The sequence below is a fragment of the Ostrea edulis genome, chromosome 8, assembly GCF_947568905.1.
Source record: "Ostrea edulis chromosome 8, xbOstEdul1.1, whole genome shotgun sequence".
NCBI lineage: Eukaryota > Metazoa > Mollusca > Bivalvia > Ostreida > Ostreidae > Ostrea > Ostrea edulis.
In genome coordinates, this window is record NC_079171.1 from 30,731,021 (window position 1) to 30,803,109 (window position 72,089).

The window sequence follows — 72,089 nt, forward strand, 5'->3', positions numbered from 1 at the left end:
GCATTTTTATTTCTTTATTCTCATGTCTACATTTATATTATTTTAATTCGGATAGAAAGAAGGGGTAAATAATGATGCATAACCGTTTAAAATATTTCACTGATACAAAAATAAATAGACCTAATACATAAAACAAATTTTCAACGTTTTTTCCTCATCTTTTGTAAGGTATTTGTAGTTAATGGTTTCCCTGCTTTTAAAGGGACTGCTTTACGATTTTTGATAAAAATATTTTTCATTTTTTATGTTAAACATTAGAAATATAGCTCATTTAATGTTGACAGCCAAAATTTTGACCTTCTGAATGCAAGAATAAAAGTAATATTTTAACCTTAGATATGTGTTATGTAAACAAAGACTCGAGTCGTTTTATGTAAACAAACAAACAAGTGAACTATTGATTTTGTAATATAATGAATCTTAATTTTGCATAGTCACAAATATTAACCTTTAGATGACACATTTCACCCCAAAAATGATTGAAATGTGAAAGATATGATAATACTTAGATCGATATCCATTTCTTTTGAAAATCTCGTAAACAATAGCATACTGCAATCTTTGTTTACAAAACAAATAATAAACTCTCTAAAATGAGCTTTTGTGATGATGTATCACCTTAATTTTCATGTGAAATCTTTAAAACACATTAGACAGTAGATTTTGATCATTAAAAGTGAAAAATTAAATTTTGGGTAAAATCGTGAATTAGTCCCATTAAACAGGTTTCACAAATTAGTCGAACTATTTGCTTTTCATTGTGATCATGTGTATGCGTATTTACTGACGATTAAGATTCCCATCCCCAAACCGTACCCCCCTTTTTTTTGCTGCTCATTTCAAAAGGTATCAAGTAATCCCCAGGTCCATCCCCACGTAGTTTTATAATTGTTGAAATGCATGAAATTTGGAGTATACTATTAGCTGCTAAAATGGTTAAGAACCTCGAAATCAAGTCAATCTCATCAACGATAAAATCAAGCCACACAACCTTGTAACACCAATTCAAACCACGCAACCATAAAATCCTGTAACATTAAGATTAGATCTTGTAACGAGCAAATCAAATAATATTACAATTAATGACTACTATACAATCAAATCAATCACAATTTTTCATTCAAACCCCGTTACAATAAAATTGAATCCGCGACTATCAATCAAATCCCATTACAATCTAATCATATCCCATTACAATCTAATCATATTCCATTACAATATAATCAAATCCCATTCCAATATAATCAAATTCCATTACAATATAATCAAAGTCCATTACAATCTAATCAAATCCCATTACAATCTAATCAAATTCCATTACAATCTAATCAAATCCCATTACAATCTAATCAAATCCCACTACAATCTAATCAAAGTCCATTACAATGTAATCAAAGTCCATTACAATGTAATCAAATTCCATTCCAATGTAATCAAATCCCATTACAATCTAATCAAATTCCATTACAATCTAATCAAATCCCATTACAATCTAATCAAAGTCCATTACAATGTAATCAAATTCCATTCCAATGTAATCAAATCCCATTACAATCTAATCAAATTCCATTACAATCTAATCAAATCCCATTACAATCTAATCAAATCCCACTACAATCTAATCAAATCCCATTATAATCTAATCAAATTCCATTACAATCTAATCAAATTCCATTACAATCTAATCAAATCCTATTACAATCTAATCAAAGTCCATGCCAATCTAATCAAAGTCCATTACAATGTAATCAAATCTCATTACAATTTAATCAAATTACATTACAATCTAATCATATTCCATTACAATCTAATCATATTCCATTACAATCTAATCAAATCCCATTATAATCTAATCAAATCCCATTACAATCTAATCAAATTCCATTACAATCTAATCAAATCCCATTACAATCTAATCAAAGTCCATGCCAATCTAATCAAAGTCCATTACAATCTAATCAAATCCCATTACAATCTAATCAAATCCCATTACAATCTAATCAAATCCCATTACAATCTAATCAAAGTCCATGCCAATCTAATCAAATCCAATTGCAATCTAATCAAATTCCATTTTAATCTAATCAAATCCCATTATAATCTAATCAAATCTCATTACAATCTAATCAAATCCAATTGCAATCTAATCAAAGTCCATTACAATCTAATCAAAGTCCATGCCAATCTAATCAAAGTCCATTACAATCTAATCAAATCCCATTACAATCTAATCAAATCCCATTACAATCTAATCAAATCCAATTGCAATCTAATCAAAGTCCATTACAATCCAATCAAATCCAATTGCAATCTAATCAAATTCCATTACAATCTAATCAAATCCAATTACAATCTAATCAAATCCAATTACAATCTAATCAAATTCCAAAACAATCTAATCAAATTACATTCCAATGTAATCAAATTCCATTACAATCTAATCAAATCCCATTATAATCTAATCGAATTCCATTACAATCTAATCAAATTCCATTACATTATAATCAAATTCCATTCCAATGTAATCAAATCCCATTACAATCTAATCAAATTCCATTCCAATGTAATCAAATCCCATTACAATCTAATCAAATTCCATTACAATCTAATCAAATCCCATTACAATCTAATCAAATTCCATTCCAATCTAATCAAATCCCATTACAATCTAATCAAATTCCATTCCAATGTAATCAAATCCCATTACAATCTAATCAAATCCCATTACAATCTAATCAAATCCCATTACAATCTAATCAAATCCCGTTATAATCTAATCAAATCCCATTATAATATTATTAAATCCTTTTGCAATGAAATCAGAACCTGCGGTAATTCAACCCCGTAAAAATGTTTTTACCAAATAGGGTGCAATATTGACCCTTTTTATGCACTGATTGTAAACGAAAATATGTTTATTAGTAAAATCCAATTTGAAATCGATTCTTCGTCGCGTTTGGTCCAACGTCATCTTGGGCAATTTGTATTGCAGTGTATTTAACCAAGGTAGTTACAGTGGTTCCAATAAAAATATGTTAAAGGTGAAAGTAAAATCTTTTCTTGCTGTGAATGTCTTTAGAAGTGATATAAGGAATTAATATCTAAGGCATTGTGCACATTTTTATCAGTTTCATAAAGCTAGGTATCTATCAAACAACAATTCACTCGTTAGTTTCGTAGACAAATGTTATACTCCCGTTTATAACCAGACTTAAAAATAACATATAATATAAGCTAATATGTAAAATTTTATCACATTTAGTGGCAATGTGATGAATCCATTCTGAATGACTATGTATTGTACAGTAACAAAGCTTTCATCTGTGATACGGCCTATGATACCTTCTGCTTCAAGTGTGATCGACCTGTGATTTTTGGAGAATGTTAGGGACTTTTTATAATGACGTTTTAATTTACACATCATAACTAGGCAATCGGTCGCCGTAGCTCATTAGTATAGTGTTCGTTTATTACCAGAAGGTCATGAATTCGAGTCCCGGTCGTACCATGGCCACATCAAACATAAGACATTGAAATAGGTAGTGATTGCTCCGTCACTAAAAGTTCGACATTTAGAAGTGAGGATCAGGTCTTTCGGATATGATATTTAAAATGGCGGCCTCGTGTCGCGGCAGGCGTTGGTACGAGGAAGAACCCTCACTGTTATGGCCTTGAGTGATAAACATAGGTCTTAATTTTTGGTGCTTGACCTACAGCTGGCGATGTCCCAATATGAACGAAAAATTCCAGACGGAACTTAAAACAGTCAATCCATCAATCAAGCATAGCTAGGTCACCTGTACTCAGAGGTTTGAATATGTACAACCTGAGTTTAAGACTATGAAATGTGAGGACAGAGAGTTGGCTCAATATTGTTTTGAAAAGGTGACGACACCGAATAATGATTAATGTCATAATTTCAATAAAGAACAATAAAGTAAAGTAAGGCACACGCGGATCCCTGGATATACCAGATGTGGGATCAGGTGCCTAGGAGGAGTAAGCATCCCCTATCGACCGGTCACACCTGTCTGTCGCCCTATATCTTGATTAGATAAACGGAGTAATGTGCAGTCAATTTCGGTATTTACAAAAATCATTTAATAATTGATGTGAAACACTTCAGACAGCATTTGACTATTTCACTTGCACAAGAACGACCCACGTCAACTATGCTAAGCTGTGTAGCAAACCAAAGTGCATATACACTACACCACTAAAATATAATGGCTGCACCATTTCATTATTTTTATGGATATCACTCATCTCCTTATTTACAGAGTGAGTAATTGACAGTTTGAGTCAAATTATCAACAGGGACACAGGTGTGTAAAATATATAATGTTAAAATTAAACCCACGTCAAAACATTTTATATAAACTTGAATGATTACAATATAAACAAAATTCATCCATCAACTGTGTCGTACGAAGCTACTTAAGGTCTTTTTTATTTAGACAACAAATCGTTAATTATGATAAAGTAACTTAGAAAGTACCTCAGCCGATTTACACGTCATGTTGTATTACAGGCTATGTCAACTGAAGGTCAAATTGATGTCGTCTGGCTCTGGAGAATGATGGATGGCTGAACTTGATGGGTCTATCTGTAAAACAAAGTAAAAGATGCATGGGAAAATTGCAGAATTGATATTGTATCGTAAATTGTTAGCTTCAAGAGTTAATCAAACTAGTCTAGCAAAACAGTGTATCGTATTAGAGAAGACGAGAGTTCAAACGATTTAAGAGTTTAATTGACTCCGTGCTGTTTTAATTAAATGGATATTTTATATATCCCGTGTTTGGCATTCGTCCTGTCTGTCATATCTGCATCAAAAGGTAAGACTTTAAAAAGTGTAGATTTCACTGACTTCCGATGACACTAAATGAAATGGATATCAATTTTGGTGTCGCGTTTAATTGAGGGAGCTAAATTTTTATTTCAAATTCAACTGAGGTTTACTCAACTTTTAATGTCAAAATAGAGTAAGTGAGCTCAACTTGATGTCAGGATAAAGTAAGAGATCAGCCTCGGTGTCAGGATAGGCATTGTGGGAGTATTGCATGGGCAATATTCGTACATGTCCCCAATTGGCATCTCCGTTAATTTACAGATATGATTTGATATGATTTACTTTAAGTGTTGTTTGACCTTTAACTGTGACCTAAATAATTGATACCAAGTCATGATATTTACCAGTATTGAATTAGTAGGATATTTCGCTGTTCATTTATCTTTTTTATGAGAAAAAGTATTATTCAAAATGCTATATTTTTTTTAAAAATTCAATTCATGTATCATTATATCCTGAATATCACATTGTAAATTTGGGTTTTATAAATATAATCATAAAAAAGCAAAAGGAAAATTCGAAGTTCATTTTTATGCAACGAATCATTTGCTTAATTTCCATGTAAATTAAAAACCATTAAATATGCGTCCCAGTTTTTGCAAAAAGCATGTATTGGAGATAACCCACATCAATAATAACATTCATATCTGCATTTTAGATGCTTATAAAGACTTGCTATCAATATCAGTCGGATTGCAGGAGTGCGGTAAAATGAGTACTGCTGACTGATCCGACTTCGCTCCAAGACTACGGAACAAATGTTCGCGTGATTAAGTAAAAACTGTAACATATCTTTATTGATATGCGTGCGATTAATGAACTTAAAAAGTTAAATAAATGAAGTGCTTATTTCCACAATCAGTGATCGGGTTTCGTACACTGTATTTATCCAGGTGTCTTACTTTTACAGCTTTACCATTGGAACACGATCCCCGATGAATATAATAACGTCAGATAAAAATGGATTTATTTCACACCATTCAAACGTATTGAAATTCGAACTTGATCTGTAGTTTGCAACTTTGAAACTTACACTATAAATTTCAAATGAGTCATCGTAAACACAAGGGGGAAGGCTTGGAAAGTAAAAGGGTAGGCTGACTGACGGACAGAGGGACGGACGGACAAGACACCTATAGCCCATTTTGTTTCACTTACTGATAGAGGCTAATAAACTGAGAGAGCTCAACTTTGATAACAGGTTGAACTGAAATATCTCAACTTTGATGCCAGGATAAACACAGGGAGCTAAATTTTTAAGTTGGGTTATAATGAGGGAATTCAAATTCGACGTTATGGTATGGTAAGTGTAGATCAAATCTGATATCGCGTCATTCTGAGGGAAGTTCAGCTTTGATATCAGGGCATATTTAAAAGAAATTTAAACTTTTCATTCGAGTTATATCGTAGATATTAGTTCAAATCCGTTGTATGTTCATCCACCTTTTATTCACATTGTAGCTGCTCTTATCTCAGAAAAGTGTACAAGTAATTCCGATTGTCCTGCAAACTCGAAATGTCGGCCCAGTGGATGCGATGGATACACGTGCCGCTGTGACGTCACATTTGTTTATAGTGACGACAGATCCCAATGCATTCCTGGTACGTGTGTGATAATTTAATTGATTAAATGAAAGGTGAAGATAACGAACAGCAATCAATCTCATAATTCCTATAAGCAGTGCAAAATAAAGATTTGGGCGAACGCGGACCCCTGGACACACTAGAGGTGAGATCAGGTTCCTAGGAGGAGTAAGCATTCCCTGTCGACCGGTCACACCCGCCATGAGTGCTATTGTTTTGATCCGGTAAACGGAGTATTCAGTAGTCAAAATTAGTGTGACAATCTTTATGAAGCACACCAGACAGAATTTGACCCAATGACAGGTTGTATTGAATCAATTTAATGATGCATTCTGTAATCGCCTTGTTTTCCGCTTCGTTTATCCGTCCTAAACTGTATTTGTATTGCCCGATACTAAAGTGTTGTCAGACAGATTAGATTAAAATCATCAATCTCACGCATTACCTCGTTCGAATTCATACCAAGTATTTGGTGGAATTCAATTAGTAATTTATACACATCCTAATTGTTTAGCATTCACGTGTCATCAATGCGTATTGTAAAATCATATTAACAACTATAACACAATACAAGTCATTAAAAAATCTAAGAACTTTTCTTTCACAGGAAAACTGATGGGGGAGGAGTGTAGTGGCAACTTAAACAAATGCCTCTCTCCTTTTGCCGTGTGTATGGATGGGATATGTCAATGTAACGAATTGATGGAACCCACATCAGACGGTCGTTGTAAAGCGCCTTACGAAGCAGAACTACATCACTCGTGTGTGGAGAAATTCTGTGTTCTCTCCACCGATTGTGTTGATGATGTGTGTGTGTGTCCAGAGGGGAAAAGGGAGATAACTACAGATGAGTACTGGTTGGATCCCATGAAAGCTAGGAAATGTGTAGATAAAACGTATGATGTCGGTAAGTTAATATATATCAAATATAAAATATCACATTAGCTTTCGGGTCTGTAGGAAGCCATTTCAACGTTTGAGAGTGAAAGACAGGAAAAGGTTAAGATGCACTGTCTTTTTATGTGAAGATTCAGAACAAAAATCTTTCAAAAAGTAAGAAAAGGTTTACCCTCTTTCCCATTCCTACCTGCCTGGAAATGCCATGATATGATTAATGGAGGAAAACAAAGCGAGTTGCAGCACGTACATATCTTACTCGAAATATTAATAATGCACAGTATAATTATCTTAGAAGAAGTGTTTATTTCTTAAAGCAAATAATAATAAATGCATATGTGCAACATATACCGGAGTGTTTGTTTTTCTCTATTTCATGTGCAGTTCACACATTCATTCTCCGTATGTATAATTTTAGATATGTGTACGTCGATTGTATTTCTTCTTTCAGCGTACTGTGAAGGACAACAGCTTCCGCTGCCTATCCATCCCCTAAAAGATGACGGTATTGAAGGATCAGAGAATGTGGTTGATGGTTCTTGGAATCGTACTGATGATAACACGGATAAACAGTTCCCAAACAACAAAATCAATAACGATGATTTGGTGGATTCGGACACTGACAGAGAAATAGAATATCCAGATTCAGTGTTAGACGAAAAAACAGTTAACATAGATGTAAACGATAATGAGGATAAATATGAATCCCAGATCACAGAAACACAGGATACATCTTCAACTACAGCAATTCCATCTCTAGAAAATGACTTAGCTAATGATATGCCTAATGACATCAAATCCATCAATGACTCAATAAAACTTGATTTGTCGGTATCAGGGGAAACGAAGCCAACGACCGAAGTGTACGAGACATTCACCACCGGTGTTACACTTAAAGCTGAAACAGGCCTAAGAGTAGGCGACAGCGCTTCTTCCGACAGTGCATTCGGTCCCGATAATAATGGCATAGAGAAAGAAGGGACAGACTTTCGTACCGGTATGGATGAGCATCACATTGAAAACGATGAAACGAAGGATTCGGATACTATGGTTGATAAATTTCTTGCACCAACACAAAGAACAGGAATTAACTCATCTTTATCAGTGAATGATGATGATCAGGAAACTGTATCGGGTATTAAAGTCAATACAGCGTCGGTTACACAAACACAACCTCGACTCAATATGAGTATCCAGTCCCAGGAAGGAATTAAAACACTTTATAGTTTTAACATGTCAAAAGAATTTGTAGACTCCAACGACACTCGAATTCCGTATGTCCATCGGGTGAATGAAGATCCTAGAAATACAACTAAACCGGCAATGGAAGATACCAAACATGTATATAATAATGTTCATTTCGGCATAAGACAAGGGACGCCATTGCTTTCTAAATTTCCAGACAATATGGTCAATAATCGACAATTGCAAAAGCTCGTCGATGGTTTATTTGGCTATCTATTGAAAGGTAAAAGAAGGGTAAGCATCTATTATGGTTGCTCCACAGACGTCCAGTGTCCCGAGCATGCGCACTGCACTCGAAGAGGGTGTAATTCACACAAACAATGCCTATGCAGGGAGGGCTTTATGCCAAATGTCAATGGAACCCACTGTATGCAAGGTAAGACACCTCTACTATCTTTATCACATCGATCACTATAATATTCACTTTTTATACTGACATACATGAATAACATACTCCACTTTTGCAGAAGTAGTACATGTATACCAAAATTTCCTGTGAATTCGTCAGTCTGTCCGTTTGTGTTTTCGTCTATGTATCCATTTGTTCATCTGACTTTAACGCAGTAACCGTCCTCATTAGTTATGAATCCAACACGAAAATTCAAATTTACTTTTATTTCCTTAAAATGTTGTTTCTGCATTCAGGTGGTCTATGATCCTAAGCTACAGGTGGCAATAAATGTTTCCCATATACATTTTCAAAAACAGTTTCTGCTTTTTTATGAAGTTCCCAAGAAATTTCTGTCACAGAAAAATATACATACATTCCAAATTTATGGATGAGACATATTGTTTAAGGGCAAATTTGCAAGGTCACAAGCTTGCATGAATTTGAACTTTACATAAACGTCATATGAAGTGTCTCTATTAAAAAAATGATAACGGCTATAGTATGTAAAAGGTCGAAAATCGAGGTTATCAAATCTCATGGATTTTGCACTGCTAGAAACTGTCAGAGAAATAATATTAACCATATCGAATCTTCAAAAGCACATATCACATAAATATCACTTTCAGTGAGGACATATTTATTCGATTTGCTAATTTTCAGGATTACTATAAAGAAGTGTCGCATTAATTCATTCATATGATGAAAATCTTTATAATTCACCATTCTATTTTACATCGTTTTCCTATCTTGATTTATATTAGAAATTCATTTCAAAATTAAGGATTATCTCCCTCATGCATAGCTCTTATCCTTAGACGAATTTGACTCCACTTTTTTGGCACTCTGTTTTTCCCTATAATAGCTCTAACAAGTTCATTGTTATTTCGGATTTCAAACATTTCGGTTGAGCGACACTGAAGCGACATTATTTGTCGAAATGTGTATCTGGTGTATCAAAATTGGTACCGTATAAATTTTACATTACGACCCCTGGGTCGAGGCATCTGCTGGTGGACTGTTAGTCCCCCGAGGGTCTCTACAGCCCAGTAACTAAGTACTTCGTTACTAGCTTGAAAATACGGATGTATATTCAATTGCTGTGATAAAATTTAGGAATTCATTTCAAAATTAAGGATTATCTCCCTCATCCATAGCTCTTATAATTAGACGAATTTGACTCCACTTTTTTGGCACTCTGTTTTTCCCTATAATAGTTCTAGCAAGTTAATTGTTATTTCGGATTTCAAACATCACTGAAGAGACATTATTTGTCACATATCATGCATCAAAATTGGTACCGTATAAGTTTTACATTATACACAAATATTTCAGTTTAACACCCACTCCCCCTAACTGAAATATACATGAATATAATTACGTAGACAATTTCTTTAAAATCCTCAGTGGAGTAACGAAATTACCCATTGTTGTTGTAAAACTCTTTGAAATATTACACTGTTCGTCATCTTCACCTTTCATATTACAACTAGTGATATTAAATCATCAACTATTCATCAGATGCCTCGCGCCCATGCCTGCTGAATGAGTTCACCTGCTCCAACGCTCGATGCATCCCTTTGTCGTGGGTTTGTGATGGTCACGATGATTGCTATCATAGCGAAGACGAGTCCGAAAAATGTATTTATATTTTCCTTCATCATAAATTGATAATTTAATATTTATGTGACTAATGTTGCATTTGGTTGTGTAGGATGTTAACTTATTGTACTATTCAATATTTCTGCTAGTGAATTGATTATCTCTCAGTCGATTACTTTGGGTTCCTTATCACTTAGCTAGTTATAGGCGAAAATACTGTTCATTCAACACATTCAATACAGTAAATTAGATATATGGTTCGTTTTAAACTTGGAATTACTTTTTGGTTAAAGGGGAAAATGCATGAATTCATATTGATTATAAGAAGTTGGTATTTATGACAATACACAACCTCGCATTGGGTCAAATGCTGTCTGACGTGTTTCATACCGATTGTTAAGCCTTTTTGGCCCGCTGATTTTGACTGCGGATAACTCCGTTTACCTGATCAGGATATAGGGCTCACGGCGGGTGTGACCGGTCAACAGGGGATGCTTACTCCTCCTAGGCACCTGATCCCACCTCTGGTGTGTCCAGGGGTCCGTGTTTGCCCAACTATCTATTTTGTATTGCTTATAGGAGTTCTGAGATTGATCACTGTTCGTTATCTTCACCTTAAATATGTACTTAAAGGCACCACTGTACAGTTAGCAGACGATGATTCTGTGACAACAACGAGGGATGGCATACTTCGACTACATGAAAAATTGTCTCACGAGGCAACGATGCGAATGCATTTGGAAAGAAATGTACAGGACCTGCGAGATGAAATATCGCGATTGAAGGATATATATAATAGTAGAACTACGAAGTAAGTAATACACAGACGAATTATGTAAAAGTAGAAACAAATTGTTATGAGATTGATCACTGTTCGTTATCTTCACCTTTCATTCGGCTAAATTTCATATCAAAACTGTAGTAATAATCTCTCTGTGTGTCTGTTTGTTTACTTATTCATATAATATACTAAAACCACTTATCTATACAGGAGTGCACAATTAGCTATTATAAAAGACAGTTTACATCGTGGTTCTGGCTTTCACATATATCAAAAACACCCATCAAGCATGCAAATATCAAATGTAATTTACATACTTTAAGACTACAATGAAAATAATCTAAAACACTTGAGAATAATTGAGAATCAAATTAATGTTAAGTAAAGCGATCAGGGGCAATTTTATGCTATCAAAGTGAATATGACGAACAATGGTCGATCTCAAGATTCCTTTAAAAATACAAAACAGAGAGGAACAAACACAGACCAGTCAATCTATTTATCAATTTATCTATCAGAAAGGAGCCATCATTGGAAAACCCGCCAGTGGATGAAAATAGCCAAAGAAGCCGAATGGTCAAAGATATATTTTATGAAGGGTTTCCGGACGAAATTCAAAATTTACTAAAGATGAGTGGTGAGTGTTATTATATCGACTGAATGAAAGATGTTTTTAATTCAAACAGAGTTCAACATATTTCTTTCAATTCTTTTTATTCAATTGTATTCGTTAACAACATGTTCTGTTTTTTAGAAGTTTATACATTGTGGGGAAGAAGCCTGTGTCCCAGAGATTCAAACACAAGGACGATTTACTCAGGTAAGTATCTGCATGTACGTCCAATATTGTCTTCTTAACTACATTTTCAGTTGGACGTCAGCAGAATCTTACATAATCACAGTGTATAAGAGCCTTCACATAATTTCTAATTCTTAGGTGTTATGGCAATCGGAAGTACAGATGCACAAAATAATGGAGGTCAAGGTGTTATTTGTCTTCCAAAAGTACCTGAATATAATTCCAGTTCCGAAAACCCGCACTTCAATGACCACACGAAGAGTATTTCCGGTTTTACCTACCATCTCACTTGTGCTGTTTGTCAAATACAACTAGCATCTGCCGTTCTCACGATACCGGCTAAAGTGACTTGTCCGAAAGACTGGAGGATTGAATATATAGGGACACTGGTCACCTCTGGAGGCAGTGACGGGGGGACGTCAAGTCATGTGTGTGTAGAAAAAAGTGCAATCTACAATGGCGGACTGAAAGACAGTAGAAGTCTTGGCCCGGATCTCTATCCTGTTGTTGTCGAATGTGGGCGGATCCCATGCCCGCCGTATAGGAAGAACCACGTAATACCATGTGTTGTTTGCTCTGTTTAAATCGTAGTTGTGATAGGTAATTGAAAGCAATGTAGAAAGTAATTTTGATCAAACTTCAGTGTCCGAATTCAAAGTTTGACTTTTTTTTTGCCTACGTTTTGATATCGTTTTCAAAAAGTACCAAGAAGCCCCCTATAAAAAAATCTAGTGGTAATCGTGGAAGAAATGATATTTATACGACAGTCACACAGTGGATACCGAATACAGAGAATATTTGACTCCGTGTAATGTTCACCCTCGTCGTTGGACGAATTCAAGATCATTTTCTCTTATATTTCTCCTTTAAAACACCTATGCCAGAGCGAATTAAAGGAGAGAAGCTGTTTGCAGAAGTAGAAGACCGAAAACAAGGGGAGGCACACCCCTGTATAGTTGTTGCAAGTGTTGTCCTGTTAATTATATATATATATATATATATATATATATATATATATATATATAATTATTTAATTTCTCATGTATCTTAATTCAATAAAACATATTTGTTAGAAGATGCAGTGCATATGTTTTAAAGCAGTATTCTGCATCTCAAGAATCTTCTTACCTCACAATTCAAAAGTCCAGCATTGCTTGATTCGTGCACCTAGTGAAATTACTAGAAATAAAAACAAAGAAGTAGGTACAGTTTCTACTGTCATCTGGCCCAGAAAATACATGATTTCAACAGGGGTTCCAAAATCTGGCATTCAAATAAGGAATTTATAAGCAAATCAAAACTACGTTTAATTTGATCCGAAATTGCTTTGTGTTGTATGAAAGGAGGTGAAGTTGGCATAAAATTGCCAAAAATGACCAAATCAATGAACAATTTCATAAATTCAGGGTGTTTCCCTTTCAGAAAACATACAGCCCATACGTCGAGCAAATTCATATTCGATTACATTTTTCGTCTTCTCTTAATACACAATATATATTAATTGCATTTTGCTCGACGGATGGGCACACCTTTTTCTAAGCAATAATCTGGATCAAATTTAACAGTTATCAAACTCTTTTTTGAAAAAAAGGAGGGGAGGAAAACTCTTATATATGACGTAATAATGCTATAAAATTAGAAATAACTTTGATTTAAGTTGAGATAGTATACTTGGCATGAATTTAACTTATTCAAAACACAGATCAAGCTTGATTCAAGACACATTTAAATCAGAGAATTTTTGGGGGCCTTTTTATGTACACAACTGTACCTTGTTCTTATATATAAGTTTTACATGATGACCCCTGGGTCGAGGCCTCTGTTGATGGACTGTTAGTCCCCGAGGGTCTCTACAGCCCAGTAGCTAAGTACTTCGTTACTAGCTTGAAAATACGGATGTATATTTAATTGCTGTTATGAAATTTAGAAATTCATTTCAAAATTAAGGATAATCTCCCTCATGCATAGCTCTTATCCTTGGACGAATTTGGCTCCATTTGTTTAGCACGCTGTTTTTGGCTATATTTAGATCTAAAACTTCATAGTGTTTTCGGATTTCAAACATTTCGGTTGAGCATCACTGAAGAGACATTATTTGTCGAAATGCGCATCTGGTGCATCAATATTGGTACCGTATAAGTTTTACATTATGACCCCTGGGTCGAGGCCTCTGCTGGTGGACTGTTAGTCCCCGAGGGTCTCTACAGCCCAGTAGCTAAGTACTTCGTTACTAGCTTGAACATACGGATGTATATTTAATTGCTGTTATGAAATTTAAAAATTCATTTCAAAATTAAGGATTATCTCCCTCATGCATAGCTCTTATCCTTGGACGAATTTGGCTCCACTTGTTTGGCACGCTGTTTTTGGCTATATTTAGATCTAAAACTTCATAGTGTTTTCGGATTTCAAACATTTCGGTTGAGCATCACTGAAGAGACATTATTTGTCGAAATGCGCAGCTGGTGCATCAAAATTGGTACCGTATAACTTTTACATATACAGTTGTGTGTTTAAAATATCTCCTCAAATCAAAATTCATATCATATTTCGCGTTTCTGGTTGACATCCAAGAAATGTTTTTGCCGTTTCTGACAGATGATATAACTCTGCACATCGTCATATTGATATCATTCAATAAATATTGACAGAGTGTGATTAGTTAACAGGGAAAGTTTACTCCTCCTAAGCACCTGATCACACCTCTGGTTTACCCAGGGGTCATATCATTCAATAAATATTGACCGAGTGTGATTAGTTGACAGGGGAAGTTTACTCCTCCTAAGCACCTGATCACACCTCTGTTATACCCAGCGGCCCGTGTTTGCCCAACTTTCTGTTTTGTATTGTTTATAGGAAGTATGAGATTGATCACTGTTCGGTATCTTCATCTTTCATTGACAACAAAATCAGAGAAAATACAGTGAAGATATTGATCACAATAGATAACAATAAAGAATATTCTAACGGTGTGACAACATGAAGAATCTCTTATAATTGTCAAATAATTCAAATCTTAGCATCTTTTGTAAACGGACATGACGTATATGATGATTAGAGACAAATACTAAAGTATTATTTTCTAATATTTTGTATGTCTTAGGGTTTATGATATAAACTTTGATTTCACAAAATATACTGGTTATTTGTGAGACTAATAATTTGTCATGTAAATTCAAAGAAATAATTGATGAGGAGAAAATAACTAATTATGCAACAAATCGGTCTGTTACAAATATACCTATGGTTGACCCTAGAGTGTGTCATATTTCAAAGTACTTAAAATATGCATGGATTTTCCACATTAATGAGATTCTAAATATGTTAAAAACTTATTTTCTTAAATGCTACCATCTGTGTGGTGAAATATATATTTAATTACAATCTATTAATTCCGCCCCTGAAATAGAGAATACTTTAAAACTGGTTGTAGATTACCCATCGCATCCTAATGAAAAGTGAAGATAACGAACAGCAGGGGTCGAAATTAACTTTTTCTACCACAACCTAATTTTAGCCTGTGGGTAAAATATCCACAGGCTAAAATGAAAACCTTAAAGGCTAAAATAAAAATAATAAAGAAGTGCTCTTTTTTCATGATTTTTAATCAATTATTTTCCCCATCATTACTGAACCTAGTGGGTCAACAGGCAGCTTTTGGACAAGACAATATAATAAGTTACGCAAGTCATATGGTGCAATGTTTAGGTCTCTTAACAATCGCACCTCTAATCCACAACCTGTTTACCGCAGACCTGTCTAGATCAAAGTCTTCCAATTTCACGCCACATCAGGGGTGTCACTAGTGATTTTTCAAAGTGAATCCCTGACTCATGCTTTATAAGCAGCACGATCACGAGTCCGGTGAAATTGTTTGATAATCGTCTACGCGATGAGCAGTGCACTGGTGTCATCACTACAACCCTACCTTAGTATGAGAATAAATTAATGTAGATCAGCTGTAGATAGGACGTTCTGATAAAATTGACTACCGGGAGACTTGGTAAAACATGTACTCCGATTTCTTTGTAGATACATGAATAAGAAAAACCTCATACTTGGAATTCAATTTAATCACCCCAATACGTGAACAGGACTCGTGGCACATGTCTATATTTTTCATCATAATGCGATGTCAGACCTATAAAGCATTTGTTTGACGCCGAGTTTCTTAAAAAGTCATTTTAAAAAATCTGGATAGAAACGGTTATTGAAATCGATCGTATAAAACGGATACGATACGATCATGGTTTGTAAATCACCACTCGCTAAGATTTTCGAATACCCACTATTTTTACTAGCTATTTTTCAAATGTACTCTCAATTTATTAAAGTATTTCTCGCTAATTTCGAGCCCTGCCAAACAGTGATCAAACTCATAACTCTTATAAGCAATATATATAAAGTAGATAGTTGGGCAAACACGAACCCCTGGGCACACCAGAGGTAGGATCAGACGCCTAGGAGGAGTAAGCATCAACATCTGTATTGATAAAGACACATTTAATTGAAAACAAAGAACTAAATTGGTAGCAACAAGATTGGTTGCAAATCATATCACTGGCTCACTTAAGGCACGTCTGATGGTGTATTAGCAGCTGAGCAACCAGATACAGCACTGATTGAGGGATAACTTCTTAAAATAAAGTAACAGTAAGAACGCACTAAATGCATTTTACGAAAAGGTGTATTAATACCAACGCTACAAAATTTTGGCCGTCAAGAGTAACTCTTAAATGCTAGCAAAAATGAAAAGAATTGACGGGTCAGTGATATTTGTTTCCTGCCTTCTGCGTTTTTGGCTCGATGGTCTATGTTAGAGTCCAACTTTACGAAACAGAACTGGATTTTGACAACAAACTATCTTCTAAGAGTCTCCTGTATGAAAACTGAATAGATTCCCTCAACAAGTGTTCTATGGTCCGCTTTATTCGCGGGAAAGTCTGTGGTTGTTACAACTTCAATTCATTGCAGAGAATATGTCATTTGCATGAATATTGTTGCCACTTAAAGACGACGATTGATGACGTCGCTTGGAGATATAACATATCCAACCATGATTGTATGTATTGTAAATTCACTCTTTCACACCACTACTTATTTGTGGTAGATGACTAACACCCGCATCCCGTGCTAACTGATTCAGAAAACACGGATATGAAATCTAGCTAAACCTTTGTTACAATGTGTTGTTATTATCTACTGACCTCTACATGAATTCAATGTATCAAGCAGAGAATTTCCACATAGCCCGCCATCCTTGCATGTATTGCGTTGAAACAGATAATATAAATAACTCTTGTAATGTAAACAAGTTTAATTATTTATTTTGAGAAAATAAAACATAACGTTGTTATGTTATATGTTACAGGGTATTGAATTTAAATGGCATCATTAGTTTTAATAAGTATAGTGTAAAACTTGCAATGATTTTATCGTTTCTTGGAGGGGGTTCCGTGGCCGAGTGGTTAGAGCATCGCACTCAAAATCCCACGGCCTCTCACCTCTGTCGGCACGGGTTCCAATCCCGCTCGTTCCGGTAAGTGGAATGTTTCCGAGTTTACTTTCTGAAGGTCGGTGGTCTCTTCACAGGTACATTGTATCTTGTTTCTCTCTTCCACCAATAAAAACTGGGCGCCACCATAATATAACTGAAAAATTGTTGAGTGTGGCGGTAAACATCAATCAATCGTCTCTTGGGTCTTAGAAGTTAATGTTAAATTAATTATTTGACAATAACATGTCTAAGTACAATGGAATTCTAATTTGAGGGTATTACATTATTAATTGGGTTGCAGTCGGGCTTTAAACGAAGACAATACACCCTTTAACAAAATACGTAGGAAATTCCACATCCATCCAAGGTTCAGATATTAAAGCAGGGCATTATTTCTACATTTTAAAAATATGTTTTGAGCTTTGGTAAGATGTTATAAATACTGACTGTAGTTGATGTTTAGGTGATTGAAAAATATCGGAAACAAATTTGATCTATTTAGATTTTCACGCTTTTCCTTGAAAGAATTATTAATATAAAATCACAATAAAAAAAGAATATCTGAATATCTTCAACGTCTTTCTAAATTACGCAATTACGTGTGATGAGATTTACCACTGTTCGTTAGCTTCATCTTTCATCATAATAACATTACATTTTGTCTGCCGTGTTTCATACCAATTGTTAGGTCGTTCTTTACACCCCTATTTCGACTACGTATTACTCCGTTTACCTGATCAAGATATAGGGGGTCACGGCCGGTGCAACAGAGGATGCGTACTCCTCCTGGTAGCTTGAACCACCTCTGTTCGTGTCCTATTCTTAATTTTTGTATTTGTTATAGAGGTTATGAAATTGATCACTGTTCGTTATCTTCACTTATTAGAAAACAGGTGAATAGAAGTTGGTTCGCTTTATCTCGGTCGAAGAAACATACAAAAAGATGGTAAAAATATGTTACTACTTTTTATTGATATCAACATCTTAACATTGATGAGCTTTTGGCATCCTTCTCATTTTGCTGCAACGAAGTAGTGTAAATTTTATATTTTCCATAATTTTAATTTTTTTTTAGAGCTTCCTTGTTTGAAAAGATGACGCATTACCCAGGGGAGGTTAACACTACTAGCTCTCAGTTACAATGTGTTATTTTTAAATTCATGTATTTCACCATAGATGACAGTATATCATGTCACAAGAGTTCTTTCAAAATGCATAATTTTTTTTTTAAGTATGTAACTAATATTGCTGTTTCTCTTATAGGAGTTTGGTTACATAATGGTCTTTGTCAAAGCGGAACACTAATGAATTACAGGGTATTATTGACATTTCCAGCTTGATCAATTATTTACTTAGATGATGTATTCTTCTGATAATTTTCATTTCTGTCATACTCCTACTAAATAGTTTGTTTTGGTTTGTTGTATATTGCTCGAAAAATTTCACTCGTATGGAGATGTCGGTGAGAACTTTTTGCTTGACAAACATCAGACTTGGTATACTGGTAGATCCCTAAGAGTAAATGATCCCTATTGATTTTGAGGTCACTTGGTAAAGGGTCAAATTGGACAAAGGAATATACTGTCTGCTTAATGTCTTGAGAACCCTTTGCTTGACAGACATCAAACTGTGTACACTGGTACATTTTCAGGAGAAGATGACTCCTCGTGCTTTTGGGGTCACATGGTCAAAGGTCTACTGGACATAAGAAGACACTGTCCGCTCAATATCTTGTGAACTTTTTGCTTGACAGACATCAAACTTGGTACACTGATACATGCTAAAAGGAAAATGATTTGACAGACATCAAACGTGGTACACTGGTACATTTTCAGGAGAAGATGACTCCTCGTGCTTTTGGGGTCACATGGTCAAAGGTCAACTGGACATAAGAAGACACTGTCCGCTCAATATCTTGTGAACTTTTTGCTTGACAGACATCAAACTTGGTACACTAATACATGCTAAAAGGAAAATGATTTGACAGACATCAAACGTGGTACACTGGTACATCTTCAAAAAAGATTACCCCTGTTGATTTTGAGGTCACATGGTCAAAGATCAAGGGTTAAACTGGGCATAGTAATATATTGTCTCCTATATTTTAAGAATCATTTGCTTTAGTGACACCAAACTTGTTACATTGGTACAGGATAAGGAGTAGATGACCACTACTGATTTCAGGTCGCATGTTCAATCGACTGCTGGCATAGGAAGATATTGTCTGCTCATTATTTTGAATTGGTGATACTACTATCAATTAAATGATGCATGTGTATAACCCTTTTCAATTTTGCACCACGGGAGGCATGTGTGTTTTACAAACATATATTGTTTTATTTCAACTCTACTTGTAGGATGCAAAATTCCAAAAATAAACATCAGCAAATAAATGTCGTCACATCAAGAACCCTCTCTGAATCTATTATCTGTATGCAATGGCGTCACATTATCAAGGAAATACTGTCGGAAGTACCTTAATTATTTGATAAAATAACAGTTTATATGTCAATTCCTTGTTTTTATGCTATGCTAAATAAGATTTTCAAGGTGAATCTAACTATATAATCGAGAGGGGCCATTTTCCTCAAGACATATTTAAGAGGCCTAATTCGATATACCCTGTGAGCTCGAAATAAAGGACACCCCAGAGTCGCCCACTTCTGCTTCATACTTAGCTATTTTATTGAAAGTAGACATTAAGGGCAAACTGACAACTCAACTGTATGCCAAACGGGATGATTTCAGCTTCTCCATCGTCAACTTCCCATATTTATGTAGCAATATTCCATTATCACCTGCATATGGCGTTTATATATCTCAACTGATTCGATACGCAAGAGCTTGTTCTGCTTATGGTCAGTTTTTAAATCGAGGTAAGCTACTGACAAACATGTTGATAGTACAGGGGTTTCAACAGTTTCGATTGAAGTCAGCATATCGCAAATTCTATGGTCGTTATAACGATGTAGTTCGTCAATACTATAATAAAAATGTATATGGGATCCAGAAAAGTGCTTTAAAAATACATAGATGAACAATCTAACAATCGGTATGAAACAAGTTAGACAACACTCGACGCAATGTTAGGTTCTATTGGCAAACTAAATCATTATCATTTGATAAGCATTACCTTTCTCAGAACTGTCTGACAACAAAATAAGAATAAGAAAATAATACAGGGAAAATTATATTGGCCACATGAAACACCAACAAGAAAAACCATAACGTTCTAAATGGAATACATTTACTCTAGCTTGACAACATGTAGAATTTCACATAATTGTTAACAAAATCGAAAATTTACATTTTTAAACGGGCGTGACGTATTATTTTCTGATATTTTGTATACATATGCATTTTACGTTTTACAATTTAGAACTTCAATTTCACAATATATACGGATTGCACGCAATTCCAGGTCTTTAAAAGCTAACAATCTGTGGCGTAAATTCAACGGAATAATTGCTGAGGACAAAAGTAAAAATAATCATGCAACAAATCAATCTGTTACAAAGGTACACATGTTTAACTCTAGACCACGTCATTATCTTTAGATCATTTTTCACTTTGAAATTTATTTAATCAAAACACATCTTATATCTTTAACACGATTGATTGATTGATTTATTGATGTTTTCCGCCACACTCAACAATTTTGCAGTTATCTGGTGGCGCCCAGTTTTTATGGGTGAAAGAGAGAACCCAGATACAATGTACCTGGGAAGAGACGACCGACCTTCCCAAAGTAAACTGGGAAACTTTCTCACTTGCCGGCGCGAGCGGGATTCTAACCCGCGCCGACAGAGTGAGAGGCCGTGTGATTTTGAGTGCTATGCTCTAAACACTCGGCCACGGAGGTCGAACATCAATCAATACATGCATATGTAACTGTTGTTTCAAAATGCATAAAATATGTATGGATTTTCCACACTACTGAGATTCTAAAGATGTTAAAAAAGGAACTGTTTTCCTTTATACTCTCGTCAACATTGTGAAATATATCTTTAATTACCATCATCGATTTCACCCCCGGCATTATAGAAAACGCTAAAATTGTTTTCTGAACTAATTAAGACACAGTTTATTGAGAATTATTAGCTAATCACCAGCGAAAAGATTAGTTACGAATTTTGCCGATGGCTCACTTGAGGCAAGTCTCATCGTGAATTAGCAACTGAACAACCTTTCTAACACTGAATGTGATTTAGCTACTGAACGACCAGAGACAGAAATACTTGTGAATTAGCAACTGAACAACCAGAGATAACACTGATTGTAATTAGCAACTGAACAACCAGATACAGGACTCATTGTGAATTATCAACTGAACAACAAGAGACAGGACTGATTGTGAATGAACGACCAGAGACAGCACTGATTGAGCAATAACGTCTGAAAATAAAATAACAGTAAAAACGCACTGAATACATTTTATGAAATAGTGTAGTAATACCAACGCTACAAAACTTTGGACGTCCAGAGTAATTCTTAAATGCCAGAAGAAATGAAAAGAATGGACGGGTCCGTGATATTTGTTTCCTGCCTTCTGCTTAGCGTGTTTGGCTCGATGGTCGATGTTAAATCCCAACTTTACGAAACAGAACTGGATTTTGACAACAAATTGTCTTCTAACAGTCTCCTGTATCAAAACTTAATAGATTCCCTCATCACGTGTTCTATGATGTGCTTTATGCGCGGGAGCGTCTGTGGTTGTCACAGCTTCAATTCATTGCAGAAAATATGTCGTCTGCATGAGTATTGTTGCCACTCAAAGACGACCATTAATGACGTCAGTTGGAAATATTACAAATCCCACCATGATAGTATGTATTCTAAATTCACTCTTTCACACCACTACTTATTTATGGTAGATGATGAACACCCGTATCCCGTGCTAACTGATTCAGAAAACACGAATGTGAAATCAAGCTAAACCTTTGTTACAATGTGTCATAGTATTGTAATATTTGATATATGCTTCTACTATTGCATCCACACATTTTAATTATAAACAAACTTTTCAGTGCCTAGATATAGACCATCGTTTACTTAATCCACCTATGTGTTCTTTATCTTCTTTGACCTATAGTGTAGTTTGACATGGTATTACTGGTGATATTGATATGGTTGAAAATTAGGACCTCCAATTCCTTATTCTAAAATGTCCTGAATACTGAGAGCCTCGGTCTTTCAATTGGCGACAGAACTTCATCTCTATTATGATTTCTCTCGAGGATTGTGCCAGACGATGGACTAAATATGAAAAGGAAGAACTTGATACATTTCAGAATGGGTTAAAAGTATAAGAGGAATATTAAAATCCCGCATTGGACCTATTTAACCAAAAGTACGTACCATCTATTCGTCTGTGGTTAGTAAACCAGAAGTGATAAAAGAATTAGATAGGTTACATGACGAATATTTTTTTGTTTCAGCTGACGAAGGTTGTAACAACATACTCTTTGTTTTGAGGCTCATTATTACAACTGTATTTTAAACGAATTTGGCATTAATTCCACTTTTGGTAATCGTACTTATACTTCAGCTGCCCTTTGAAAAGATGAAATTCTTTAAAATCATGCTTCAGTTTTAGACACATTTAATATCCCAATCAATAGGTCGGATGGATAGGAGTTACCGTAAATAAACTGGGTCCCTAAACTTCTTGAAACCCCTTACAAACAAAGAAACATTTATGGATCCCATCAATCTTCTTCCAAGCCACTAACTTTACTCCTCACGAAAATATTCTCGGAAAGAGAAACTTTAAACGTAATGTGCGACTACATATGTTTGAAGTGGTGTATATCAAATGTGGATTCTAAAACAATTCTAAAGAACTTTTAGCTAGCTAACTTAAAATAGCAAAACGTTTCTTAAATCATCAACATCAAAACATATAACTTTCAAAACTTTACACGACATTCCTCAGGATTAATTACAGACTAGAGACTTTGACACTATAGATAGCTGCTTCTGCACCAAAAATGGAAAACGCAAATATTCCTTGCTAGTGATCAGTCATCCAAAGAATTACTTTGTTAAACGCCACAGATTCCACGTACTATGGAGTTAAAATAGAAGGTATTCTGGAGTTCCTCATTGACAATATCTTCGTGATCTTTGGTGATCAGGTATTCCAACTGTCTGTTGGAATTCCCATGGGCATGGATTGTGCTCCTTTGTTAACTGACTTGTTTTAATGTTCCTATGAAACAGAACTTATTCAAAAACTTCTACGCAAGAAGAAAAGAATATCTTGCTGTGGCCTTCAATTCAACATTTAGATATATTGACAACAGCTTATCTATTAACAACAATAATTTTCAATCATATGTCGATTCGATATATCCCATTGACCTCCAAATAAAAGACACCACAGAGTCATTCACTTCTGCTTCATACTTAGTTATTTTATTGAAAGTTTATATTAGCGGCAAACTAACAACTCCACTTTATGACAAACAGAATTATTTCAGCTTCTCCGTTTTCAACTTCTCATATTTATGTAGTAATATTCCATTATCACTTGTATGAAAGGCGAAGATAACGAACAATGGTCAATCTCATAACTCCTATCAGCAATACAAAAATAGATAGTTGGGCAAACATGGACCCTTGGACGTAGCAGGGGCGGGATCAGGTGCCTAGGAGGAGTAAGCATCCCCTGTCGACTTGCTACACCCGCAGTAAGCTTTATATCTTCATCAGGTAAACGCAGTTATCCGTAGTACACATCAGTGTGTCAAGCCTAACAATCGGTATGAAACATGTCAGACTCAGTTGAACCAATTATAGGTTGTATTGACGAATTAGATTGATACGGTATAAGTTTTACATCGTTATGACGACCATAGAATTTTCGAAATATTGACTTCAATCGTTACTGTTGAAACTCCTGTAACCTCAACTTGTTTGTCAGTAGCTTGCCTTGATTTAAAAACTGACTATACTCAGAGGAAGCTCTTGCGTATCCAATCAGTTGAGAGATATAAACATCATATGGTGTATATGGTGTTTATATCTCTCAGATGACTCGATACGCAAGAGCTTGTTCTGCTATGATCAGTTTCTTTATCTGACCGGTCGATAGGTGGATGCTTACTCCTCCTAGACACCTGATCACACCTATGGCATACCCAGAGGTCCGTTTTTGCCCAACTCTCTATTTTGTATTGCATATAGCAGATATGAGATTGATCACTGTTCGTTATATTCACCTCTCATTACGTTGTCCATACTCGAAATATAATTAACACAAAGCTTCAGATTACGGTGATAATGCTTATCTGGAGAAATGTTTTGATTGAGCTATCAAAGGCCTCCAAAGTTTAAATTTACCGAGAAGCAGGGACATTTTTTTATGTGGAATACATATGCTTTTTTCTATTTCAGCATTACTTACAGAACGGGAAATTAAAAAATAAAACATCATCAAGTACATATCTAGATCATTTTTTCTTAGTTTTTACTGATGTTTAGAAAATATACCAAAACTAAATAAATCGATAAGAATCGTGCTCCGTCAATATGTGATCGGTTTTTTATTCTTGTGAGGCAGAATGTATTCAATCACTACGTCATGGAAAAAAGAAAATAATCTTGCTGTGGCCTACAACACTAAGATTTATATGACAATTCCTTGTGTTTGCTAAATATGTTTCTCAAGGTGAATCTAATTATATGGTCGATATGAGCCACTGTTTTTTAGACACATTAAAGAAAACAAAGAAAAGGAGTTACACTGAAAAATAAAGAAAAGTTACAACATTTATTTTAGTAAAATGTCCAAACGAATACACAAAGATGACGAACATAGGAGTGGGAGTTTGCCTTAAGTTTGTAACCACGCCCACCGGATATCTGAACGCCGCCATTTTTTGTCAACAAATAGGGGGCAATCTCATTCGTCTTGATTCTCACGAAAAGTTTGACATATTCCAGCAATTCATTAATTGTGAGTATAGTTTTACTGTATCGTTATTACTAACAATCATCTGTCCACTGTCAGAACCAAGACAGATATACCAGTAGGTACACGTTTTAATGGCAATAATCACCGTTGGGAGGACATGACTGTGGTGGTTGTTGATCATGAACCAAATTGGTCTAATAACGAAAGAAAGTAGAAGACAAAATTCTAAATACACAGGTTGAAATCATTTCAACACATAAAGTGTCAAGCCCCATCACATAAAATTCTAAACACGACTCAAAATATAAACCAGACATATCCATCATGAACCCGATACACTCACCATCACATGAAACCCGATACACTCAACATCACATGAAACCCGATACACTCAACATCACATGAAACCCAATACACTCATCATCACCTAAAACCAGATACACTCATCATCAAATAAAACCAGATACACTCAACATCACATGAAACCCGATACACTCATCATCAAATAAAACCAGATACACTCAACATCACATGAAGCCCGATACACTCATCATCAAATAAAACCAGATACACTCAACATCACATGAAACCCGATACACTCATCATCAAATAAAACCAGATACACTCAACATAACATGAAACCCGATACACTCATCATCACATGAAATCCGATACACTAATCATCACATGAAATCCGATACACTAATCATCACATCAATCCCGATACACTCATCATGACATAAAACCAGATACACTCAACATCACATAAAACCAGATACACTTCCCATCACATGAAACCCGATACACTCACCATCACATAAAACCAGATACACTTCCCATCACATGAATCCCAATATACTCATCATCACATGAATCCCGATACACTCATCATCAAATGAATCCCGATACACTCATCATCAAATGAAACCCGATACACTCATCATCACATGAAACTCAATACTCATCATCACAAGAATCCCGATACACTCACCATGATATAGAACCCCATACACTCATCATCACATGAATGCTGATACACTCATCATCACATAAATCCAGATACACTCAACATCACATGAAACCCAATACACTCACCATCACATGAAACCTGATACACTCATCATCACCTAAAATCAGATACACTCATCATCACATGAAACCCGATACACTCATCAACACATGGAACCCAATAAAAATACATATTTGAAATCATTATTACGATTTCCCCGTCATTACAAAACATGAAAATCAGGATGTTTATACGCCTTAATCTTTGGTATTATTTTGACCTAAACCATTTCCTCTCTAATCAATTCATACATATTTGAAATTATTTTTAACATTCTTAGACACAACAAAGAAAAGCATGCATTGATTTTATTCCAATCATATCTATTTATCCAGGTAACAAAAACGCCGATGAAGATTTTGGGGTGTGGGTACAGGCCATCAGAAGCACTAACCACGTGTGGAGATTTGAGGACGAATCGGAATTCAGTGAAGTGTGCCCCCTTGCGCTGTCCGGAAATAATCATGAGACACGTTTACGGTTTTCCACAGCACAGAGGTCATGTTCGGACACTTTAGAAAGGCTAGAGTATCGATATGTTTGTGAATATGTGTAACGTGGTATGCAGCAATTTAGTTATGCCTGTATTAACCAGAAATGTAGTACCCATCACTGTAACCACATTTGTTGATTTCTTTGATGTGGTAGTCAGCATCATGCCCTGACTTTCTCAATACTTTTTGCTACCTCTGAAGCTTTGATATTCTTTCAAACACTGTCATATTATGGTACCCGTCGTTTCAAGTACATGCAAGAAGCATATATCTATCAATACTTACATACAGAATCACCATGGTCATTGTATGTTCCATTTTTTTTTTAATGTTACATTGTTTGTGAGTTACAGTTATTATCAATATATACATTTACATTTAGAAATGAAAGAATCCAAGACCTATGTTAAACCCTATGAAGGTGAATGTATCAAGGAGGTTTGGAACACCTGCCCTTTAAAGAATAGATAGATATTGTCCAAAAAGAACGCGGAATCTTTGTGATATCAACTTGAGAGCACATTTAGGTAGACTCAGATTGATGTTTATCAAAGGAGTTTCGAGAATACTGACCACACGGTATGGGTATTTTGGAGTACATTTTTATTGACGAAGCAGCTGTCTATAATGTCAAAAATCGTTCTCTTTCAATTTATCGTGAGGAATGGTGGTATACACTAGTATACAGTGTCAAAAACTCATACATCTTCATATTGATAGTTTTAGCAAAGTTTTATGGGTTCAAATTTACTTAAAGTTCATTGGAATTTTCAAGAAATCACGTTTGATCTTCACCAACTGTCGCATATGCTGTGGCACGGTACTTCTGACGTTTCTCGTTCACAGCAGAGAATATTTTCATAGGGTTAATAATAGAGATTGGTAGAATAAATAATGGATCTGTAAAAGTATGTTTGCTGTAAGGAATAATCGAAATGCACAGCACAAAAGGGGAATAGTAATACAACATCTTGGATTCAATACATGTTCATTACTAGAATCGGTATAAACACGTGACGCACTGCCTCCCCGTGTGGTGTTGTAACGTAAATTCATAACAGATAGCTATATATCTCAAGTGAAAATATGTACTCTTTACTATTACTTCCATTGTTTGCTCTACGTCTTTTAATGTTATCATCAAATGACCTCTACATGAATCCAGGGCATCAAGCTGAGAATTTATATAGCCTGCTATCCTTACATGTCTTGCGTCGAAAAATATGATATGAATAACTCCTGTAGTGTAAACAACTTTAGCTATTCATTTTGAAAAAAAAAAATATGAACGTTGTTATGTTCTACTTAACAGGGTAATGAATTTAAATGACAGTATTGTTTTTAATAACTACATTGTACATATTGCAATTATGTCATCGTCTCTTGGAGCTTAAAATCTAATGTTACATTCGATATTTGCCAATGACATGTCTAGGAACAATGGAATTCCAATTTGAGGGCAATACATTATTAATTTGGTTGCAGTCAAGCTTTAAATTGAACGTAGACAGTAAACCCTTTCATAAAATACGTAGGAAATTCAACAAGCATCCAAAGTTCAGATATTAAAGCACGACATTATTTCTGCATTTTAAAAATACATTTTGAGCATTAGTAAAATGATATAAATACTGACTGCAGCTGATGTTGACGTGATCGAAAAATATCATCAGAAATAGATTTAACTAATTCATATTTTCGTCAATGTCCTTGAAAGAATTCTTGAAATAACATTACAGCTGTAAAGACTATCTACAAATCCTAAAGGGTTTCTATATTACGCCATTTTTCATAATAACATTAAATGCTAGTTGACGTCTTTCATACCAATAGTTAAGCCGTCTTTCATACACTGATTTTGACTATGTATTACTCCGTTTACCTCATCAAGATAAGTGGTGGGTGCGACAGGAGATGATTACTCCTCCCAGTGACTTGACGCACCTCTGTAGGTCCAGGCGTCTATGTGTGCACTACTCTTAATTGTGTAGTCTTTATAGAAGTTATGAAATTTATCACTGTTTGTTATCTTCACTACTTAGCAAACAAGTGAAAAGAAATTATCTCGCTTTAAGAAAAATACGAAAAGATCGTAGAAATATGACACCGCTTTATATTGATATTAACATCTTAACATTTGATGAGCTCTGGAAAGCCTTCTGATCTTGCAGCAAAAACTTAACTCTGATGTCGAAATTTCCCCTCTGACTGTGGAGTTTGTTTTCTTTGTGTCCCACTGTACCGAAATAGTGTGAATTTAATATTTTCCACAATTTTAATTTCTTTGAGAGCTTCCTTGTTTCCACAACAATGAAAAGATGGTGCACTACTAGCTCTCAGTTACAGCGTATTGTATTACAGTTCATGTCTTTCACCATAGATGACAATGCACAATGTTATTGTCACAAGGAGTCATTTAAAATTCATAATCTTTTTAAAAGTAATCAATGCTGTAGTTTCCTTTATAGGAGTTTGGTTACATAATGACTTTTGTCAAAGCGGAACATTAATGACTTGCAGTATATTATTGACATTCCAAGCTTGATGAATTATTGACTTAGTTGATGTATTCTTCTCAGATTCATTGGCTATGGGATGCGATTTGTTTCAAGTGTATTATACTTGTAGAATGTATGTCTTATTGTGATAAAATTTATATTTGTTTTCGTAACAGAAATATCGAATACTGACAAACTCACTCATATTAAGCTGAATTTCGTCTGATAATTTTCATCTCTGTCATCTCTGTCATGCTTATACTATTTCGACATTTTGGTTTGGTTTGTTGTATATTGCTCGGGATTTTTTTACTGATATGGAGATGTCACCATAGTCGGTGACGGGCTGCAAAATTTAAACCTATGATCGGTGCTTAAGGACATTGAACAGGGAGGGATTATTATCGTTCCACAACGTTTGTGGTGTGGAAACTTAGATTTTGATATCGATTTATATTGACATCCGAAGGCTCGCCCAATTTAGTCACCTCTTACAAGCAACTGAGGACCTATTCTAGCCTGCACTCCCCACAGGATATATATTGTGGAAGTTTCAATACGGTAATGCTCGTTTAATAAGATATAGGATGACATAAAAGAAATTATCTCACCACAAGATAAGGAGAAATAATTTATATTGTTCTCCCCTTACGATTATATTAGAAAGAAGAAAACGGACCCCAAACGTGTAGCAAACAAATTTTCTATAACAAGTTACTATCATCAATTACGATTTATTTCTACACTTTTAAAAATCTTCTTGCTTTCATTGCTTTCTTCTGAAGACCAAAGTACACTTAAAGTACTTTCGTTTTGATCAAATGAGGAGATAGAGAGGAATTCATGAAGTTGTACGCTCTGTTGATTCATCGAAGGCGTCGACCAAATAAACCAGCGTTCAATTGTATCACTGCAAGTATGAATGGGGCTGATATACGTAATATAACTACAATATATCAGAAATTATAGAAGTTATACAAGAATCATATGAAGGAGATGAACAATGATGCAAGAAGGCAGCCATGTAAAACTTCAATGAAGCAGAGAAAAGAACTGCGTTGAAAACAGAATGTATATGAAAGTGTGAATATGTAGACCTTTGGTATGTACTGTTCCATCCAGAAAACTAGAGTTGTGAATCTAATTCCAAAATAGGTATCTCCGATATCATAGCAACAAATACCGAAAGACTAAATGATGGTTGATGGTTCAAACAGATGTAGATATAATGAGATATTTGATTTTTCATCAGGTACTTCGAGTAAGTTCAATTATTTTCAAGGACTGTAAAAAATATTGTTGGGATTATTGATGTAGCTTCCAAAACCATGCTATATTGATAAATACTGTTTATTTGTCTTTTTGTAACAATAGAAAGTTTGAGAGAAAAATATTGAGTATTAGTTATCTTTCAAATATTTTATGAAATATATTGAGGAATAAGCTACTTTTTACACATTTCATTCTGTTTAGAGAACGTACCGTGTATATATAATTGGGGAAGCATTGATCACTGTTCGTTATTTTCACCTTGCGTGTACGATAATACCTAAATTGCTAATCTATATTTCTTTGTTTGCTCAGAACGTCTTAAAATAGTGTATGATGACAGCAAAGCATAAACTGATTACAAAAGAACTAAACATAACAAAACTTGAGAAAAGTTTGTAAACATTTTATGCATCATTGTCCATTTCCAGTCAGTTCCTGGCATTTAATTTGGGGCACCGGTGTCTATTATTATGCGAGGACTTATTGTAAAACAAATGTGTATAACAATATCAACAATCATGTACACAGCGATGTAAACAATATGTATCTTGGAATTAAATGCCATATAAACGTATATTAGGCAGATGATGAACCTATGCCACTCATGCCTCGTTCACACGAATGCGCATTACAGAGTCGTCCACTTCTGCTTCATACTTAGATATTTTATTGAAAGCAGACATTAACGGCTAACTAACAACTCAACTGTATGACAAACGGGATGATTTCAGCTTCTCCATCGTCATCTTCCCACATTTATGTAGCAATATTCCATTATCACCTGCATATGGTGTTTATATATTTCAACTGATTCAATATGCAAGAGCTTGTTCTGGGTATAGTCAGTTTTTAAATCGAGGTAAGCTACTGACAAACAAGTTGATGGTACAGGGATTTCAACAGTCTCGATTGAAGTCAGCATTTCGCAAATTCTATGGTCGTTATAACGATCTAGTTCGTCAATACAACCTCGCATTGGGTAACATGCTGTCTGACGTGTTTCATACCGATTGTTAAGCCGTTCTTGGCACACTGATTTTGACTACGGATAACTCCGTTTACCTGATCAGGATATGGGGCTCACGGCGGGTGTGACCGGTCAACAGGGGATGCTTACTCCTCCTAGGTACCTGATCCCACCTCTGGTGTGTCCAGGGGTCCGTGTTTGCCCAATTATCTATTTTGTATTGCTTGTAGGAGTTATGAGATTGATCACTGTTCGTTATCTTCACCTTACATCTTACTTCGCATTAAATTTGATGCGAAGCGAAATCATGCGCATTAAATTAATTCGAATTAAATAGCGTCCACACGGCGGTAATATTTAATGCGAGTAAACTAATGCGCATTAAATGTGTATGCATCTAAACTAAAAGATCTGCAAGTTCTTACATTCAGCCACCTTTTCAGACCTTTCAGTCGACTGAATGACGCAATGTCATCTAGTGAGTCATAAAACATTTTTTATTAAGGTATTTTTCACACTACAAGTTCATCGGTAAATGATGTAAAAGTTGATTTATGAAGCGTTGTGGCTTTTGACACATCGTTTCTTTTTTATTGTATATGGTTCATTCTGTTGGGGGATACGTGATCAGGTTAGTTAGATAAATGGAAAGTAAATGTGCATTTTAGAAAGTCGTGTTTTCTTCTAGCCATTTATCACTAAAGTGTTGTATTAGATACAACATGTAATGCACAAATAGTGCTATAAGTTTATACATGGATATTAATTGAGGTTAGTAAAGGAACATGCATTTTCATGCATAGTTCTGACCTGTATTACATGCGTCTTTAATTTGGGAAGTATTTGTTAAGTTAATCTTACACTTTATAATAATGCATATCTTTAAAATCCACGAACGTTTCTGAGGAAGGTATATTTTTAATTAGCTGGGCGTTCCTTCATATCGATGAATATTTATATCACCATTATATATGCACACAAATGAACTATTGTTTGATTATTCAATACCTGAAAATGTGATGGCGAATTGATTTCGTATTGTTATCTTAGAAACCTGTACGTTTGCACGAAATGACTTTCATTATGCTCGGTTCCTATGTTTGGCGAATCCTGGTAGTCATCATTGTATGTCTTGTCTTAGCAAATCCCCTCTTTGTATCCCAGTATTATACTTCTGTAGAAGACCTGGACGACACAATAGGCGATGAAGCATTAATCAAAAATTGTTCCAGTCCTTCTTTAACCACCTGTGCCTCAAGATGTCATGATGCGTGCACATGCTTTGCCTACAACAGCAAAGACAACAGATGTGATCTCCTTGAAAAGTGTTCTGGAGCCTTACCCACAAGAACCGAAAATGGATGGCACTACTTCCGTAAAACAGAAGGTAGGAAATGTAAAATTAGGTATACTCTCTCTGTCTCTCTGTCTCTCTATCTGTCTATGTATCTCTGTATCTCTCTCTGTATGTCTCTCTCTATCTGTCTCTGTCTGTCTGTCTGTCTGTCTCGCTCTCGCTCTCGCTCGCTCTCTCTCTCTCTCTCTCTCTCTCTCTGGTCCCCTTCCCGCCTGTCCACATTCATATATCAAGTTGTATCGAAATCTGTCACTTTTCCTGGCTGAGGTTTTCGGAAATCTAACTTTAAAGTCGTTATACTGTGTTCATATTCCTCAAAACACAGGTCAAATGTGTAAACTTGTTAACATCTCTCTCTCTCTCTCTCTCTCTCTCTCTCTCTCTCTCTCTCTCTCTCTCTCATTCTCTTTTATCATTGCAAGCATTGTTTTTTTCCTTTTTAATGATTACCAGTCACCTTTATATATATAAAACCTTTAGCATATCTTTATAATCTGTCAATAGGGAATGTTTACTTCTCTTAGATACTGGTTCCCACTGGGTTTTTTTTTTTTTTTAGGAATTCGCGTTCCTTTTAAATGTGTCCCCTTCTAATGATTTTTGACCAGGTAAGGGATCTACAATCTAACACAAAAAGAAAAAATACAAGTCTCTGTTTATTATAATCATTTTAATAATACATTTTAAATGTACAAAAACACAGATCATGCTCAAAAATATAAATCATTTGCGCAGCGAAAGGACTCGCTTAGCAACCACTGACGAAGCGTCGAGCTGTGAAGGTAGCCATCTTGGTTCTACGGAATATATACTTTAAGGCATTTTTTTTCAAATTTGGAAACGTATTCATTGAAAGTGAAGTTTGCTACAAACTTCATAACAGAAAATACGAGCATAGTTCGCTGCCCCATTAAAATCGACTTGGAAGTCGTTCCGACAGTATTGACAAAATACGGGAAATTGTATAGTCCTTGACGTCAAACAAAACTTGTCTTCAAAGATAAGAAAATGCAATAGATTGTAACCTTAGATGTTACAAGTAATTTTAACTACATTAAAACTAAACCCTTATATGTAATATTACCACCAATATCAAATCCTGCACAGTAGAATATAATTCGCAATCCACAAGTAAATCTGACAGGACGTCAACTGATAAAATGTAACGCATATTTGCTTTGCTTTGAAAGCGGATCAAGTAATCCCCCTCCAAAGTGAGAAATGTATTTCAAACTTAACAGGGCAACATTTGCAAATACCTGATACACCAGTAATCCGAATGTGATATCAGTCTCTGTTTTAAGCTATTACAGGAAATGTATTTATTTTACCACAGTAATTCTATTATTATAACTAGATTTTAACGTTATGTCTTGCTTGATATCAAGAAAACAATCTGTGTATTACACAGTTGTATAAGGCCTACAGCAGCACTGCAACGTAAATTAAAAAGAAAGAAAGAAAAGTAGTTCTAGATGCTGATTGCCATGGCGCGTGTCTCCTTACCAAACCATGTTATATAAAATGTATCACATTCCCTAGTTTGACCAATCAGAGATTGGAATGCAATTGGAATTAAATTATTGTTCGTTATATTAATTTCTTGATTCCATGCATTGTGGGAAAAATTTAAAGAACAACGGCATGTAGTCCATGCTATAGTAAAAGGAGACCTTCGATTGAAAAGACAATTCGCATAATTGTCAGGTAGACATCAATTCATGGTGATCAATAAAAATGAAAAGGATGTCGTTTTCAGTGAATGAACAACAAATATACGGTATAATAATGAAAAATTTAAACTTAGTCCCCTCGTACACACCAGACAATGTTTAACGGCAGAGAAAACTAATATTTAAAAATTAGATCGTTATAACGAAATGTAAAGTTTTCACAATCTAACTTACTGTAAAATCATTTAAATTCATGGAAAACAATTCTGGGGATTGTTGACATTTTAGCAGTTGCTATTGGATGTAATGCCATGGTTTTTGAATATTGAAGCGTCACATAGATTAAATATTTCGTTAGTTTTTTAAATCCTGGTATAGGGTCACACCCGAAATCCACAAAAAATTGAACCCCCACAAAATATATTAATTCCTCTGATATTGGTTCAAAGGACAGTTAATGTTTCATTCGAATATCACGATTTCTAACCAGTCGTGGAGGCTCAGTGGTAGAGCGTTTGCTTCGTAACAGATACGTCATGACGTGGAGTCACGTTCATATCATGGTGGCCAAACTTAGGACGTAAACATACGTACATGTAGTGATCGCTCCTTCACCGATCGACAATTAAGGACTTTCGGATATGGCCTTAAAAATGGAGGTCCGTTGACGCAGCAGGCGTTGACACTGGATAAAACCTCACTGGCACGACCCTGAGTGTTAAGCATTATATATGTCTAAATTCGTGGTACTTCATCTACAGCTGGTGACGTTTGATTTCTGATTACGGGTGAAAATTATCGATGGGATGTTAACCAAACAACCAGTTCGCCGTTTCTACATCTTATTCTCGTTCAATGTTACTTTACACTTTCCAACATAGGTCTATGGAAAAATACGTGCATCAGTCATATCATATGGAGTCCATTGATCTTTCATTTATGTGTATGTAAGCATTTCTATTTTACAGTAAAGTTGATTGACCATTACATATCGACAATGTACAACAAATGATTACTCTTTGCTTATTATTTGGAATCAACGGTTACGATTCACTAGCCTAGTACTGTGGAACCATCTTTGTCCCCCCCCGGGGGGGGGGGCACTCTCACGCACGAGTTTATGTGTCCTCGAACGTCTTAGCTTAATAAATACTTATTCGAATGTAGGTAAATGATAAAATTCTACGACAGATGAATTTGTTTTATAGCAATTGTATAAACTGCTGATAATCATTTCTCCCAGTAACGCTGACTAGTTTTAATATTATATCAATGCTGATTTCAGATATCTGTAGACAGCCACAAAATAAAGGGATGTGCAGGGCGTTGCATAAGAGATGGTGGTATAATCATCTAACCAATCATTGTGAAGAGTTCATCTATAGCGGTTGTCAAGGAAACGAAAACAACTTCAAAACAGAAGAAGAATGCAAACAACGCTGCTGAAGAACGTCGATATTACTGCTGTAAAATAATACCGGCTCAAAACAGCTAATTCTCCTTAAGACGTTTGACGACCAAATGTTATCATTCGTGATTAGAACGGAAGTCCGCCATTATATAAAGATGTGTTATTCGCCCTTAATTCTATTTTTTATTCCAAAGCGCAGACTTTAAAGATCATTATATTTGTCTAGGATACGTTTGAAATTGAGCTTAATAAATTTGTTAACAGAATTACATTGATAGTACGGGATATCAGGACTATAAAAAATTGGAACTTTTCAGAAGAAGAAGTCACTTAGGCAACTTTTGTACAAACAAACTCGTGATGCTAAAGACAACTCATTTCTCATATAAAAAAAAAAGATCTGCCTGATTTGAAGATTATTCTTTTTTAAATATCACTAGCGAATACCCTAGTACAAAAGCATGTTCCTAATTCAAATTTCTGATGTTTGATAGCGAAGACAAAATAAAATAACCACAGTACCGTTGAGTTCATCTACCGTGACTGTGTAGACATTCACTTTGTGAGATTTTCTCGAGTAGTTATAACAATCGATCGCTATGAAATGATGCAAATGTTTGATGTATAGAAAATAATTACAATTCATACATCAATATCCAGGCGGCCGTTTCATTAACCGATCGTAGATCGTAAACGTACGACTACGTTTAAGATCATTTGACTCGCACGTATACGAGCGTATCACGAAACCTATCGTAGTCGTAACACTTACGATTGCGATTTACGTCTGACTTTTTAGAACTCTTTTCTCTATGGAGGTAGATTTAAAATTAATCCTACCATGGAAAGAAATATTCAATCATTATTTCCTCATGGTTAAAGGTTTTAAACATACATGTATCCTTATCATGTATCCTTATCGTCTGCAGTAACCCGAACAAGTTGTCAACAAAAATAATGTAAATTTTGAGTCCGATCTCTAGTGTAACGTTTAAACAATTGATAGGATAATTTTTATTGACTTTCATGTAACTAAACGTTTGGGAAAAAAATGATATAAGAAATAACTTAAAAGATTTACATTTTAGAATTTTAAATGTCAAGTAAACTATGTTCAAAGGATTTTAAAAAAAAATAAGAAAATGACTTGATATTGATAAAAAAAATAATAATAATAAAATGAAAATAAAATTACACACAAGTATTGGAAATTTTATCCTGCATCAAATCATGGATATATATATATATATATATATATATATATATATATATATATATATATATGAATACTATATGATGTCCTTTCAGCCAATGAAAATTATGAAAATATTCTTCTTTTATAATATACAGGTACAGTGTTTCTTCAACACAACGTTCTAGGAGAGCATTGAACATTTATGTCCTGAACTTTTCTAAATATCCATGGATATAAATTGTATAATATATAAATCAATAGATCATTAGCAATCTGTTAGTCAAAATTGAGCTTCACTTTCTTTTCGTTTTCAATTTAGTTTAATGGCCTGCACAGAAAATTAGAAGATGATACTTTATATAAACTTAAATGACAAAATGAATCAAGGAAAGAACTCAAATACATGCATGTCATGAACTGGCAGTATTCTGGCTATGTGAAAACAGCTTACATAAACTTCACAATTCTAACAGTATAATATTTAATCAATCAACTTTGTCACTTTTTCTTATAATGATGGTTGCAAGTCTTATCATATATATAGGTTACCTGGGATTCAGAATAAAATTTATAATTAAAACTGCAGTTTTAAGCTCATGACAATGTCGGGGTTACATATACACTGCGTGAAATTTGGCGTTTACAGATATTATATTTCATTAAACTTATATTATTCGTGAAGTTTCAGATTTAATTGGAGTTTACAGTAAATTTATACGTGTCCGTAAAATGAAATTTAATTTCCAATTTTATTCCATGTATAATGCAGATTTAATGTTAGTAAATTTCATATATAATATGAGTTTAATAACCATTTTAAATTTTATCCCATATGACACAAATGTATACGTTTCTATCAAATATGTATGATTTCAAATAGATCTTACACACGCGCACTGCTTGTACAATATTCATATTCTACTGTCCAGGCAGTCCGACCTGCACTACGCAAATGTTGCGCATAAGTTACATGTACCCCCGCTTGATAAATACAAGAATCTAAGATATTAAATACTACAGAATGTATATATGAACTATACACAATATAAACGAGTATTCAAACCCTGTTGTCAGTTTATGATTCTAGCAATAATCCAAGTACAGTTTTTCTATATCAATTTCACAATGAACAAGCCTTGGTTTCAGTGTTTATTTGCAACGTGTGTTATTCCTCCGTGCAACCGATCAAGAGGAGATACGTGCACCTAATTAAATAAGCACCCGCCCTTACCTCTGTTGTGTCCAGAGGTACACGTTTGCCCTACTCTTAGTACTCTTTGTGGATTTATGAGAATAATCACTGTTCATTACATTCACTTTTTCATGCACCATATGCTTTAGCAATGGGTTCAGCATTAGCGTTCATATTCCTCAAAACTTTTTACCCTGCTAGTAATAATCACATCACAACAAGTATAAACAATGGTTTATTACACATTTCAATAGTTTTTAAAAGTATATATATCATAAGTATCAATTACTAATCGTTAATAATCACAAGTGTAAATGTTCAAATGAGTTCATTTGAAAAGTTTTGTATTGATATGAAAAATTCTCAGAATACATCCTTCCATTCAACTGGCAAAGGACGAAACATCCTTCCGAGAGACATTTGTCAACCGGCAAAGGACGAAACATCCTTCCGATAGATATTTATCATCTGGCGCAGGACGAAACATCCTTCCAGATATATTAGTTAACCGGTGGATGATTATACATGAACATCTTCAAACATTACATTGTCAATTACCACAAAATGACAAAACTAACTTAAAAAATCTTTCAAGTACTTGCTAAACAAGTATACGTTACTGAAATGAAAACACTTCATGTACATTATGAAATATTGCTTTAAAACATCATATATTCACACCTTTGATATTGGGACAAATGTAAGAAACATCTTTATTCTGAACTCTTCCATCTGCACAAATATATTTACAGTTGATTCTCTGTACAGGAATAAATACAGATGGTCCAAACGTGTCATATAGGTCAAGAGGTATATTTATTTATTAATCTGGTCTACAGGGAGGATATACAATTCTAACAATTAAACATTATAACTACATGCTACCATATACAAATGTATATCCTTTATGCATATGATCTTATAAGGATTTCTATATTGACATTGGTCTGGACATTGCTCATAATAATACCGATGGTAAATGCATTGCACAACAAGTATGCTATATATGGGAAGTAAACTGAAACAGTATAAAATGTCCCGAACACAGAGGGTACCAAGGGTAGTGCCTGTGCCAACTGCCAAGTCAATCAGACTGGAAAGCTTGTACATGTACCCTAAGTATTCAAGACAGCTTATCTATAGTAAATAGCCATGCATGTGACACGAAAGTGAACCAATGGACACAGATAATTCGTAAATTACTTCTCTCCATTTATTTTCATTTGAACCTATTCTATTGTATGATAGAGCTACATACAAATGGATTGGATACGTACAAGTCCTTGCAATTTAATGATCCTCTCCAATATACTTCAACACAATGCGTCTATAAACTAGAAGACTGCCATTTATTTTAATATTGTATGTATTACCAGCTGTAAATAGCACTGCATCACGAGTCTCCTTTATTATCCCCCACAATATTTATTGTGGGCGGGGACAAGGTATCAACAGGACTGATTCGATTGATTTGATAGTTCACATTTAGTTTTATAATCAAGGGTAGGACATACCAACTAATAAAGCTTTCGCAACAAATTTTTGTGAAATTTGAGAGAACTTTTATGTGACAAATATTTCTCTTCATATTCTGTCCTTCATTTGCAAATAAAAAATGGTTACCAGTATCATACAGCAATCTATATATTTATGAAAGTGTTTCACAAAGCTTGCATCTACTTTTTTGATAGAATGAAATCATACAATATTTATGCCGATTGAAAAAAAAATGATGATCTGGCAAAGGAAGTTAAAGAAATTAAGGAGCAGACAAAACAAAAATCCGAAAAGACCCGAAAACAAGAGTCCAGCCTCTTTGTACCTCCACACATAAGAGTAAGTATATATATATATATATACATGATACCAGTACATTTATAACAGAATAGAGGTTAGAGCTAGGGGAAAGTCTATACAGTAGGAAAACGAGTTTTATACTAGCCCAGATAGCATGACTATGTTGGGCCAACGTTGGTAAATGGTTGTATTGTCGGCCGATGGTTGTGGTGATCATGGGCATACAACGTTGGCCCAATGCTAACATGCTGCTTTTTAATGTTCATCACACTTAAGTGGAGAAGACAATGTTGCCCCAACAACGGCGCTATGTTAGCAATGTGCGCCCTAGAGTATTTTTTTTTACGTTGGAATAGTTGTGTTGAGCCAACGTTGGCCCAACGCTTGAAATGTTCTTGATAACTGACATTAAACAGGCTATCGGCATACATTTATTTTAAAAATCGCATATAATAGCGATACATTAACACGTAAATATTTGTTTAAATACATATATATGTGATATCACAAAGATTGGATATCTTTTATAAATATGCTAGAACATGAAATAAGTTGTGTGTGGGTGGCTTAAAATTAAACAAATGAAAAGACGCCAACACTTAATCTGTTAATAGACCTGTAAAATCGTAGAAACATCAATTACATAATTTCGCTAAAGTGCCGATTTTAGGGGGGGGGGCATATTCCGAGATAAGAGAAAGTTTCTCTGTTTAAGAAATTAGGTCAACATCATCAGTGCTTCTCACAGCAGGAGACTGGCCAGTTTCCTTGGTAACTGCGAAATCTAATATATCGAGATGGTCAGCACGTGTATCCATTTCACAAATTTCGCATTTGAGCTGCTTAATTGGTGCACACGGAAATTTTTGTTGGATTAAAGAAATTTGGATATACTACTTCGCAAGACAATATGTAAGTACATCTTGTTATTCAATGTGTGATCTTTCTAACTTTTTCTTTACTGAAATACACGTTCCGGGCTGTATCCACAGTATATATATATATATATATATATATATATATATATATATATATATATATTACATAGCGTCAGGCTTACATTCAAAGGAACGTATTTACATAATTTTTTTAATATGATGTACAATTCCAAAGAATGAATTATACTTTACTTATACTGTTTTCCAAAGTAAATCATTAAGAATGTCTCAATTTTCCAATTTTATTACTTTTGTCTTTTTCTGCCTCACCTTTTAAGATATCACGTGATTTGCCGGTCACATGATTTAGTAATGGCCGATGTTTCGTTCCATACTTGCACCCCATTGTCTACCCAGAGTTCCGTACCGTGCGCTCCTCGCACTACACCTCTGTCAACGGCTTTCTTACAGAAATCTTGTAAAAGTTTCTAATATACAGCATTTATCTTTTCGACTAAATAGTCAGTCATACTATGAAATGTTTTTGGTGCAATTGAATTGATGCTTACTGTAAATTGTTTAAAATCGCCGTTTTCTGATCCTAAATTTGGAACTACTTCGTAATATGCGTATGAATGTAGGGCATCCACGTGGTGAAGATTTGAATGTAAACATGGAATCAAAAGTAAGAAAGGTTGTAAAAATGCCATAAAAAAATTGAAATAAGAGACAAACAGCTAAATGGTAAATATGTATTTATTAAAGTGCCAGTGGGCTATAAAAAGAGCCTGATGTCATCACCTGTTACCAGAACTTTTACCGAGAATTATTGTTTATATCATGTCATTATATTGTCACGTGATTCCAAGCGTTGATAGAGGTGTATGTGAAGCTTGCGTAACGCGCCCTCTGGTGAGAGAATGACTTGCACCCCTGTTGAGGCTGTTGATTTTTTTTTTCTCACTGGTACATCAAAATTGGTACCGTATAAATTTTACATATGTGTAATCTTCAATTTTTGAATGCATTTATCTTGTGCATGCGAGGGGAGAGGGGGGGGGGGGGGGTCTGGAAAATTATTTGGCTGTCAAGTAAATTATAAGTTGTCATATTGCCCCATTTCAAAATTGTAAAATATTGCTTTTCACCTCTCAATTGTAAGTAATCAAATGAAACTTGAGAGAAATCAATCGCAATAGATATGATCTTGTATATCATGCTGTATTTATTTAAAGTAATAATGTACATGTATATAAGCCTTATTTCAAACTCGTGTACAGGGTTTGCACTATGTTTAAAAATAAACGTTTGAGATTTTTTAAAACCAGAGTAACAAAGTGCTTGGATTAAAAAAATCATTTTTGAATATTTTTATTGTCTTAATTGTACATGTATTATAAAACAGTGTACACAAAAGGCTTAAAAAGTGTTCTTTCATTGCAGATCAATCTTTCTGGTTGGAGTTTTTTCCAACGCCATTGCATATTCAAATTTTTCAAAAACACATTCTAAATTATTCATATTGGGTTTTTTAAAATCTATTTTGCTGACTATCTGTTTTCACAGAAAATGAACAAGTACTCAAGGGGTAAAGGGACGTCATATTGGTCAATTAGAAGACGTGTGCAACAAAGCAACATCAAGTTCTACAGTTTTACTATTTGACAAAAGTCCCACTAGCTCAGGTACTTATATGATATCATTTTGTGCTGATTCCATTTTTTTTATAAATGATATCAAAACCATACATACATTTTGGACTAATTGCATGTCTGTCTTAAACTCTGTCGTGGATTTCTTTCAGTAACAGAAAAGAAAATCCTAAACTGTTTGGAGAAAGTTATGACAAACGTGGAGGAAATAAAAGTGCAGATCCACCTAAATAAGCAGTTTCTGCAGGCCACAATCACAAAGATCGATAGACTTGAAAGCCGTCCTGCTCCTGGTGTAGAGGAGCCCGACACTACACTGCAGTTAGATGTATGTTTTTCTCTGGGAAAACAAGAAAATATGCAGAAGCTGAAGGACCTCTTGCAGAGTAAAAACACGTGTAAAACTTTGGTAGGTTACTGATCATTTTGTTTTATTGAAACGTATACATGTATTTTTTTTATTAAGAAAAAAACCCTGCAAAATTATGTTCATCTTAAGATATTGTATTTTGAATTATCAATACATGAAATGGTATATACACTTGACTCTCTATCAATATTTACAATGTGCAGGTGAGATCATTATCAACTATTGGTGTTGAAAACACGAAAAGTTCAGTAAGGAGACTACTTTCTCACATGATCACCACAAAAACATTCTTTTATCTATTTTAATCAGAAACAGCGAGGAAGAATCGCCTCTGTGTTAATGCAACAGACGTGGAAATTTTCAACGTGGCAAAAGACTGGTTTCGCTTTGCTAGTGATAGAGATGGGGGACGAAGGAGAAGGGCAGAGAAAAAGAAACTTCAAATTCAAATTCAAGCTGAACAGAATGAAAGTGAGCTTGAGGATGAGACCAATAAATGAATAAATAGATTCTTTGTAACACGCGTATTACCGCTCTCAATACTTGCATGTAATAGAATATTAACAATTTCCTTGTTAATTTTGTAATTGTATGGATACCTTCTTCTTCATTTGTGTAACTGATTTTTTAAAAACTCTCTTAAGGTAATACACTAAAACATTAATAAAATATTAGGCAAATGAAGATCCCTTTCAATTTGATTAGTTATTAACTTTGTTGTTGCAGAGTTCTGAGACTTCATTTTTATATTTAATATTTTATGTCATGCCTTATAGAGTTATGGAACTTTTAACTTTTTTATATGTACCTTTTATGTCATTCCTGCCTCTGAAATATATATTACAGGTCCTTTTCTGACCTGTCAGTTTTCTAATTATTATGTACATATACCATGATACTTGTAGATGAATATATATTGCATATGTCATAAAGATTTGTTCATTTTGCTTTTCAAAGGAATAAGAAAACATTACTTTTTCGGGAATGGTTTGTCTTCATTGAATCAACATGCTTCTCGAAATAAACTTTCACTGCTTTTTTAGAGACAAAATGTGTCAAAAGAGGAAAGAAGCAATGTTTAGGGCAGCCTACTGGGAAAATTCCAGGTTACATGCCCATCAATGTGTGAAGTAGTTTTATATTATGCCAAGACAATCTTACATCATCACAGTGCAATGCTAGCTTTGTATCAAAAGATATATTTTTATATATTTCCTTTCATGAGTTTCATATGATTTTTGTGTGATAGCATAGTGTGTGTGTGTGTGTGTGTGTGTGTGTGTGTGTGTGTGTGTGTGTGTGTGTGTGACTTTCTTTTCTATTTGCCTACGATCCCACAATTTTGAAGAAAAAAATTGACGCAAAGTGCCTAGACTCACTATATCTGATAGTAACGCGTACTTGTTTCATTAAAAGTGTCCCAAGTCAACACAGAAAACGTGATCTCGTTTGGCATACTAAATATTAAAACCTCGCCGGAATTGGAGACAAGATAATGGTTCCGATATTTCGTATTATATTGAATACTAATATCCCCATTTATACGTGATAAAGCTAGAGGTCTTACTGTGAGTGTGACCGGTCAGTAGGGGGTGGGGGTGTGCTTGTTCCCTGTATACGTAGGCACCTGCTCCCATGTCTTATGTGTCCAGGGGTCTGTGTTTGCCCATCTCTTAATTTTGCACCTTTATAGGAATTATGAAATCGGTGAATTGTCCTTATCTTCACTTTGTATTGAAATTAGGAATAACAGTTGAATTCACAATTGGTTATCAAATATTTTACAATCCTGGAAATTGTCGGCGATGTTGATTTCCCCTGTTTGTATGAAAAGTGAAGATAACGAACAGGGACCGGTCTCATAAATCCCCACGAATTCCAGGTCCCTGCATATTCGCTCAACTACAACTAGATCAAGTTAAAGCTATTCAAAATAGACACAATGAAACCATAAGAAAGAAAATAGTTATTGTATTTAGAAAGGACACCGTACTTTCATAAATGAATGAAAATGTTAATAGTCTGCCAATAATTATTTTCATTATCAAAAGTAAATCCATTTACAAATATATAAATTCAACATTTTGATATAGAACAAAAATGTTGATAAATTCAAATAGAAATGTATTCTATCGTTTCCCGAGCCTGTGACCACCAGAGAGGGGTCAATGGATTTAAGCTTCTTTTTTTTTCATTTCAGAACTGAAGATTCAGGAATAATATTTCATAATTGTGCTATAATTAGATTTGATGATCTTTAAAGGACAGGATACAGTGACATTTACGTATGTCCCTATCAAAACAATATAAAATTGACCAAATGAGAATAAAATTCAAGTGACTGCAAAGTCTGCGTTAAGATGCCGTGAGATAGTTCGTGCATTTATGTGTAATGACGGCAAGCGCGATTTGGTCGAATATTTTCCTTGCTTTAGAACAGGAAGAAAGTGTCTGTCATATAAATTAAAATGCTGGTCAATATAATGATACCTAGAGAGGATAAAAATCAAGGCGTCAGTCAATATTATCTTTGAAGTGTAAGTCAATATTATCTTTAGATAAATTGACCATCACATTAACTAATTTTTTTATCTGGTAACTATCTTTAGTGTACACAGCAGTTTTAATTTCGCGGTGCTAAAAGTTCGCGGTTTTTCATATTGATCTCATTGTGGTGGTTTTATTTTCGCTGGGAAATTCCCGATCGCGAACATAGCGAAATTAAAACCACCGCAATCATTTCCCCATTAACAGTATATAAGAATTAAATTTCATTTTTGTGAAGACATGAATCACGACGCTACACGTTAAAACGCTTAATGAACAGTACGTTAGTGCTGGCGTGTAGGGTCGTGGTTCACATGCTTGTGTATTATATATATATATATATATATATATATATATATATATATATATATATATATATATATTCAACATTTTGATATAGAACAAATCGACCTTGTAGATTATGATACATCTACAAGTAGCATAATATAAAACTACTTCACACATTGATGGGTATGTAACCTGGATGGTCGAGCGGTCTAGCGCGCTGGTTACATGCTGCTAGGAGATTTGGTTCCGCAGGTCGTGAGTTCAACCTCAGGTAGGGGCGGAAGTGGGTATCCACATAAAGTGAAATTTTCTGTGCTTTATATATATATATATATATATATATATATATATATATATATATATCCCTCTGTCGATGCATTTACAAACATTATACAAAGAGGTCATACAGTTTGTAGTAGATATGAAGTTAAGCTTCATTGTCCACGCATCTCACCAAAGAGATTACTTTCTATCTGAACGAAAGACTAGCAATATTCCTTGTTCTCTGACTGAATGAACACATACTCGGAAACACCGTTACGGGCACTCATTTAAGTATTTCAGCTCTTCTTTGAAAGAGGACAATTCTGCCCAGATAGTCAGGCTCTTTATGCAGTTAATTCATTTTAAGCGACCGGAAATGAGGTGTCAAGTGGTCGTATTTTCGGTGTTATTCCGATACAGTAAGCTCATACAAGAGAGCAGTTTGTGCAAACACACAAGGAAATTGTTAAGAGAAGGGGTCAGGTTACCGATTGGTGACCAAAGGAAAAGGTGTCGTGTGCATCACATCTACACTTCATCATTTCACAATGGACACTAGGGGATGAATTCGGTAGACAAACTCTCTAAACAATCGCGTTAAGTTTGAGCATGCGCAACGGATAAATTTTCTAAATTGTGCAGCTTGAATCTGAGTATGATACATACATCTGCTTTAATATCAACACGAACACTAAACAGAGTCAATATTAATAGGAACACTTAGCACAGTCCCCGTCTTGGTAAACACAAAGATCTTTCTTGGATTATTTATTGACATTTTTTTTACCGCGCGTGCATTCTAGTGGTACAAACGGTCGACCCATTCTTAATGCCATTACGATTTGCTCTTTCGAAGAAAAAAATGATGTACATAAATAGGATACCCATTGTGTAAACTGACAATTCTTTTTTTTTTTTTTTTTTTTTTTTTTACTGCGTGTGGATTACAAACTATTGTGTTTTACTCTTTAGATGAAACAAAATGCACCAACTTAGTAGTACATAGATATGATACATATTTTGCTTCCTGTTATTATCTTTAAAGGTTACAGTCATTCATTTTCCCTTCACATTCTTGCAAACCAACATGAAGATCATTATCTAAATAACTTTCAACTTTGGAAATAGAGTAATCACTGCGTATGAATACATCTCTCCTACAGATGTGTATGCCTAACGTTAAGGAAATGAGTTCTCAGCTTTGCAATTCAACTGTGCAGGATGCTATATCTTTGTAGGTACTGGTTCAATGCGTATCCCATTAGTTCAAACATATTATACATGTATTTCTTAAGGCAGTACTCTATATCGTCATAATGCCTGACTTCCTTTATAAACTTGGATGAAAAAATCGATATAAGCAATACTTGACTTTTCCTTTTTCGTTTAAATACTATTCCTAGCAGAGTAGCTCAGTAGGTTAGAATACCGAATGCAAATAAAAGAGAGAAAGAAAAGAATACCGACCGCTGAACTGTAGGTTGCAGGTTCGAGTCGAGCAGGGGTTTTAATCTTTGTTTCAGATTACCTTCTACAAAAACTGTATTTTTTGACAAAATAAAGTAAATTTGAAAATTCAACTTCAAAATATTGTTGTACATACCCTCCACTTTTCATCTACATCAAATTTCTCTAGTGTAGCATACCTCCTTAAGCATGCTTTGCACTAGTGTCATCCCCCGTCTGTGAGCTTTTGATTTGGCTACTAAATTACCTACTCTTAGAGTCTTATATATAAATGGTTTTACGAGAATGGGTTTTTTTTTGGACTAATCTATTGACTTGTACAGAAAACAAAATTGTCTGTGTATTGTATAATTTTTTACGTCTGCAACATTCTCAAAAAGGTATTAGCAATTCCTGGATAAATTGTATGCACAAAACCCTGTCCTCATGTGGTGCCCCAAATATATGGGACAGGCAATATTCTTTAGACAAAAATATGGTCCTTGCTATTATTATCATGGATTTTCTGTATATCAAGTGCAAAAAGATCATTGTTTATTTCCAATCTACTATTAATGAACTTTTTTACTGTAATGCAAGAAGACATGATTATGAATCTATTTAATGTAATGATGGATTTGTGTTGCTTATATTGTTTCAACACCAACAGACAAAACGAGTTTAAGTGAATAAATCTGATTATAAGTACATTTAAGTGCAGAGAGATCATGTTTGCTAAACGGCAGCTCGATAACAAGCAATGTGACCCAGGTTTTCTTTTTAATTCCCTAATTCTCCTTCAATGTTAAATTCAAAAGTACACTTCCTAAAAAATTGACAACGCAGCAAAACTCAGATGCGAACCTCTTTAAAATGCAATTTTCAAACATGATTAAACATTCAAATACATAAAGATAATCAAAAAGGGTATGAGCCGAGATATCTTGGAGGCTTCTACACATGGTACATATATATACATGTACACAAATTGTTTAAACTTAATTAACGGAGTGTCAACACGCTCCAGTCAGCATGTCTGTGTTAAGAGGTATATTGTCTTATTTTGGATTTCAAACATTTCGGTTGAGCATCACTGAAGAGACATTATTTGTCGAAATGCGCATCTGGTGCATCAAAATTGGTACCGTATACGTTTTACATTACTCTTATCCTTGGTCGAGACCTCTACTGGTGGACTGTTAGTCCCCGAGGCCTCTACAGCCCAGTAGCTTAGTACTTCGTTACTAGCTTGAAAATTCGGACGTATATATCATTGCTGTTATAAAATTTAGAAATTCATTTCAAAATTAAGGATTATCTCCCTCATGCATAGCTCTTATCCTTGGACGAATTTGGCTTCAGTTTTTTGGCACGCTGTTTTTGGCTATATTTCGCTCCAAATTTTCATAGTTATTTTGGATTTCAAACATTTCGGTTGAGCATCACTGAAGAGACATTATTTGTCGAAATGCGCATCTGGTGCATCAAAATTGGTACCGTATACGTTTTACATTATGACCCCTGGGTCGAGGTCTCTGCTGGTGGACTGTTAGTCCCCGAGGGTCTCTACAGCCCAGTAGCTTAGTACTTCGTTACTAGCTTCAAAATACGGATGTATATTTAATTGCTGTTATAAAATTTAGAAATTCATTTCAAAATTAAGGATTATCTTCCTCGTGCATAGCTCTTATCCTTGGACGAATTTGGCTCCACTTTTTTGGCACGCTGTTTTTGGCTATATTTAGCTCCAAAACTTCATAGTTATTTTGGATTTCAAACATTTTGGTTGAGCATCACTGAAGAAACATTATTTGTCGAAATGCGCATCTGGTGCATCAAAATTGGTACCGTATACGTTTTACATTACATTCAGGAAATGATAGACATTTCTAAAGTCAATTATTCCTTAACTTATATATACGCCATTGTTTACACGTAACGTGTAGGGCTAACGCGAGAGTTTGGGTTCCGTTCCCACTCAACTTGTGTAGTAGAAAACTATGAAATATATATAATGAAAAGAAAAACGATTACAAGAAGCACAAATTCTCAGTATTAAATATCAATATCGTTCATTTTAAGACTAGGCCATATCTGGCGGTTTTGGGGTCGACTCTTTTTAATGTGGCTCACTACACCTAGAAATAGCTTCTCAAATCGTTACAAATTGATTTAATCCTTAAAAATGTGATGATATATAATAAGTATATACGTCAAAAAGACAGAAAATATGCAATTTGGATTAAAAAAACATGACTTTCAAATTATTTATTTAACACATATGAACAAAAGACTCTTGCGGATTTGAACTCAAGGTCTGTGGTTCACCAGCCCAATGCTTTAACCACTGAGCTACAATGACAGACAAACAGATCGATCGATACAAATAATTTCACAAAACATTTAAATCGCCATCTTGTTACGTTGTGTCATAAAGAGTATAGAAAGCTTTAGTGTAGTGAGCTGCCTTAAACAGAGAAACCTTAAAGACAAAGAGAAAACTTGAAAAATTCAATTTCTTTGATTATTTTGACGTGTTTTTTTTCTGCAGTCAGTTAAGAAGCCTAATTTGTTGTCCTCATCTGGAAATCTACATCCGGGGTTATTTTTAGTTTATTGTAAATATAACTGGCTGAACCGTCTCAATCTGTGGATCTGGCTACCATTGTGTGCTTTGAAAATTACTTCCTTTTGATAATGGAAGTTGGAAGTGCTAAAAATAAACTTAGTTTATTTAGGACATATATAGGCAATAGATTAATTTCGATGTTAACTTAAGATAATTTTGAGTTGATTTCCAATTAAACCAAATTTTGAAAATTACTTTGATTCACGGGAGCACAACAAATAGCTAGTTTTTAAAAGTAAGTAACTAAAACGTTTTCTGCACTAGATTAAAACGCCTACTTTGTTTTCCTAATCCGGAAATCTACATCCGAGGTTATTTTTACTTTATTTTAAATATGCATAACTGGCGGAACCGCCTCAATTAGTGGATCAATCTAAAATGGAAGTGCTTGGAATAAGTTTAGCATATTTAAATCAGTGTTCAACCTAAACATCGTTTTGAATTAATTTTCAATTAAACCAAATTCTAAAACTAGCACGGATTTATTGCAATACAGCTAATAAATGGTTAACAGTGTATTATAGTTTATCATAGTGTAATCATACATAATCACACGTAAAGGTCGTGGGAAAGTAAAATGGTCGTACCCGGCTTTAAACTCTTCTTCCTTCCTAAGATATTGTACACTGACGAATACAAATATACTTTTATTTTTTTTTCCTTTTGAATTTTATATACATTGTATAGGATTTGGCTATGCTCCTGTTATGGATGACTAGCGCACCAGAGAAACCTGACATGGATGGAACGTAGAGGATACAAGTATATACCATAATATTTGGAAATTTGAAACTTTAAATATTCTTTTATTTTGTTAAACGATGTATTTTAGCAGAAAGCAATAGAAGAATCAAAAAAAGAAATGGCATTGAATGTGTTATAACAAAACGTTGTCAATCGTTAATCAGTACTGTTCTTAACCATTACGAGGCCTTGCTGGTCACTACTGATTACATTCTATCTTGGATAAATGGAGTAACAAGTCACCTTTTGCCCTTAGCATGTTCTGATAAATATAGTTATATAAGGAAGTACCACTACTGTGGTATCTCGTCATCTGGTGCATCTGCCTACCGGAAACCCCAGAAGTCGATAAAATTTAACCCATCAAAGTCACACAAGTAGGGTTTCCTCGGACAGACAGCAACACTTATGTAAAAAGCTTTATTTCACGGATAAACAAAAACAATTAGGTCAACATAAAGATGTACAACATTTCTGAAAACAATGCGAACCTTCTTCCTCGGTGAAAGTTAACAGCTGATGATTATTAAAACACACACATTTCTGTCGTAAAATATTTCACATAAATCTCGCACAAAGCGTGCAGCTATCTTATATATTCATCTGATTTGATCCATAAGATAGAAGAGATTTAAGAAATACATTTCACGTGTTGAAAATTCATGAGAGTATGAACTCCGACGCCTCATGCTATCATACTTCACGAAGCGCAAAAATCACAACATCTGTCAGAATTCCCAGCCGGTAAAATAGACGCACCGCAAGTTGAGCGGAGCGCGCCTGGGCGTGACCGACAGCCGCAAAAAAGACAGCGGCAGCATTCCACCCCCGACCGTGTGCGCTAGGGACTCACAGGAGAACAGACGTCAGAGAACCCAAATAATAAACTCAATTTCTTGTCTTTAAATGTCTGTGGAGTTTATAGAAGACTACAATATAATGAATATCTTGAGTTTTTATCTTCATTTGATGTTGTATGTTTGGCAGAAACTAAAACTGATGATACGGATGTTCTTCAGATACCTGGTTTTCAGTTTTTCTTAAGAATAGATGTAGACTATCAAATGTTAGATTCGGTGGCATTGTTTTGCTGTTTAGAGATTCACTTGTGAGGTATGTTACAGCAATTAACACAAATTGTAAATATGTATCCTGGTTTAAAATGAACAAATCATTGTTTAATATTGATGAGGATATTTATCTCGGTGCTGTATACATTCCTCCTGAAGGAAGTAAATTATCATCTCCTGATTGTTATGTTGAGATTGAACATGAATTAATCACGATAAGTAGAGCATGTGCATATGTATGTTTGATGGGAGATTTCAACTCTAGAATTGGAAAATCAAATGATTTTGTTGAAGTGGATGATTTTTTAACAAATGAAAGGCGAAGATAACGAAAGTGATCAATCTCATAACTCCTACAAACAATGCAAAATAGATAGTTGGGCAAACACGGACCCCTGGACACACCAGAGGTGGGATCAGGTGCCGAGGAGGAGCAAACATCCCCGGCCGACCGGTCACACCCACCGTGAGCCCTATATACCGCTCAGGTGAACGAAGTTATCCGCAGTCAAAATCAGAGTGCCAAGAACGGCTTAACAATAGGTATGTAACACGTCAGACAACATTTGACCCAATGATAGGTTGTATTGACGAACTAGATCGTTATAACAACCATAAAATTTGCGAAGTGCTGACTTCAATCAAGACTGTTGAAACCCCTGTACCATCAACCTGTTTGTCAGTAGTTTACCTCGATTTGAAAACTGACTATACGCAAAACAAGCTCTTGCATATCGAATCAGTTGAGTTATAACACCACATGCAGGTGATAATGTCATGCAATGTAATTCTGTTGAAGTTGAAAATAATGATATTTTATCATTTTTGACAATATCAATATCCCTCGCAGTCAGAACAGTGGAGTATACTTCAGCTAATGGTTTTGGTTATAAATTAATGGATTTTTGTGTGAATAATAATCTATATATTGTAAATAGTCGTGTGGGTAATGATAAAGGTGTTGGAGCTTTTACCCGTAAAAGCAGCACTGTGAAGTATGTGTTATCAAGCAGAGAATTGTTTAATATTTTAATGAAGTCTGATATTTTTAGATTGTTGTGCTTTATTCTCAGATGTTCATAATCTTATTTCTTTTTGCATCGCTACAGTTCAGAATTTTTCCACTTGTAAAAAAAAATGAACATCAAAGTACAGATGAAAATCAGCCAAGTGTGAAATTGTGGTGCGCGGACAAAGCAGACGATTTTCGTAACAGTATCGACATTCAGGCAGTAAATAATATTGAAAGTTACTTGGATGAATTATCCACTAGGTCTAGTATTTGTAAAGTAGACATTGCCAAGGTAGCAAATTATATATGTAATGTGTGTATGAACTCAGCCAGAAAAAGTATTTTGAGTTGCAAAAAATTTACAAACAATGAAAAATAAACCTTAGTCAATAGAGAATGTAGAGCTGCAAGAAGAAAATTTCATTTAGCGAAACGACCTCATAATAGGCACACGACTACAGAAAACAAAGACAATCTTAAAACAATGAGTAAAAACTACAAACGTATAATGGCTAGTTGTATAAAAAAAAGTATAAGTTTGAAATAGCACGTAATCTGTCTGAACTGCGCTCTACAAACTCTAAAGAATATTGGAAGATCTTAAATTCATCAAATAAAAATAAGAAATATCTTAATTTAGGTGATTATAATGACGAATTAACGGGGAATTTTGATTTTGTTCAAAACGATGGAGATACCTCTGATGAGTTCTTTAACACTGTTAGTACTGACGACGAAATAGAAAGGGCTGCTAGAAAACTTAAACACAGTAAAGCACCTAGTTATGATAATGTATTCAATGAACATATCTCATCAACTTTATCAATATTTTACCTGTGTATAAGAAACTTTTTAATATGATTTTTGACAGTGGCTTTGTTCCAAATGAGTGATTACTTGGAGTTGTAAGGGTAACCCAACATCACCGGAAAATTACCGCCCTAATACTTTGTTAAGTTGTCTCGGTAAACTTTTCACATACATTTTAAATAGTCGACCGGAGGCATATGCCGAGGAAGTTAATTTGATTTATGAAAATCAAGCTGGATTAAGGAAAAAACCATTCGACATTATACCATATTCTTTCTTTGCAATTTTTGTAACACACTCTACTGAGTTAAAAAAAATTAGTTTGCGCACTTATTGATTTTAAATAAGCATTTGACACTGTGTGGAGAAGTGGTCTGTGGAACAAGTTAACTACAAACGGTATCAAGGGAAAATGGTTTACTTATATCAGAAATATGTATATGGGAATTAAATCAATGATTAAGATAAACGGCATGTCAACTGACTATTTCACATGTGATGTTGGGGTAAGACAGGGCGAAAATTTAGTCCCACTTCTGTTTGCTTTGTATATTAACGATCTTGAACATTTTTTACAAGGGAAAGACATTATTGGCCTACAAAGTGTTACTAATTCAATTGAAGAGGAACTTATGTTGTACTTGAAACTTTTAATTCTGCTTTATGCAGATGATACGGTTATAATGGCTTAATCTGCTGATGATTTACAATGTGCGCTGAATGATTTTTTTAATATACTGTACTCTGTGGAAATTGAATGTTAATGTCGATAAAACAAAAAAAATTGATATTCTCAAAGGCTTCATTGATGAAAAGGCAAGTTTACTATAAATGGGGTGTTATAGAGATCAGGGTCTTTTTGTAGAGCTAAGAAACATTTATGTAAACAAGCCCAGAAAGCAATGTATGGAATTATAAGGAAAATTAAGTTGTTTGATTTACCAATTAGTTGTCAATTTGACCTGTTTGACAAAGTAGGTTTACCAGTGTTGATTTATGGATGTGAAATATAGGGGTATGAAAATTTACAAGCTGAAAAGCTCTACGCCCTCATTTGTGGTTTATGGTGAAACAGGTCATTTTTCAGACTATATCAATGTGTATAGTAGAATTATTTCATACTGGGCTAAATTATTGCAAGGTTGTGGCTTTAAAATTGTTAATGTACTTTATAAATTTTTACATACAAATATTTTAACGGTACTGTTAAAAAAAACCTGGTTTGAATGTATTCATCGAATTCTAAACATGTGTGGTCTTTCAAATATATGGCATCAACAAGAAATCGTAAATGAAAAATGGATAACAAATACTGTCAAACAAAGACTTAAGGATCAATTCATTCAAATATGGTCGAACGATATGTTCTATTCATCTAAAGGTAAAATATACAGAACTTTTAAGATAGACTTCGGACCAGAAAAAATATTTAGAAAAATTGTCAAACAAATTCAGAACTATTTTTCTTACATTTCGCACCCCAAATCACCGCCTTCCAGTAGAGACTGGCAGATGGATTGGTATTCCACATAATGAAAGATTTTGTGTTGTGTGTAACGAATCGAAAATTGCAGGGGAATTCCATTATATGTTAGAATGCGGTGTTTTGTCAAACATTAGAAAAGAATACATACACAGTAGGTATTACACAAGACCTAATGTTATTAAATTTCATGAAATTATGTAACCAGTAAGGTTAAAACACTTAGAAAAATCTGTATGTTTATCTAAGTTAGTCTATCCTCCTTAATATATTTTGTAAATACTTTTTCAATACATGTATAATGTATATTTGTACATACTCTGACCTTATTCTTACTCAAATGTATGTTTATTTAATGCATCTCATGTACCATGTATAATGTGGTTTGAGTGAATAAAATGAACTTGCACTTGAACAGTTTATTTATTAAGATTCATACAACTGCACTACACTTACGAGGAAATGGTCAGCATTACAATTTGTAAAAATATCATAGACAAGAAAACCCCTGAAAATGTAAATATACTGATTATGAAATTGACTGCGCCTGGATTTCATATCTAAGGTCATAGGATACCCGAGATTCTGTACACATCAAATGTAGAAGGAGTTTGATGTGTTTACATGGAATTTCCTATCATTGATCAAACAACAGCTAAGGTAAATCGGTCATTAACACGTGAAAAATGCCTATAAAAAGACGTTTTGTAGGATTTCAATTTTTGCATAACTTGTTTGCATTACATTTTCAAGTAAAAATTTGTGAATAATGCACAAACAGGGATACTTTTGTGGTAAATATGAATTTTTAGCGACATACAAACATTTATTACAATTTAAAACGATATTCTTTTGCGATATCCCATATTTCTAATACTGTAAACGTATTATATTTGGCGTGTACGATATTTGGCGGAAATCGTTTTTTCAACAAGTTAGCGTAGATTTGATTTATTGCATTCTTGAATTACTTTAAGCATCTAGATTTACGGATGTCATTTAGCGATGTACTTGATTTAGCGGAAGCTGCGTTCCGCCAAAGTCGCTAAATAGAATACACAGCCAAATGTAATACATTTACAGTAACTCGCCCACAAAGAAAAAAATTTTCACCAGCATATAATATTCCGTGCAATTCCTGTTTCTGATAATCAATATTATGTACACGAATTATATATTTCGTAGATTATTTCTGATAAACAATGATATATACATATAAACAATATTCTGTATATAAATGATAATATGTACAAATCCCTAATACATGTGTATATTAAAACAATGAACACATTTGGTAATCAATAAAACATGCAATGGGTATAAAATCTTTCCAAGATTTGCGGTAAAAAATTCGATTAGTCAACAGGAAAGTTCAAAACTTTTTTTATATGAAAAAATATCCGATTGGTGACCCCCACCGTTTCCGAGCTTGTTGGGTTTTTGTTTTTTTTTTTTTTGTTTTTTTTTTTTTTTGGTTGTTTTTTGTTTCTGTTTTTTTTTTTTTTTTTTGTTTTTTTTTTTTTTGGTTTTTTTTTTTTTTTTGGTTTTTGTAAAAGTTCTGTGTGAATAATCTTACGTCAACATTTTACGCAAAATGAAACAATCTCTCACCACAAATGGACCGTGTAGCGTGTGTCAGCGTGGCAAGTATTCCATCGTCATCGAAAGCAAGTTTTTTTACTTGCCTAGATGGTCGAGCGGTCTAACGCGCTGGTTATATGCTGGTTACATGCTGCTAGGAGATTTGGTTCCACATGTCGTGAGTTCAATCTCGGGTAGGTACGGAAGTGGGTATCCAAATAAAGTGAAACTGCTTTATACCCATATATATATATATATATATATATATATATATATATATACAATGTATGCTATATACGAAAATAGAATTTCATAAATCTCTGCATATTGCTGGGGCCCTGTCCAGTCTTGAAATTTCCTTTGTCTCGCTTTCAGTTTCGGCTTAAGAACAACCTCACCTCCACTATACTGAATAATGAAGCATATAAAGATCGGCATTTTCTCTTCACGTGGAGCTTTTCCAATATTCACAACTTTCTGCCCTCGTCATGATGTGTCTTTTTGTACATCTCTTGTGTATTTTAATATAAAGTTAAAAACATTATAATCGGATATTGTTGGACACGCAAAATAATTATTTTGTAATACCAGAATTTCATTTATGATTTCGATCTCTTATAAATAGATGCGGCGAATCAGAAGAATCCGTATACCAACTGATATACCTTGAATTATATACCTCTCACACAATAGAAAAAATACAAAGAATTAAACCAAGTATAAAAATCAATTTACATGTAAGTCATTCATGATGTTAAAGAAATACTAATGTCATTTTTGGTGTCTAAAACTTTTGTTGTAAAATTTTGATTTACTATTTCAATGACAACAAAAATTAGGTTTATAGATTTTGTCATTAATAGTTGTGCTAGAAAACCTATTCAGAGAATCTGAATGAAGTAAAATTACATTATTGTCTTCCCATACACAAATTTATTACTATATAATATGTATATTCAATAGAACCGAAATTTTTATTTTGATAAAATCTCAAACTTAGTTTTAATTTTATCAATAACTATGGCTAAAGTTACATACAGAATTATCATGATATAAATATTGCTACATTTTTACAACAAAATATTTTGTTTTTAGATCTTACAATTTTCGTTAGAATAGACCAACTGCAGCAAAATTGAAACTTCGTATGTTCATGTATGTACTTAATTCGATAACCACAGACCACATTACAGATTCCTCATTAAAAATTGGATCCCATAAAATGCGTCATAAATTTTGTAAAAATCACTCAAATGTAATGAAAATTAAACTTGACCTGTAAACGTATAATTTAGTAAATCACATAAAAAAATTTCAGCTTCCAAAATCAAAGCATGGTGAAAATGTCCGGAAAACCAAATTGGAAGAAGTTCATTCAGCCATGAAACCGAGTCTCACAACTTTTGAATTAATAGGTCAACGATAAAAAGATGATAACTTAGTGTACGTCTGATCAATAGATAACCATGCATGTATATCAAATATCAGATTCCTAAGTTAAAGCAGAACGGAAAAAAGTTCAGAAAAATATATTCTGCAAAAAGCGTCTTAATTCTCATAAAAATCACGCAACTGTTCTACATCATGTATACAATTTTTTCCCCTTCTTTTGACCGTCTCTTCAACAAGTAGAGGATCTTTGTGTTCTTAGCTGTCTTATGACATGCATTAAATGCAGATTTAGTGACTGATAGTTGGATATGTCAGTATACTGGCTGCAGTAGCTCAGTGGCAGAACGTTCGCTTTGTAAGGAGGAGGGGGGGGGTAATTAATTCGAGACCCTCTCATGGCATGCACGTTTCAAACTTTCAACATTAGTGGTAATTGCTTCTTCGCCAAACGCTCGATATTGATAGGTGAGAATCACGGGTCTATCGGATATGACCTTAAAAACGGAGGTCCCGTATCGCAGCAGGCGTTGGCATGTTAAAACAAAACCCACTGTTACGACCCTAAGCGCTAAGCATAGGTCTAGATTTGTAGTACGTCACTTAGAGCTGATGACGTCTCAATATGAGTAAACAATTCTTGAGTAGACAACTAAGACAAGCAAACTCTCCAATATTAAAACGTTTACATCGCACTTCAGACTGGGAGTTGAACATTCTCATATGACGCGAAAATCAGATGCATATCTAAAAGGTAGCAATAATTTTTTTTCTGGTTCAATATGAATACCAGAATCCTGTCGACTAATCCAAACAAATGTTTATCCACAAATCAAACCAGCTGTACGTTCGATGCTTCGCTAACAAACTCTACATATCCACCATAGGTAAAATATGAAATGATACTTATAGTCAAAGCATGTGGCAGGAACTGACACACATCTCAAATATACCCAAACAGAAATCATAAAATGACGACAGATTTTCTGCGCTTTGTTTACAAAATGTTAGAATGATGACCTTCAAAGCAGATGGTAACATTGAGATAGGGGACTAACACTGAAAGTTAGCAACTCTGGCCGCCAATGCTGATTGTGTCTTCATCCTGAATGAGACCAACTTCATCCAAGACATCGTCTTCCTCTTCTGCGTCCAGGTGCTCGTCTTCTTCCACTTCAACCAGGAACTCTTCCTTCTCCGAACATCTAGTAATATTGTGAAAGCAGATTGGTGTCTCCCTCCGACGGTTCTTGGAGGTAGGGTACGAGCTCATGTTCTCCTCGATCAGGGATAACGAATCTTCCGATGCTGTCTTCTGCCTCGTATTTCTTTGGTTCAAGACCATCATTTCTTCTGATAGCAAACTTCCATCATAACAAGACATCGCTTCAGGGGATAGAAATTTTTTCGCGCCATCTACGCATGGATTGGTTGATGTTTTTCTAAGACCATTTGGTTCGTCAATGTGCTTAAAGATTGCTGCATTTGCAAAATTGAACCGTGGAAACGAGGCAGCTGTTTTGTTTTGATGAACCATGGGTGCATCTAAGTGACATTCTGTTATGGTAACTGCGGCCATACTGACGTATTCCTCTTGGATATTCTCATCATATGGAACAAACTCAGTCTCGTTCTCGTAGTCACTTTGGATTCCAGAATCCATTCGACTGTATTGTGCCTTGAATGCGTGCAAATTCCCCTGTGTATCGGTAATACTGCATACATTGGAGGACCAGCTTTCTCGACCCTTTACCGTGGTGTTATTGCGCAGAAAGTCTAGAAATAAATCCAATTCGCTGTCTATGATAAACCTTTTCCAATACTGAATTCGGGGGTGGATGCTACTTTTTGCAGTTTGTGATTCGATCACCACAATTTGCCTCTGAAACTGCAACAAAGTCACATAAGGTAGCTTCTTGTTTTTCAACAGGCGGCGTTCAAAATTTGAAAACGACCCCGGAGTCATCCAGATCACGAATATCGTCAGCTCGGAATTTTTATCAACGAATTGTTCTCTTTTCTTGAACAGTTTGGACTCCACACTGATGTGTAGTCTGTTCCTGATGGAGGCCACAAGGCCCTGTGCGCGTTCTAAGTGCTTGGTGTCGTGGATGATTGTGACAGAGGGACCTGCTGTTGTAAAAATAAATATTCGTGTTACCATCGCAAATGCTACCCGGAAGTAAGAGTCGAAGCAAAAATTCGTTTCTACAAACTTTTCAACTAAGTTTAACATTTCTTTGAAAATCACACTTGTAATACGTACGACATTGGTTTCGTGACACTGACGCTGAACCTATAAAAATAAATGGATGTAAGTCAGACATTTACGACCGAACAATTCTTAAAAAGCAGGGCTTAAAAGTCTTTCTCAAAACAAAACAAAAAAACCTTACTTACCTCCTCTTTTGAATTGGACTACAGCAAAGATAGAAACCACGGCACCGAAAGCGATCCCAAGCACTGACAAAACACTAACGGAGACTTCCCATTCATTCCCACTCCCCTGGGATCCACCAATGTCCTCATCGAAGATCCCATCCGTCCTACTGTTGTCCATGGGCAAACTGGAATGTTCGCTAGTGTCCAAAACTCCCATGACATTTGGCGTCTTAATATTTGGATCAGTCGAATTTTCTTGAGCTATGCATTAAAACAACGGTACAAAAAACTTGAATGCAAATACTTTAACCTCAATTAGAAAATAAGTACAGATCAGTCTGTGTTGAAAATAAATCTTCCTGGGTTCTTTATATTTCGTGGGAATTGTGTTTCACACTTTGTTTCGTGAAAGATAAAAACAGATTTCGCTCCTTCATCAGAAACACGTCGAAAATTATATTCCCATAAAATGAACAATTGTATAAAGACCCAAATATGTATCGTTTTAATATCCTTGTATAAAATGCTAGTGCAAGGTGAAGATAACGAACAGTGATCAATCTCATAACTCCTACAAGCAATACAAAATAGATAGTTGGGCAAACACGGACCCCTGGACACACCAGAGGTGGGATCAGGTGCCTAGTCTATCCTATCGATAAAGTTCAACAACAGACATTGGTTATTTATATATTCTAAACGTCTTCGTGAACTTTTCACTCTTATGGAGAAGTCACCATTGCCGGTGAAGGGTTGTAAATTTTAGACCTATGTTCGGTGTTTAAGGCATTTGAGCAGGGAGGGATTATCATTGTGTCACACCAGCTGTGACACAGGACCTTGGCTTTTGTGTTCTCATCCGAAGAATGTGACATTGAGTCGCCTCTAACGACAAGCAAGGGACCGGTAGCGGTGGTTCAGTGGTAGAGCGTTCGCTTCGTAACCGGGAGGTCTAGAGTTCAAACCCCGCTCGTGTCATGACCCTATCAAACCTTAGGTGTTAAAACAGGTAGTGATTGTTCCTTCGCCAAACAGTCGGCATTTAAAAGTGGGAATCACGGATCGTTTTCGATATGACCTTACAAACGGAGATCCTGTGTCGCTATAGGCTTAATAAAGGACTCTCACTGCTACGGCGCTGAGCGATAAGCATCAGTCTAAATCTGTGGTACTTCATATACAGTTATTGACGCCTCAATATGAGTGAAAATTTCGCAATGGGACGTAAAACATAATCACTTAACCACTAGCAAGGGATACTGAGAACCTATTCTCACTCAGATCCTCACGGGACGCAACTGCAAATGAACAATAAATCCGCATTCAAGCGATCAAACTAAGCAGCCCTGCCACAATTTTGCATTCTACTTTCTCCTAATTTATTTGTTACTGCAAATTATCATTACTGTCGTTGTTCAGTCTGTGGTTGTCTTGTATTTGGTATCCAGACAAAGCATACTTCCTGTTAGCTTCCACCTATGCATGTATGAAAGGTGAAAATAAGGAACAGTGATCAATCTCAGAACTCCTACAAATAACACAAAATAGAGAGTCGGGCAACACGGACTCCTGGATATACAAGAGGTTGGATAAGGTGCCTAGGAGAAGTAAGTATCACCTGTCGACCGGTCACACCCCCACAAGCCCTATACTTTGACGAAGTAAACTGAATTTGACTTCGGATAATTCAGTTTACTAAGAACGGCCTAACAATCGGTATGAAACACGTGAGGCAGCATTTGACCCAATGATAAGTTGTTTTGGCAAAGTAGATCGTTATAACGACTATAGAATTTGCGAAATGCTGACTTTAAACGAGACTGTTGGAACCCCTGCACCATCAACTTGCTTGTACGTGTCCAGCATGAACTTGATTTTTATTATCATTATTTTCATTATCATTATTGATTGATTGAATATTGTTTAACGTCCCTTTCGAGAATATTTCACTCATATGTACCGTCACACTGCCGAGGAGGGCTACAAAATTTAGGCCTATGCTCGGCACGGGACCTCGATTTTTGCGGTCTCATCCAAAAGGACCGCCCCATATAGTCGCCTCTTACGACTGAGGATATATTCTAACCCGGATCCCCACGGGACTTATTATCATTACGTTTGACAGTACTCTTACTTCTCTTGTGTGTGATATTGAATGTTTCTGTCTCTGTGGATGTGCAAGGAAAACAGTCTCCATTACGTTTACATCGACACCTCCTGTTGTCTTCACTAAGATCATCAAAGGGTTTCACCTTCAAGAATTAAGTAAAACACAAACATCCCTTATTATGATGTATTAAACCCTGAGCTCAGGCATTCATCACTTGTTATGGTAGTAAATTTTTCGTTGGGATATGTTATTTATCACAGTGATGCACTTCATTTTTTTTCCTTTACAGGTTTTTGGATTTTTGTTTTAAGATATACGAACGTTTATCCTGTACTCGCCTGGCTTCACATCTTTGAACTTTACATTAATCTTGAAAGAAGATGCAAACAAACATAAGTTTTCCATGCTGGAAAGACAAATGAGTTGAAAGAAATCAGGGTATTTTGTTCAGTTTGATATACTAACATAGTATAATAACATACATACACCTTAATAGGATCATTTACCACAGAACAACTAAAGCTGGTGACAGTTTCCATATTTTTTATTATAGATTTTCAATTGTACGAGTTTCAGCATTTTTTAATTTCTGATGTCGCCAAATTTTATTTCAAAACGGAATTCACTCACCCAAGGTGAACGAGAAAACTCCATCATGGCATGGGTTGTCGTGCGATCACTTATACCATTTATTCTGGAAGTGACATTTCTGAGCTGAATATCATAGTATCGGATCCCAAAACTCTCTGGAGCTGGTTGAAACTGGACGTTAAGTAACTGATGATTTTCGTGCTTTTTATAGAATATTTTGGTGTTCCACAGAGAGGAGTTTTCAGCCGGGTATACTTTAATGAAATTAAAGACGAATTTCATATTCTATGTAATACATCGGCTAGTGACCTTTATGGTAACATTAGAAAAATTGCCCATTCCATAGGTAAATCATTTCAAATGGTCTTCTTGAAACAGTGAAAATAACAATCAGTGAACAATCTCATAAACTTTACCAAGAATTGTATTCCAATACTCTTTCCAGATATGGCAAAAGGAAGCATTCACAAACTGCGAAAACACTACACGTGAAGCATAGCATTTATCTTAGTCATAAGGGAACAAGTTACAAAGGAACTCAATGCAATCATCATTTAAGTTCTATAGTGAATGAAACATTGATATAAAACACTTACAGCTTTTTTCTCCTGCCTGGATCAAATCCCTGGCGGGGCGTGAAGAGGATGATTTTGGAAGTGACCAAACAGTAATGTTGGTGTACATATTCAACTTCAATGGAAAGGAAAATCCAGTCTAGGGAAAATGAACAATGGATATCATTCATATAAATATATAAGCACTAAGTTCCAACAACAGCCAATACCTAAAACAATTATTAAAAGCACTAAAATGACGAACAATACGACCAACCAGACTTTCATTTTCGGGACGACCGGTCCCTTCGTCAGGACAAACGAGAAGTTTTACCTAATATTGCTAATAGTGACAGGGAATAATAAAACAACAAAAAATACACTTAGCACTAAAAACTATTCTAAATCTACAAATGATTTACACTGCAAACTACATGGTGTTGGTTTTTGACTTGCTAATCAGTGCAAAGCGAATTAGAACACGTCCAAAGGGCTGATCCACATATATCCATGTATATACACCGAGTCTTACCCTCGCTTGCTTCCCGTCTGACGGAGTGACTTTGTGTTTGGATGTCACCAGCAAATACCGCCAGCCTTTAACGGAATCCAGCCCCACCTCGAAAGCATGTCCTCCAGAAATCTGATCTGTAAAGAATTAAAACGTTTAACAAATCTGCAAATCATCCAATGTTCAATATTGGGGATATGAATTGAGAAGGTCAGCATTAAAGTAACTTACATTATATCTTAATTGACAAGGAATGGTATTTTCCTGCGTTTACTAACATTAAATGGTGTAAAATATGGATTGCATGGTACTTGAAAATAAGAAGACTACGGGAAGCCTCTAAACTTCCGTTGACATGTCATTTCATACTTTATTTATAGAAGGGTAAAATATTCATATACGAACTCGTTCTGACCTTAACCTGAGGAATTGAAAATGTTAGGTTGCTACAACTTCGCAGTGAATAGGGAAATCCAGTAGGGATGCATAATTCTATAAAATTCATAAGATAGATGAGATCAACTTTTGAATTTTCTTTCTATCAGCTTATTCCATCCCAATTCCTTATATAATGCACGTCATGGAGACCCCTTATTCCAGTATACATTCTTGCAGTAGATATTTGAATGCAAGTCGAAGATAACGAACGATGATCAATCTCATAATTCCTATAAGCAATACAAAATAGATAGTTGGGCAAACACGGGCCCCTGGATATACCAGAGGTGGGATCAGGTGCCTAGGAGGAGTAAACATCCCCTGTTGACCGGTCACATCCGCCGTGAACCCTATATCCTTATCAGGTAAACGGAGTTATCCGCAGTCAAAATCAATGTGCCAAGAACGGCTTAACAATAGGTATGAATGCAAGGTGAAAAAAATCAGACAGCATTTGACCCAATGATAGGTTGTATTGACGAACTAGATCGTTATAACGACCATAGAATTTGCAAAATGCTGACTTCAATCCTGTACCATCAACTTGTTTGTCCTGGATAGTAGTTGAGGTTGACTTTCAGTAAAATTTACCAAACTCCAATACTGGTCGAATGAATGAAAACAAAATTCTGATCAAAGTTTCACGATCTTAATTTACTTAAGGTATTTAAACGATTACAAGACTTTTCGTGTATATTTCAATATGCGTTTTTCAACATGTGTCACACTGAAAAAGTAAACCAGGGTGTTTATCGTAGCTATGTTAAGGCTTTCCGGGGCTTTGAATTACGTTAAAAACATACATTGCATTGCGAGGTCGATTTTGTTTAAAACTTGTAATTTTTATACTTAAGTACAAACAATTTATATAGAGGGTTATCTCGGCTATATATTAACGTATTTGTTATGATATCACATGACTTCGTTGATCACGTGACGGCCATTTATAAATACCTACAGGTCAGCTAGTTAAACAATCATTTCATTTGTTTGTTTCATAAATAAACTCACAGCTGCCTTGTGTAACCGTAATGTGCTTGAAAAAACTGGTAGTATTACTTGCATACATAATACATGTATTTCATGAAAGAGTTCACCTTACCGACACACTTACCGACACATTTGAGGTAATCTGTATTCATACAAAGCAATCACACATATTCCCAAGAAAGATTCGGATAGAGAACAAACTCCTCTTACGATATCCGTAAAAGATCTCAAATGAATCCTCATAAATTGTCTGTGCTAGACTCATCATAAATTCTACCTCTAAACACTGGTATAAAAGAGAGTACATTTCAAAAGTATATTTTTCAAAAGCAGTTTGAACACACTGGATTTCAATCAAGGGTAATTAAACTAATTATTTTAAAATATTCAGACATATAAGATTTTAAATTTCATTTCTGACATCTGGGCTTGACTATTGGGTCAGTGATATGGGTGATAAATCATTCATATTCCCTTCTTCTGAAATTAAGATTTATCGGAGAGGGGGTGGTGGTGTTAGAATCAACAGTCCATTTCTTTGCTCATAGTTAATGTTTCCCCCAGATCACTAGTTAATGAGTTTTCTGCAGTTATATCTCATTCCCAACAGTAACAAACTGTGATGTGTCATCTGTATTACATTATTTACCCCATCATTAGATATATCATTGATATATGACAAAAACAAAAAGGGTACCAATATAGAACCTTCTGGAACTCCAGAATTTCAATTACTACTAACAGAATTAAAACCACCGAGGACTACTTTCTGCATTCTTTCAGACAAGTAATTTTCAATCCAAAGAAATTTCATGTCTTAACTCATATTAACTCATATTACAACCCATTATACCATACCCTATCGAATGCTATAGATACGTCACATAAAGCAAATCAAACATTTTACCTTTGTCTAAATTTGAAATGACTGTATCATATAAGTAAGTGCAATATTGATTTGTAGTTGACTTGAGTCACTTGCCTGGAATTTATATAATATCTTGTTATGTAAAACTTATATGGTACCAATTTTGATGCACCAGATGCGCATTTCGACAAATAATGTCTCTTCAGTGATGCTCAACCGAAATGTTTGAAATCCGAAATAACTATGAAGTTTTAGAGCTAAATATAGCGAAAAACAGCGTGCCAAAAATGTGGAGTCAAATTCGTCCAAGGATAAGAGCTATACATGAGGGAGATAATCCTTAATTTTGAAATGAATTTCTCATGCGATTATGCAGATATTTTTCAAGTTATTTACATACTACAGATATGTACATACAATTATCAATATCCTGTGGGCTGCATTGAAGGGTTTAGCTGATGGTCTGCGTGTTCTATAGGCAATATTTCTAAATTTTTCTGGGAGTGCAATCTTATCCGCTCTACAAGGTTTATTCATAATTTGAAGCTGATAGATTACTTCTTGGTCAGTCCTTGTAGAGTCTTTGTATCACGTGGTGGACCTAGTCCTTGAGAGGGTACATCTAGCTGATCGTGTTGTCTTGATACATGTGTAAACAATTGATCAAATGCATCGGCATTATCAAACGGAGAAAAAAAAAAGTGTTTTCTCTATTAGTCTCAGGCTGGTGGTTTATGTTTTTTAATCTTAGCCATTCATTATACAATCATCCACTGTTTGCTTGGAAGTATTTTTATCTGTTCTAATATTTATTTACAGTAATCATATTTTATTTATGCGTAGTTAGTGGCATCCAGCAGATAATACTCATATTTCAATCAGATGTAGACGTTGTTTTCTATTATCCTTAATTGTGTCAGTGATGAGACTTATCCGATGTACAGTGATATCTCTATACACCGTCATCCGATTTATAGTGTTACCTCTATACACCGTCATCCGATTTACAGTGCTACCTCTATACACCGTCATCCGATTTACAGTGTTACCTCTATACACCGTCATCCGATTTACAGTGTTACCTCTATACACCGTCATCCGATTTACAGTTAAAACCATGGACTGTCAGTGACAGAATTATAAGTTACATATTACATGCACATCCAGAGGTAATCATATATTACATCAAGACATAATCATATTATATTGCATGTAGATCCAGATGTAATTATATCTTACATGTACATTCAGACATTATAAAATTATTGCTGTTTTTGAGGTCAATACGATGATTTAGACACCTGAGGAGTATAATATTCACCGAGCCCGAAGGTGGCTACATCATCGTATTGACCTCAAAAACAGAATTAATTGTTTTATTATATGATAAAATGATTAAAAAACCCTTCGATATTGTTAATGTGACGACCGGAAAACAAACCTGCCGAAATCTTAACCGATCCCAGTGAGAAACGCGGAATTTCATTGGACGGCAAAAATAAGTATAATCGATCGCGTCAAATTGGAAGTTCCCGACCTATTTTTGGTCCTATATGGAAAAAATAATTCCTTATGTTCATCTGAAAGGTCATGCGCAGGTAAACATAACGTAGTATGATTTCTACATTGTTGGATCTCAGCCAATCAGAGAGCTAGGAATTATTCAATCATATAATAAAATTCTATATTACATGTTACATCAAGACATAATCATTTTATATTACATGTAGATCCAGATGTAATTGTATATTGCATGTACATCCAGACTTATTGACGTGTTGCATTCAGACTTAATTACCTGTGTCCAGTTGCAGTGGTCGGGGTAAGCATGAACACAAAAGTCAGTAAAGTTTAACTGACAGTTAAATTCAAGTTAACACTATATAAATGTTCAAGTTACAAACCAGTTAACTGTCAGTTAAATTTATCTAACCTTCATGCAACTGGGTCGTGTTTTATTCTGATTAAATTACATGCAACATACTAGCTGCAATAATGTAGCCCTATCCATTTTTTTTTTAATTCTGACGTTTTCGGGATAGGGCTACAATTCAAAAGGATCTCCGTAATGGTGCAAAATAATTTTATGAATAACCGATAATAAACTCTCTGCATTAGTCCCAAATGTTGTTTACACCAAAATGAGTACCAACTTTGTGCTCGGGCATGTCTAATAAAGGTGTTTTTCATTAAATATAATGTACAACATGCAAAATTCTTCGTCGGCTCCGCCATGCTTGTTGTCGCGAGATCTCGTAGGTGGATCTAATGAAAAACCTAAACATTGGCAATCAGCGCGAAAATGTAGTTACTCGAGCCACTTCGACAAAGAAAGGAAAATCATATTGTTGCAGAAAGAATTTACACTCTGCTGTTCGTTTTTTAACTTGATATTAAATTCAAACCTTTTCAATACCGACGAAATAGCGTTTGCCTCCATACTTGTCCATTGATGTAAATACTACCTTATATGGCATATGCAAATGACTTGACAATCGGAAGTTTATACTTCAGTACATCAAACATGGCGCACAAATATGAATCGAGAAATTGTTGAAAACGGTAGAATAGAGCCTCACAAATCTTAAGTTGCAGGTTGTAAATTTATATATTGACTAAGAAACATAGAATATCATTTTATTTACGTAAAGAAAGTCAGGAAATGTTTAGAATGAGCGCACCTTTGAGCGTACATAGTGTATGAAAAGGGTGCTATATAAATATGGCATTATTAAATGTTGCGGTAGTGAATCACTCCCGCAGTTGCACCATTACGGAGATCCTAAGGAGTTGTAGCCCTCTCTCTAAAAAAAATCAGAGAGGGCTACATTATTGCAGCTAGCAACATACTGACTCAATTACCGGTTACTGGGTAACGTCATCAATAAAAGCACCAACCCTTATATAGTGACTCAATTTATCAGTGATTTAAGTTCTTAGTACAGTACAGTACCTGGATAAATGGTGATGTTCACATCAGAAAACGGTCCTCTGGGGCCGCGGTTCCTGTCAGTGGTCACTATGGTCAGGTTCGGAGTTCCCAGACCAACGCCATTACGTCTGTACAACGAAGGGTGCCGATCCTCAATGGATTTTTTTGTACAATCTACAAGAAATTATCCCACAGTTACTGTAGAGATCGGAGAAATGCCGCGTCAATTATTCTCCGATATATACCCACTAATCCATAAATTACCAAAACAGCGATACACATTAAACTTTCACCTGAAAAAAAAAATATTTGGGTGGAAGCTATAATATTTATTGAGACTATAAGACTTCGTGTATAGCCGTATAACAGCTGCTGAATGTAGATTTATTGTATAGCTTCTCCGCCACCTTGTCTGTCGTTTATACACATTGTATTTTGCTTATATACAACAATAGAATCGATAACTGACGTTAGAAAATTAATCAATGCATTCATAAATGATTAAATGATATTTGACCTTTAAAAAAGCAAGAGGCACATGGGCCACATTGCTTACCTGAGTCACCTTGGCCCATATTTAACAACTTCCCCATATATTCGCATGTAAAGCTTTTGATCCCTATTGTGGCCCAAACTTTCCCTCTGGGGTCATGATCTGAACAAACTTGAATCTGCATTATGTAAGGAAGCTTTCATGTAAATGTAAGCTTTTCTGGACCAGTGGTTCTTGAGAAGATTTTCCCTATATATTCACATGTAAAACTTTGATCCCCAATTGTGGCCCTGATCTACCACCGGAGCTCATGGTTTAAAAAACTTGAATCTGTACTGTGTCAGGAAGTTTTCATGTAAATTTCAGCTTTTCTGGTTAGTGGCTCTTGAGAAGAAGACTTTTTAATGACCCGATCATATGTTTCATTTTTGTGAATATCTTCCTTTTTAAGGATTCTTTTTGCCAAGTTTGGTTGAAATTGGCCCAGTGGTTCTGGAGAAAACGTCGAAAATGTAAAAAAAATAAATAAATAAATAAATAAAAAACCAACAACAACAACAAAACAGATAGACGTACGGACTTCATGCGACCAGAATAGCTCACTTGAGCTTTCAGTTCTGGTGAGCTAAAATCAATCGCCAGAGATTGATAAACTTGATTACAAACAAACATGGCGTCCCTCTACCACGTGTGTTGTTGGACTGTATGTTCAGAGTAGATCAGCCAATTACACTGCGTTTTCTACTAAATAAAGTAAATTTGAAAGTTTTCAATTTCAAAATATTGTTGCACATATCCTCCACTATTCATCCACATTAAATTTCTTTGGTGTAGCATTCCTCCTTAACCCCCAGCGTAAATAATCACTTTTACAGTCACTGCGCTCCCCCTACCAATAGCCCCATCAACATACTAACGGTATGACTTAGACGTCCGTATTGACGACAGCATTGTATGGAAAAGCTTGGAAGCGGAGTTGTTTTCAAACGTTTTTAGGCCAATCAGATTAGAATGTTTTACGTATTGATTACAACAGATCTCTACATCAGCACAATACTGGAATCATTAGAATTCGTGGTGGCTCAATTTTCTTGGAATTCGTGGGTAACCCCACCCACGAATTTACATCCTCGACGAATAAAGACAAAGGAAGCATTCCAGAGTTTTCTTCATTACAAATATATAAATCCACGAAATTACGTCCCCACAAACCCGTAAAACTTCAACAATCCACGAAAATTGGTCCCCACGAATTTAAATGATTCTACAGTACATAAGTGGTTAGCAAACAAAGAAATATAGAGAACTTTAAAATTCTAGTGTTGCATGTAATTGGTAATTAATTTCTAACCATTACCTGCTGAATAATATGTGGCTAGGCAGCTCTCGCCCGACTGAAAGACAAAAATATATCATATGTAAATTAGTATTTGTCACAGCACATTAACTTCTGAATAAGTACTTAATCGAATTTTAATCAATTGCACAATAGTTTGATTTTATTAGAGATAAGGCTTATTATCGTAGTAACTGTACCATTTTGATGCTCAAAATTAAGCACCTGGGAAT

General features: G+C 34.9%; 5 protein-coding genes across 6 annotated transcripts in view; 4 read left to right on the forward strand and 1 right to left on the reverse strand.

Moving 5' to 3' along the window:
• Positions 1 to 4,699: 4,699 nt before the first annotated feature.
• On the forward strand, positions 4,700 to 13,119 carry LOC125663070 (uncharacterized). Its single transcript, XM_056147342.1, has 9 exons — positions 4,700 to 4,838; positions 6,314 to 6,454; positions 7,044 to 7,343; positions 7,785 to 8,954; positions 10,488 to 10,607; positions 11,202 to 11,379; positions 11,868 to 11,986; positions 12,104 to 12,169; positions 12,287 to 13,119. Exons 1-9 carry the CDS (start codon positions 4,778 to 4,780, stop codon positions 12,730 to 12,732), a joined length of 2,601 nt encoding a protein of 866 aa, XP_056003317.1. The 5' UTR covers positions 4,700 to 4,777; the 3' UTR covers positions 12,733 to 13,119.
• An 8,762-nt stretch (positions 13,120 to 21,881) lies between these two features.
• LOC130049548 (uncharacterized) lies at positions 21,882 to 28,380 on the forward strand. The gene is made up of 3 exons (XM_056147356.1): positions 21,882 to 22,471; positions 25,429 to 25,605; positions 26,968 to 28,380. The coding sequence occupies exons 1-3, from the start codon at positions 22,141 to 22,143 to the stop codon at positions 27,186 to 27,188; spliced, it is 729 nt and encodes a 242-aa protein (XP_056003331.1). The 5' UTR covers positions 21,882 to 22,140; the 3' UTR covers positions 27,189 to 28,380.
• Positions 28,381 to 32,895: 4,515 nt separating this feature from the next.
• LOC125661536 (tissue factor pathway inhibitor-like) lies at positions 32,896 to 36,766 on the forward strand. The gene is made up of 2 exons (XM_048893577.2): positions 32,896 to 33,250; positions 36,179 to 36,766. Exons 1-2 carry the CDS (start codon positions 32,935 to 32,937, stop codon positions 36,337 to 36,339), a joined length of 477 nt encoding a protein of 158 aa, XP_048749534.2. The 5' UTR covers positions 32,896 to 32,934; the 3' UTR covers positions 36,340 to 36,766.
• Positions 36,767 to 42,482: 5,716 nt separating this feature from the next.
• Positions 42,483 to 44,361, forward strand: LOC125661537 (uncharacterized). Of its 2 annotated transcripts, XR_008798094.1 has the most exons (3): positions 42,483 to 43,051; positions 43,171 to 43,427; positions 43,698 to 44,361. XR_008798094.1 is itself a non-coding variant. In XM_048893578.2 (2 exons), exons 1-2 carry the CDS (start codon positions 43,209 to 43,211, stop codon positions 43,890 to 43,892), a joined length of 414 nt encoding a protein of 137 aa, XP_048749535.2. In that variant the 5' UTR covers positions 43,071 to 43,208; the 3' UTR covers positions 43,893 to 44,361. The 2 variants fall into 2 exon arrangements, 1 of the variants encoding a protein (XP_048749535.2); XM_048893578.2 differs by lacking the exon at positions 42,483 to 43,051 and having other exon boundaries at positions 43,071 to 43,427.
• An 11,724-nt stretch (positions 44,362 to 56,085) lies between these two features.
• LOC125661524 (uncharacterized) overlaps positions 56,086 to 72,089 on the reverse strand; it is a 20,647-nt gene continuing 4,643 nt past the window's right edge. The window contains exons 2-11 of the mRNA XM_048893562.2: positions 71,878 to 71,914; positions 70,049 to 70,201; positions 64,821 to 64,936; positions 64,331 to 64,448; positions 63,774 to 63,988; positions 63,465 to 63,512; positions 63,168 to 63,285; positions 61,052 to 61,294; positions 60,918 to 60,947; positions 56,086 to 60,784 (exon numbers count right to left, since the gene is read on the reverse strand). Coding sequence (XP_048749519.2) covers positions 59,718 to 60,784; positions 60,918 to 60,947; positions 61,052 to 61,294; positions 63,168 to 63,285; positions 63,465 to 63,512; positions 63,774 to 63,988; positions 64,331 to 64,448; positions 64,821 to 64,936; positions 70,049 to 70,201; positions 71,878 to 71,914 — 2,145 coding nt within the window. The 3' untranslated portion in view covers positions 56,086 to 59,717. The remainder of the gene's footprint in view (positions 60,785 to 60,917; positions 60,948 to 61,051; positions 61,295 to 63,167; positions 63,286 to 63,464; positions 63,513 to 63,773; positions 63,989 to 64,330; positions 64,449 to 64,820; positions 64,937 to 70,048; positions 70,202 to 71,877; positions 71,915 to 72,089) is intronic.

What these genes read in the sequence shown, in the direction of transcription:
- LOC125663070 (XM_056147342.1), top strand. Translation starts at nt 4,778, where the DNA reads ATGGATATTTTATATATCCCGTGTTTGGCATTCGTCCTGTCTGTCATA. An exon ending in TGGAACCCACTGTATGCAAG is followed by an intron (nt 8,955 to 10,487) that starts GTAAGACACCTC and finishes ACTATTCATCAG; the next exon opens with ATGCCTCGCGCCCATGCCTG. An exon ending in CACAAGGACGATTTACTCAG is followed by an intron (nt 12,170 to 12,286) that starts GTAAGTATCTGC and finishes TCTAATTCTTAG; the next exon opens with GTGTTATGGCAATCGGAAGT.
- LOC130049548 (XM_056147356.1), top strand. Translation starts at nt 22,141, where the DNA reads ATGCCAGAAGAAATGAAAAGAATGGACGGGTCCGTGATATTTGTTTCC. An exon ending in TTACAAATCCCACCATGATA is followed by an intron (nt 22,472 to 25,428) that starts GTATGTATTCTA and finishes CATTTATTTTAG; the next exon opens with TAAAATGTCCAAACGAATAC. An exon ending in ATTCCAGCAATTCATTAATT is followed by an intron (nt 25,606 to 26,967) that starts GTGAGTATAGTT and finishes CTATTTATCCAG; the next exon opens with GTAACAAAAACGCCGATGAA.
- LOC125661536 (XM_048893577.2), top strand. Translation starts at nt 32,935, where the DNA reads ATGACTTTCATTATGCTCGGTTCCTATGTTTGGCGAATCCTGGTAGTC. An exon ending in CTACTTCCGTAAAACAGAAG is followed by an intron (nt 33,251 to 36,178) that starts GTAGGAAATGTA and finishes TGCTGATTTCAG; the next exon opens with ATATCTGTAGACAGCCACAA.
- LOC125661537 (XM_048893578.2), top strand. Translation starts at nt 43,209, where the DNA reads ATGACAAACGTGGAGGAAATAAAAGTGCAGATCCACCTAAATAAGCAG. An exon ending in AAAACACGTGTAAAACTTTG is followed by an intron (nt 43,428 to 43,697) that starts GTAGGTTACTGA and finishes TATTTTAATCAG; the next exon opens with AAACAGCGAGGAAGAATCGC.